The following is a 70567-nucleotide window of genomic DNA, read 5'->3' as shown; positions in this document are numbered from 1 at the left end:
TTGAGATAACGACAGATTAACCAGAGCGCATTAAGGAATTTATACCCGTTAGCAGTTGCGGGTCACAACATTGATTCATCTGTTCTCGATATTGGTTTGTGTGATCTGCGCCATGCCCTTTTCTTGGCTGTACACGTTAAAGATTAGTGTTGGGTTTTGCAGTTTGCTGTGGCCTGCGGTGATTAGTGATGTTTTGCCCGGGAGGTTTGTTATTAAAGCACCGGCCTTGAGCTTAACCTGGTATTTGAGCTTTGCACTGAAGCCATTCCTGTCCTTCGGGTACCACTGCGTGGGGACAATTAGCAATTACAGTTCTTCCTCTGAGAGGTTTTTTATGGAGGAGGTACAGCATGGCAGCGCCGCTACCTTCTTCTATGGTGTTTCCTCCTCCATCACAGTCACTTTTCAGTATCTTGAACATCCTTGGGTAGTTAAGATACTGCTCTTGGTACTTCTCGGGAATATTGTTTCAGTTTTGTCCGAGGTTAATAAGCAATTTAATTTTGGGAGACGGTCCTGAAGGGCAAAGGGGTCCAGGAAGGCTGGACGCTCTTCAGGAAGGAAGCCTTAAAGGCGCAGGAGCAGGCTGTCCCTGTACGCGGTAAGAAGAACGGGCGGGGAAGACGACCGGCCTGGCTGAACGGGGAGGTCTTGCTGGGACTCAGGAAAAAAAGGAGAGTTTACCGCTTGTGGAAGAAGGGGCAGGCGACTCAAGAAGAGTACAGGGATCTCGTTAGGTCGTGCAGAGAAGAAATGAGAAAGGCAAAAGCCCAGCTAGAACGCAATCTGGCCGCTGTCGTTAAAGACAACAAAAAAAGCTTTTACAAATATATTAATGACAAGAAGAGAGGCAAGGAGAATCTCCATCCCTTACTGGATGCGGGGGGGAACATTGTCACCGAGGATGAGGAAAAGGCTGAGGTCCTCAATGCCTTCTTTGCCTCAGTCTTTAACAGGCAGACCAGTTATCCTCAGGGTACTCGGCCCCCCGAGCTGGAAGACAGGGACGGCGAGCAGGATGAACCCCCCGTAATCCAAGAGGAAGCAGTCAATGACCTGCTACACCACCTGGACGCTCACAAGTCTATGGGGCCGGATGGGATCCACCCGAGAGTGCTGAGGGAGCTGGCGGAGGAGCTTGCCAAGCCGCTCTCCATCATTCATCAGCAGTCCTGGTTAACGGGGGAGGTCCCGGGCGACTGGAGGCTTGCCAATGTGACGCCCATCTACAGGAAGGGCCGGAAGGAGGATCCGGGGAACTACAGGCCTGTCAGCCTGACCTCGGTGCCGGGGAAGATGATGGAGCGGTTCATCTTGAGGGCGCTCACAAGGCATGAGCGGGACAACCAGGGGATCCGGCCTAGCCAGCACGGATTCATGAGAGGCAGGTCCTGCTTGACCTTGAGAGGAAACGGCCTCAAGTTGCGCCAGGGGAGGTTTGGAATGGACGTGAGGAAAAATGTCTTTACTGGAAGAGTGGTTAAACATTGGAAGAGGCTGCCCAGGGAAGTGGTTGAGTCCCCACCCCTGGAGGTATTTAAAAGACGTGTAGATGAGGCGCTTAGGGCCATGGTGTAGTGGGCATGGTGGTGTTGGGTCGACGGTGGGACTCGATGGTCTTAGAGGTCTTTTCCAACCGTAATGCTTCTACGATTCTCTGATTCTAGTGCCCGGGAGGCATGGAGATGGGCTGGGGACGTGGAGGTGGACTGGGACATGAAGATGGGCTGGGACATGGAGATGGGCTGGGGACGAGAAGATGGGTTGGGACATGGAGATGGGCTGGGACATGGAGATGGGTTGGGGACGTGGAGGCGGGTTGGGGACGTGGAGATGGGGGTCAGAGCCAGCACAGGAGCAGTCAGGCTGGGGCATCTCCATCCCCGGAGATGTGTGCTGGTCCTGGACACGCGCACCCATGGGACACACCCCCCCCCCCCCCCCAGCAGACACGGACGCCCACCCGTGGGACACGACACCAGGGGACACGCAGCCGGCGCACAGGGACACCAAGGACACGCACACCTCTCATTCAATCATTCCAGCTTTATTGATGGAGCCAGGGCCGCGGTGCTGCGGCGGCCGGGGGTCTCGGGGACACTGGCTCCGCAGACGCCCAGTGCTGGCGTCTACTCAGCGGCGAAGGCTGTGTCCCCCACGCCGCCGCCGGCTCCTTCCAGACCGGCGGCTGCGTGCCCCAGGCCGCCGGCGGCTGCTTCCATACCTGCGGCTGCGTGCCGCAGGCCGGCGGCGGCTCCTGCCATATCGGCGGCGAGGGCGTCTCTGGTGGCCCAGGCTGCGGCGGCGGCGCCGGCTTCTGCTACGGGACCTGCTGCGCCGGGACCGGGCCATGCTGGGGCTGGCCGAGTGGGGTGGCCAGCCGCCCTGCCCTGCCGCGGGTTGGCTCTGCGCCCCCACCCCGCTTTTATAGGGGTGCCGGGGCGAGGCCCTTTGTGACAGAGGCGCGTTACAGGGCCAGCATCACCAGCGGCATCACAATGTCCCCACGGTGCCGCCCGGCTGCACACAGGCGCCATGGCTACGGGCCGGCCCCAGCCCGCAGGAGGAGGGTGGCCGCCCAGCGTCACCACCGGCCCCGCGTCACCACCACCATGTGCCGGCGGGTCCGCTTGTCACCGCCCCGGCAGAGGAGACGCAAGAGGAGCCCCCGGGCCGGCTGGCAGTGCAGGCGGCTTGGCAGGAGGAGGTGGCACTGGGCAGTGCCCAGAGGTGCCGGTGCCTATGTTGGTGGCGGTAGCGGTGGTGCCGGCTGGCCCCATGGCCGAGGGGTCCCAGCTCTCGGTCCCCACAGCCGGGGCTGGGTGCGGCGACGGGCGCAGCCGCTCATCATCGCTTCTCCCCCAGGTGTCATAGCCAGGGCCATCTACTACTGCAGGAGGGTCCCGTGAGCCTGGCCACAGCTGCACCCCGGGGACACCCATGGGCGCCGTCGTCACCCACCCCCACCGTGGTCCGCCAGGCTCCCAGGGACACGCCTGTCATTAAAGCCCCCGCATGTCACCCCACACCATCGCCTCCAGCTTTCCAGGCGCTGCCAGCCCCTGCCCACTCGCCCCCCAGCCCTGCCCCGGCCCCCGGTGCCTGAGCCCGTCACAGGAGAGGGCTCCCCGCCAGCCCCGGGGATGCGGGACCAGTGGCCCCATGGGCTGCACAAGGGCCGTCAGCGCTGGGGCTGGGGGCTCGGGGACGGGGGGCTGAGCCGAGCCCTGCCCATGCCCCTGCCCACGTCCCGCGCACCTGGGGATGGGCTGTCCCCACAGGGGTCCCCGCGATGGACCCCCGCGATGGACCCCCAGGGTGGAGCCCGGAAAGGAGCCCCGGACACGCAGCCCAGGCACACACAGGGCTCTGTGCCGGGCAGGGGCCGCTCCCAGCCACGCTCCGAACCGGGGTCTGCTGCCCCCACCGGGCAGGGGGCAGGGAGGGCGTGGAGGGCAGCGGGGAGCCGGTGGTGGGGGACGATGTGCACCGCCGTGACCGGAGGATGATGCCGATGGCCCCGGTGCAGCCGGCGGTGACACTGGGGTGGGTTGAGCTTGGCTGGGCGCTGGTGCCCACCCAGCCGCTCCGTCACTGCCCTCCTCAAGGGGGAGAAAACACGACAAAAGGCTCGTGGGTGGAGGTCAGGGCAGGGAGATCACTCCGCAAGTACCACCACGGGCAAAACAGGCTCGAGTCGGGGAAATTAAATAAATTTATTGCCAATTAACAAGGAAGTAGGATAATGAGAGATAAGAACAAATCTATAAACCCCTTCCCCCCACCCCTCCCTTCTCCCCAGGCTCAACTTCCCTCCCAAATTCTCCACCTCCTCCGCCCGAGCGGCGCAGGGGGACGGGGAATGGGGCTTGCGGCCAGTTCATCGCACATTGTCTCTGCCGCTCCGTCCTCCTCACGCTCTTGCCTTGCTCCAGCGTGGGGTCCCTCCCACGGGCGTCTGCTCCAGCGTGGGTCCTCACCACGGGGCACAGTCCTTCCGGAACTGACTGCTCCAGCGTGGGTCCCCCACGGGGTCACAAGTCCTGCCAGCAAACCTGCTCCAGCGCGGGCTTCCCACGGGGTCACAGCCTCCTTCGGGCGCATCTGTCCCGGTTTTGGCTGGTATATTTTTAATTTTCTTCCCAGTAGCTGGTACAGAGCTGTGTTTTGGATTTAGGACCAGAACAATGTTGACAACACAGCGATGTTGTAGTTCTTGCGGAGCAGTGCTTACACTAGGCAAGGGCTTTTCAGCTTCCCGTGCTCTGCCGACTGAGCAGGCTGGAGGTGCGCAAGAAGCTGGGAGGGGGCACAGCCAGGACAGCTGACCTAAACCGGCCAAAGGGACATTCCATACCATGGGACATCATGCTCAGTACCTAAACTGGGGGAAGCTGGCCGGGGGGGCCGCTGCTCAGGGACTGGCTGGGCATCGGTCGGCGGGTGGTGAGCAACTGCATCGTGCATCGCTTGCTTTGTATATTCTTTTCTTATCATTGTTGCTGTTATTGTTACTCTTTTATTTTATTTCAACTCTTAAACTGTTCTTATCTCAACCCACGAGTTTTCTCTCTTTTACTCCTCCCATTCTCTCCCCCATCCCACCCAGCGAGCGGCTGCGTGGGGCTCAGTTGCCGGCTGAGGTTGAACCGCGACAGTCCTTTTTGGCGCCCAACGTGGGGCCCGAAGGGTTTGAGATAACGACAGATTAACCAGAGCGCATTAAGGAATTTATACCCGTTAGCAGTTGCGGGTCACAACATTGATTCATCTGTTCTCGATATTGGTTTGTGTGATCTGCGCCATGCCCTTTTCTTGGCTGTACACGTTAAAGATTAGTGTTGGGTTTTGCAGTTTGCTGTGGCCTGCGGTGATTAGTGATGTTTTGCCCGGGAGGTTTGTTATTAAAGCACCGGCCTTGAGCTTAACCTGGTATTTGAGCTTTGCACTGAAGCCATTCCTGTCCTTCGGGTACCACTGCGTGGGGACAATTAGCAATTACAGTTCTTCCTCTGAGAGGTTTTTTATGGAGGAGGTACAGCATGGCAGCGCCGCTACCTTCTTCTATGGTGTTTCCTCCTCCATCACAGTCACTTTTCAGTATCTTGAACATCCTTGGGTAGTTAAGATACTGCTCTTGGTACTTCTCGGGAATATTGTTTCGGTTTTGTCCGAGGTTAATAAGCAATTTAATTTTGGGAGACGGTCCTGAAGGGCAAAGGGGTCCAGGAAGGCTGGACGCTCTTCAGGAAGGAAGCCTTAAAGGCGCAGGAGCAGGCTGTCCCTGTACGCGGTAAGAAGAACGGGCGGGGAAGACGACCGGCCTGGCTGAACGGGGAGGTCTTGCTGGGACTCAGGAAAAAAAGGAGAGTTTACCGCTTGTGGAAGAAGGGGCAGGCGACTCAAGAAGAGTACAGGGATCTCGTTAGGTCGTGCAGAGAAGAAATGAGAAAGGCAAAAGCCCAGCTAGAACGCAATCTGGCCGCTGTCGTTAAAGACAACAAAAAAAGCTTTTACAAATATATTAATGACAAGAAGAGAGCCAAGGAGAATCTCCATCCCTTACTGGATGCGGGGGGGAACATTGTCACCGAGGATGAGGAGAAGGCTGAGGTCCTCAATGCCTTCTTTGCCTCAGTCTTTAACAGGCAGACCAGTTATCCTCAGGGTACTCGGCCCCCCGAGCTGGAAGACAGGGACGGCGAGCAGGATGAACCCCCCGTAATCCAAGAGGAAGCAGTCAATGACCTGCTACACCACCTGGACGCTCACAAGTCTATGGGGCCGGATGGGATCCACCCGAGAGTGCTGAGGGAGCTGGCGGAGGAGCTTGCCAAGCCGCTCTCCATCATTCATCAGCAGTCCTGGTTAACGGGGGAGGTCCCGGGCGACTGGAGGCTTGCCAATGTGACGCCCATCTACAGGAAGGGCCGGAAGGAGGATCCGGGGAACTACAGGCCTGTCAGCCTGACCTCGGTGCCGGGGAAGATGATGGAGCGGTTCATCTTGAGGGCGCTCACAAGGCATGAGCGGGACAACCAGGGGATCCGGCCTAGCCAGCACGGATTCATGAGAGGCAGGTCCTGCTTGACCTTGAGAGGAAACGGCCTCAAGTTGCGCCAGGGGAGGTTTGGAATGGACGTGAGGAAAAATGTCTTTACTGGAAGAGTGGTTAAACATTGGAAGAGGCTGCCCAGGGAAGTGGTTGAGTCCCCACCCCTGGAGGTATTTAAAAGACGTGTAGATGAGGCGCTTAGGGCCATGGTGTAGTGGGCATGGTGGTGTTGGGTCGACGGTGGGACTCGATGGTCTTAGAGGTCTTTTCCAACCGTAATGCTTCTACGATTCTCTGATTCTAGTGCCCGGGAGGCATGGAGATGGGCTGGGGACGTGGAGGTGGACTGGGACATGAAGATGGGCTGGGACATGGAGATGGGCTGGGGACGAGAAGATGGGTTGGGACATGGAGATGGGCTGGGACATGGAGATGGGTTGGGGACGTGGAGGCGGGTTGGGGACATGGAGATGGGGGTCAGAGCCAGCACAGGAGCAGTCAGGCTGGGGCACCTCCATCCCCGGAGATGTGTGCTGGTCCTGGACACGCGCACCCATGGGACACCCCCCCCCCCCCCCAGCAGACACGGACGCCCACCCGTGGGACACGACACCAGGGGACATGCAGCCGGCGCACAGGGACACCAAGGACACGCACACCTCTCATTCAATCATTCCAGCTTTATTGATGGAGCCAGGGCCGCGTTGCTGCGGCGGCCGGGGGTCTCGGGGACACTGGCTCCGCAGACGCCCAGTGCTGGCGTCTACTCAGCGGCGAAGGCTGTGTCCCCCACGCCGCCGCCGGCTCCTTCCGGACCGGCGGCTGCGTGCCCCAGGCCGCCGGCGGCTGCTTCCATACCTGCGGCTGCGTGCCGCAGGCCGGCGGCGGCTCCTGCCATATCGGCGGCGAGGGCGTCTCTGGTGGCCCAGGCTGCGGCGGCGGCGCCGGCTTCTGCTGCGGGACCTGCTGCGCCGGGACCGGGCCATGCTGGGGCTGGCCGAGTGGGGTGGCCAGCCGCCCTGCCCTGCCGCGGGTTGGCTCTGCGCCCCCACCCCGCTTTTATAGGGGTGCCGGGGCGAGGCCCTTTGTGACAGAGGCGCGTTACAGGGCCAGCATCACCAGCGGCATCACAATGTCCCCACGGTGCCGCCCGGCTGCACACAGGCGCCATGGCTACGGGCCGGCCCCAGCCCGCAGGAGGAGGGTGGCCGCCCAGCGTCACCACCGGCCCCGCGTCACCACCACCATGTGCCGGCGGGTCCGCTTGTCACCGCCCCGGCAGAGGAGACGCAAGAGGAGCCCCCGGGCCGGCTGGCAGTGCAGGCGGCTTGGCAGGAGGAGGTGGCACTGGGCAGTGCCCAGAGGTGCCGGTGCCTATGTTGGTGGCGGTAGCGGTGGTGCCGGCTGGCCCCATGGCCGAGGGGTCCCAGCTCTCGGTCCCCACAGCCGGGGCTGGGTGCGGCGACGGGCGCAGCCGCTCATCATCGCTTCTCCCCCAGGTGTCATAGCCAGGACCATCTACTACTGCAGGAGGGTCCCGTGAGCCTGGCCACAGCTGCACCCCGGGGACACCCATGGGCGCCGTCGTCACCCACCCCCACCGTGGTCCGCCAGGCTCCCAGGGACACGCCTGTCATTAAAGCCCCCGCATGTCACCCCACACCATCGCCTCCAGCTTTCCAGGCGCTGCCAGCCCCTGCCCACTCGCCCCCCAGCCCTGCCCCGGCCCCCGGTGCCTGAGCCCGTCACAGGAGAGGGCTCCCCGCCAGCCCCGGGGATGCGGGACCAGTGGCCCCATGGGCTGCACAAGGGCCGTCAGCGCTGGGGCTGGGGGCTCGGGGACGGGGGGCTGAGCCGAGCCCTGCCCATGCCCCTGCCCACGTCCCGCGCACCTGGGGATGGGCTGTCCCCACAGGGGTCCCCGCGATGGACCCCCGCGATGGACCCCCAGGGTGGAGCCCGGAAAGGAGCCCCGGACACGCAGCCCAGGCACACACAGGGCTCTGTGCCGGGCAGGGGCCGCTCCCAGCCACGCTCCGAACCGGGGTCTGCTGCCCCCACCGGGCAGGGGGCAGGGAGGGCGTGGAGGGCAGCGGGGAGCCGGTGGTGGGGGACGATGTGCACCGCCGTGACCGGAGGATGATGCCGATGGCCCCGGTGCAGCCGGCGGTGACACTGGGGTGGGTTGAGCTTGGCTGGGCGCTGGTGCCCACCCAGCCGCTCCGTCACTGCCCTCCTCAAGGGGGAGAAAACACGACAAAAGGCTCGTGGGTGGAGGTCAGGGCAGGGAGATCACTCCGCAAGTACCACCACGGGCAAAACAGGCTCGAGTCGGGGAAATTAAATAAATTTATTGCCAATTAACAAGGAAGTAGGATAATGAGAGATAAGAACAAATCTATAAACCCCTTCCCCCCACCCCTCCCTTCTCCCCAGGCTCAACTTCCCTCCCAAATTCTCCACCTCCTCCGCCCGAGCGGCGCAGGGGGACGGGGAATGGGGCTTGCGGCCAGTTCATCGCACATTGTCTCTGCCGCTCCGTCCTCCTCACGCTCTTGCCTTGCTCCAGCGTGGGGTCCCTCCCACGGGCGTCTGCTCCAGCGTGGGTCCTCACCACGGGGCACAGTCCTTCCGGAACTGACTGCTCCAGCGTGGGTCCCCCACGGGGTCACAAGTCCTGCCAGCAAACCTGCTCCAGCGCGGGCTTCCCACGGGGTCACAGCCTCCTTCGGGCGCATCTGTCCCGGTTTTGGCTGGTATATTTTTAATTTTCTTCCCAGTAGCTGGTACAGAGCTGTGTTTTGGATTTAGGACCAGAACAATGTTGACAACACAGCGATGTTGTAGTTCTTGCGGAGCAGTGCTTACACTAGGCAAGGGCTTTTCAGCTTCCCGTGCTCTGCCGACTGAGCAGGCTGGAGGTGCGCAAGAAGCTGGGAGGGGGCACAGCCAGGACAGCTGACCCAAACCGGCCAAAGGGACATTCCATACCATGGGACATCATGCTCAGTACCTAAACTGGGGGAAGCTGGCCGGGGGGGCCGCTGCTCAGGGACTGGCTGGGCATCGGTCGGCGGGTGGTGAGCAACTGCATCGTGCATCGCTTGCTTTGTATATTCTTTTCTTATCATTGTTGCTATTATTGTTACTCTTTTATTTTATTTCAACTCTTAAACTGTTCTTATCTCAACCCACGAGTTTTCTCTCTTTTACTCCTCCCATTCTCTCCCCCATCCCACCCAGCGAGCGGCTGCGTGGGGCTCAGTTGCCGGCTGAGGTTGAACCGCGACAGTCCTTTTTGGCGCCCAACGTGGGGCCCGAAGGGTTTGAGATAACGACAGATTAACCAGAGCGCATTAAGGAATTTATACCCGTTAGCAGTTGCGGGTCACAACATTGATTCATCTGTTCTCGATATTGGTTTGTGTGATCTGCGCCATGCCCTTTTCTTGGCTGTACACGTTAAAGATTAGTGTTGGGTTTTGCAGTTTGCTGTGGCCTGCGGTGATTAGTGATGTTTTGCCCGGGAGGTTTGTTATTAAAGCACCGGCCTTGAGCTTAACCTGGTATTTGAGCTTTGCACTGAAGCCATTCCTGTCCTTCGGGTACCACTGCGTGGGGACAATTAGCAATTACAGTTCTTCCTCTGAGAGGTTTTTTATGGAGGAGGTAGAGCATGGCAGCGCCGCTACCTTCTTCTATGGTGTTTCCTCCTCCATCACAGTCACTTTTCAGTATCTTGAACATCCTTGGGTAGTTAAGATACTGCTCTTGGTACTTCTCGGGAATATTGTTTCGGTTTTGTCCGAGGTTAATAAGCAATTTAATTTTGGGAGACGGTCCTGAAGGGCAAAGGGGTCCAGGAAGGCTGGACGCTCTTCAGGAAGGAAGCCTTAAAGGCGCAGGAGCAGGCTGTCCCTGTACGCGGTAAGAAGAACGGGCGGGGAAGACGACCGGCCTGGCTGAACGGGGAGGTCTTGCTGGGACTCAGGAAAAAAAGGAGAGTTTACCGCTTGTGGAAGAAGGGGCAGGCGACTCAAGAAGAGTACAGGGATCTCGTTAGGTCGTGCAGAGAAGAAATGAGAAAGGCAAAAGCCCAGCTAGAACGCAATCTGGCCGCTGTCGTTAAAGACAACAAAAAAAGCTTTTACAAATATATTAATGACAAGAAGAGAGCCAAGGAGAATCTCCATCCCTTACTGGATGCGGGGGGGAACATTGTCACCGAGGATGAGGAAAAGGCTGAGGTCCTCAATGCCTTCTTTGCCTCAGTCTTTAACAGGCAGACCAGTTATCCTCAGGGTACTCGGCCCCCCGAGCTGGAAGACAGGGACGGCGAGCAGGATGAACCCCCCGTAATCCAAGAGGAAGCAGTCAATGACCTGCTACACCACCTGGACGCTCACAAGTCTATGGGGCCGGATGGGATCCACCCGAGAGTGCTGAGGGAGCTGGCGGAGGAGCTTGCCAAGCCGCTCTCCATCATTCATCAGCAGTCCTGGTTAACGGGGGAGGTCCCGGGCGACTGGAGGCTTGCCAATGTGACGCCCATCTACAGGAAGGGCCGGAAGGAGGATCCGGGGAACTACAGGCCTGTCAGCCTGACCTCGGTGCCGGGGAAGATGATGGAGCCGTTCATCTTGAGGGCGCTCACAAGGCATGAGCGGGACAACCAGGGGATCCGGCCTAGCCAGCACGGATTCATGAGAGGCAGGTCCTGCTTGACCTTGAGAGGAAAGGGCCTCAAGTTGCGCCAGGGGAGGTTTGGAATGGACGTGAGGAAAAATGTCTTTACTGGAAGAGTGGTTAAACATTGGAAGAGGCTGCCCAGGGAAGTGGTTGAGTCCCCACCCCTGGAGGTATTTAAAAGACGTGTAGATGAGGCGCTTAGGGCCATGGTGTAGTGGGCATGGTGGTGTTGGGTCGACGGTGGGACTCGATGGTCTTAGAGGTCTTTTCCAACCGTAATGCTTCTACGATTCTCTGATTCTAGTGCCCGGGAGGCATGGAGATGGGCTGGGGACGTGGAGGTGGACTGGGACATGAAGATGGGCTGGGACATGGAGATGGGCTGGGGACGAGAAGATGGGTTGGGACATGGAGATGGGCTGGGACATGGAGATGGGTTGGGGACGTGGAGGCGGGTTGGGGACGTGGAGATGGGGGTCAGAGCCAGCACAGGAGCAGTCAGGCTGGGGCACCTCCATCCCCGGAGATGTGTGCTGGTCCTGGACACGCGCACCCATGGGACACCCCCCCCCCCCCAGCAGACACGGACGCCCACCCGTGGGACACGACACCAGGGGACACGCAGCCGGCGCACAGGGACACCAAGGACACGCACACCTCTCATTCAATCATTCCAGCTTTATTGATGGAGCCAGGGCCGCGGTGCTGCGGCGGCCGGGGGTCTCGGGGACACTGGCTCCGCAGACGCCCAGTGCTGGCGTCTACTCAGCGGCGAAGGCTGTGTCCCCCACGCCGCCGCCGGCTCCTTCCGGACCGGCGGCTGCGTGCCCCAGGCCGCCGGCGGCTGCTTCCATACCTGCGGCTGCGTGCCGCAGGCCGGCGGCGGCTCCTGCCATATCGGCGGCGAGGGCGCCTCTGGTGGCCCAGGCTGCGGCGGCGGCGCCGGCTTCTGCTACGGGACCTGCTGCGCCGGGACCGGGCCATGCTGGGGCTGGCCGAGTGGGGTGGCCAGCCGCCCTGCCCTGCCGCGGGTTGGCTCTGCGCCCCCACCCCGCTTTTATAGGGGTGCCGGGGCGAGGCCCTTTGTGACAGAGGCGCGTTACAGGGCCAGCATCACCAGCGGCATCACAATGTCCCCACGGTGCCGCCCGGCTGCACACAGGCGCCATGGCTACGGGCCGGCCCCAGCCCGCAGGAGGAGGGTGGCCGCCCAGCGTCACCACCGGCCCCGCGTCACCACCACCATGTGCCGGCGGGTCCGCTTGTCACCGCCCCGGCAGAGGAGACGCAAGAGGAGCCCCCGGGCCGGCTGGCAGTGCAGGCGGCTTGGCAGGAGGAGGTGGCACTGGGCAGTGCCCAGAGGTGCCGGTGCCTATGTTGGTGGCGGTAGCGGTGGTGCCGGCTGGCCCCATGGCCGAGGGGTCCCAGCTCTCGGTCCCCACAGCCGGGGCTGGGTGCGGCGACGGGCGCAGCCGCTCATCATCGCTTCTCCCCCAGGTGTCATAGCCAGGACCATCTACTACTGCAGGAGGGTCCCGTGAGCCTGGCCACAGCTGCACCCCGGGGACACCCATGGGCGCCGTCGTCACCCACCCCCACCGTGGTCCGCCAGGCTCCCAGGGACACGCCTGTCATTAAAGCCCCCGCATGTCACCCCACACCATCGCCTCCAGCTTTCCAGGCGCTGCCAGCCCCTGCCCACTCGCCCCCCAGCCCTGCCCCGGCCCCCGGTGCCTGAGCCCGTCACAGGAGAGGGCTCCCCGCCAGCCCCGGGGATGCGGGACCAGTGGCCCCATGGGCTGCACAAGGGCCGTCAGCGCTGGGGCTGGGGGCTCGGGGACGGGGGGCTGAGCCGAGCCCTGCCCATGCCCCTGCCCACGTCCCGCGCACCTGGGGATGGGCTGTCCCCACAGGGGTCCCCGCGATGGACCCCCGCGATGGACCCCCAGGGTGGAGCCCGGAAAGGAGCCCCGGACACGCAGCCCAGGCACACACAGGGCTCTGTGCCGGGCAGGGGCCGCTCCCAGCCACGCTCCGAACCGGGGTCTGCTGCCCCCACCGGGCAGGGGGCAGGGAGGGCGTGGAGGGCAGCGGGGAGCCGGTGGTGGGGGACGATGTGCACCGCCGTGACCGGAGGATGATGCCGATGGCCCCGGTGCAGCCGGCGGTGACACTGGGGTGGGTTGAGCTTGGCTGGGCGCTGGTGCCCACCCAGCCGCTCCGTCACTGCCCTCCTCAAGGGGGAGAAAACACGACAAAAGGCTCGTGGGTGGAGGTCAGGGCAGGGAGATCACTCCACAAGTACCACCACGGGCAAAACAGGCTCGAGTCGGGGAAATTAAATAAATTTATTGCCAATTAACAAGGAAGTAGGATAATGAGAGATAAGAACAAATCTATAAACCCCTTCCCCCCACCCCTCCCTTCTCCCCAGGCTCAACTTCCCTCCCAAATTCTCCACCTCCTCCGCCCGAGCGGCGCAGGGGGACGGGGAATGGGGCTTGCGGCCAGTTCATCGCACATTGTCTCTGCCGCTCCGTCCTCCTCACGCTCTTGCCCTGCTCCAGCGTGGGGTCCCTCCCACGGGCGTCTGCTCCAGCGTGGGTCCTCACCACGGGGCACAGTCCTTCCGGAACTGACTGCTCCAGCGTGGGTCCCCCACGGGGTCACAAGTCCTGCCAGCAAACCTGCTCCAGCGCGGGCTTCCCACGGGGTCACAGCCTCCTTCGGGCGCATCTGTCCCGGTTTTGGCCGGTATATTTTTAATTTTCTTCCCAGTAGCTGGTACAGAGCTGTGTTTTGGATTTAGGACCAGAACAATGTTGACAACACAGCGATGTTGTAGTTCTTGCGGAGCAGTGCTTACACTAGGCAAGGGCTTTTCAGCTTCCCGTGCTCTGCCGACTGAGCAGGCTGGAGGTGCACAAGAAGCTGGGAGGGGGCACGGCCAGGACAGCTGACCCAAACCGGCCAAAGGGACATTCCATACCATGGGACATCATGCTCAGTACCTAAACTGGGGGAAGCTGGCCGGGGGGGCCGCTGCTCAGGGACTGGCTGGGCATCGGTCGGCGGGTGGTGAGCAACTGCATCGTGCATCGCTTGCTTTGTATATTCTTTTCTTATCATTGTTGCTATTATTGTTACTCTTTTATTTTATTTCAACTCTTAAACTGTTCTTATCTCAACCCACGAGTTTTCTCTCTTTTACTCCTCCCATTCTCTCCCCCATCCCACCCAGCGAGCGGCTGCGTGGGGCTCAGTTGCCGGCTGAGGTTGAACCGCGACAGTCCTTTTTGGCGCCCAACGTGGGGCCCGAAGGGTTTGAGATAACGACAGATTAACCAGAGCGCATTAAGGAATTTATACCCGTTAGCAGTTGCGGGTCACAACATTGATTCATCTGTTCTCGATATTGGTTTGTGTGATCTGCGCCATGCCCTTTTCTTGGCTGTACACGTTAAAGATTAGTGTTGGGTTTTGCAGTTTGCTGTGGCCTGCGGTGATTAGTGATGTTTTGCCCGGGAGGTTTGTTATTAAAGCACCGGCCTTGAGCTTAACCTGGTATTTGAGCTTTGCACTGAAGCCATTCCTGTCCTTCGGGTACCACTGCGTGGGGACAATTAGCAATTACAGTTCTTCCTCTGAGAGGTTTTTTATGGAGGAGGTAGAGCATGGCAGCGCCGCTACCTTCTTCTATGGTGTTTCCTCCTCCATCACAGTCACTTTTCAGTATCTTGAACATCCTTGGGTAGTTAAGATACTGCTCTTGGTACTTCTCGGGAATATTGTTTCGGTTTTGTCCGAGGTTAATAAGCAATTTAATTTTGGGAGACGGTCCTGAAGGGCAAAGGGGTCCAGGAAGGCTGGACGCTCTTCAGGAAGGAAGCCTTAAAGGCGCAGGAGCAGGCTGTCCCTGTACGCGGTAAGAAGAACGGGCGGGGAAGACGACCGGCCTGGCTGAACGGGGAGGTCTTGCTGGGACTCAGGAAAAAAAGGAGAGTTTACCGCTTGTGGAAGAAGGGGCAGGCGACTCAAGAAGAGTACAGGGATCTCGTTAGGTCGTGCAGAGAAGAAATGAGAAAGGCAAAAGCCCAGCTAGAACGCAATCTGGCCGCTGTCGTTAAAGACAACAAAAAAAGCTTTTACAAATATATTAATGACAAGAAGAGAGGCAAGGAGAATCTCCATCCCTTACTGGATGCGGGGGGGAACATTGTCACCGAGGATGAGGAAAAGGCTGAGGTCCTCAATGCCTTCTTTGCCTCAGTCTTTAACAGGCAGACCAGTTATCCTCAGGGTACTCGGCCCCCCGAGCTGGAAGACAGGGACGGCGAGCAGGATGAACCCCCCGTAATCCAAGAGGAAGCAGTCAATGACCTGCTACACCACCTGGACGCTCACAAGTCTATGGGGCCGGATGGGATCCACCCGAGAGTGCTGAGGGAGCTGGCGGAGGAGCTTGCCAAGCCGCTCTCCATCATTCATCAGCAGTCCTGGTTAACGGGGGAGGTCCCGGGCGACTGGAGGCTTGCCAATGTGACACCCATCTACAGGAAGGGCCGGAAGGAGGATCCGGGGAACTACAGGCCTGTCAGCCTGACCTCGGTGCCGGGGAAGATGATGGAGCGGTTCATCTTGAGGGCGCTCACAAGGCATGAGCGGGACAACCAGGGGATCCGGCCTAGCCAGCACGGATTCATGAGAGGCAGGTCCTGCTTGACCTTGAGAGGAAAGGGCCTCAAGTTGCGCCAGGGGAGGTTTGGAATGGACGTGAGGAAAAATGTCTTTACTGGAAGAGTGGTTAAACATTGGAAGAGGCTGCCCAGGGAAGTGGTTGAGTCCCCACCCCTGGAGGTATTTAAAAGACGTGTAGATGAGGCGCTTAGGGCCATGGTGTAGTGGGCATGGTGGTGTTGGGTCGACGGTGGGACTCGATGGTCTTAGAGGTCTTTTCCAACCGTAATGCTTCTACGATTCTCTGATTCTAGTGCCCGGGAGGCATGGAGATGGGCTGGGGACGTGGAGGTGGACTGGGACATGAAGATGGGCTGGGACATGGAGATGGGCTGGGGACGAGAAGATGGGTTGGGACATGGAGATGGGCTGGGACATGGAGATGGGTTGGGGACGTGGAGGCGGGTTGGGGACGTGGAGATGGGGGTCAGAGCCAGCACAGGAGCAGTCAGGCTGGGGCATCTCCATCCCCGGAGATGTGTGCTGGTCCTGGACACGCGCACCCATGGGACACCCCCCCCCCCCCCCCCAGCAGACACGGACGCCCACCCGTGGGACACGACACCAGGGGACACGCAGCCGGCGCACAGGGACACCAAGGACACGCACACCTCTCATTCAATCATTCCAGCTTTATTGATGGAGCCAGGGCCGCGGTGCTGCGGCGGCCGGGGGTCTCGGGGACACTGGCTCCGCAGACGCCCAGTGCTGGCGTCTACTCAGCGGCGAAGGCTGTGTCCCCCACGCCGCCGCCGGCTCCTTCCGGACCGGCGGCTGCGTGCCCCAGGCCGCCGGCGGCTGCTTCCATACCTGCGGCTGCGTGCCGCAGGCCGGCGGCGGCTCCTGCCATATCGGCGGCGAGGGCGTCTCTGGTGGCCCAGGCTGCGGCGGCGGCGCCGGCTTCTGCTACGGGACCTGCTGCGCCGGGACCGGGCCATGCTGGGGCTGGCCGAGTGGGGTGGCCAGCCGCCCTGCCCTGCCGCGGGTTGGCTCTGCGCCCCCACCCCGCTTTTATAGGGGTGCCGGGGCGAGGCCCTTTGTGACAGAGGCGCGTTACAGGGCCAGCATCACCAGCGGCATCACAATGTCCCCACGGTGCCGCCCGGCTGCACACAGGCGCCATGGCTACGGGCCGGCCCCAGCCCGCAGGAGGAGGGTGGCCGCCCAGCGTCACCACCGGCCCCGCGTCACCACCACCATGTGCCGGCGGGTCCGCTTGTCACCGCCCCGGCAGAGGAGACGCAAGAGGAGCCCCCGGGCCGGCTGGCAGTGCAGGCGGCTTGGCAGGAGGAGGTGGCACTGGGCAGTGCCCAGAGGTGCCGGTGCCTATGTTGGTGGCGGTAGCGGTGGTGCCGGCTGGCCCCATGGCCGAGGGGTCCCAGCTCTCGGTCCCCACAGCCGGGGCTGGGTGCGGCGACGGGCGCAGCCGCTCATCATCGCTTCTCCCCCAGGTGTCATAGCCAGGACCATCTACTACTGCAGGAGGGTCCCGTGAGCCTGGCCACAGCTGCACCCCGGGGACACCCATGGGCGCCGTCGTCACCCACCCCCACCGTGGTCCGCCAGGCTCCCAGGGACACGCCTGTCATTAAAGCCCCCGCATGTCACCCCACACCATCGCCTCCAGCTTTCCAGGCGCTGCCAGCCCCTGCCCACTCGCCCCCCAGCCCTGCCCCGGCCCCCGGTGCCTGAGCCCGTCACAGGAGAGGGCTCCCCGCCAGCCCCGGGGATGCGGGACCAGTGGCCCCATGGGCTGCACAAGGGCCGTCAGCGCTGGGGCTGGGGGCTCGGGGACGGGGGGCTGAGCCGAGCCCTGCCCATGCCCCTGCCCACGTCCCGCGCACCTGGGGATGGGCTGTCCCCACAGGGGTCCCCGCGATGGACCCCCGCGATGGACCCCCAGGGTGGAGCCCGGAAAGGAGCCCCGGACACGCAGCCCAGGCACACACAGGGCTCTGTGCCGGGCAGGGGCCGCTCCCAGCCACGCTCCGAACCGGGGTCTGCTGCCCCCACCGGGCAGGGGGCAGGGAGGGCGTGGAGGGCAGCGGGGAGCCGGTGGTGGGGGACGATGTGCACCGCCGTGACCGGAGGATGATGCCGATGGCCCCGGTGCAGCCGGCGGTGACACTGGGGTGGGTTGAGCTTGGCTGGGCGCTGGTGCCCACCCAGCCGCTCCGTCACTGCCCTCCTCAAGGGGGAGAAAACACGACAAAAGGCTCGTGGGTGGAGGTCAGGGCAGGGAGATCACTCCGCAAGTACCACCACGGGCAAAACAGGCTCGAGTCGGGGAAATTAAATAAATTTATTGCCAATTAACAAGGAAGTAGGATAATGAGAGATAAGAACAAATCTATAAACCCCTTCCCCCCACCCCTCCCTTCTCCCCAGGCTCAACTTCCCTCCCAAATTCTCCACCTCCTCCGCCCGAGCGGCGCAGGGGGACGGGGAATGGGGCTTGCGGCCAGTTCATCGCACATTGTCTCTGCCGCTCCGTCCTCCTCACGCTCTTGCCTTGCTCCAGCGTGGGGTCCCTCCCACGGGCGTCTGCTCCAGCGTGGGTCCTCACCACGGGGCACAGTCCTTCCGGAACTGACTGCTCCAGCGTGGGTCCCCCACGGGGTCACAAGTCCTGCCAGCAAACCTGCTCCAGCGCGGGCTTCCCACGGGGTCACAGCCTCCTTCGGGCGCATCTGTCCCGGTTTTGGCTGGTATATTTTTAATTTTCTTCCCAGTAGCTGGTACAGAGCTGTGTTTTGGATTTAGGACCAGAACAATGTTGACAACACAGCGATGTTGTAGTTCTTGCGGAGCAGTGCTTACACTAGGCAAGGGCTTTTCAGCTTCCCGTGCTCTGCCGACTGAGCAGGCTGGAGGTGCGCAAGAAGCTGGGAGGGGGCACGGCCAGGACAGCTGACCCAAACCGGCCAAAGGGACATTCCATACCATGGGACATCATGCTCAGTACCTAAACTGGGGGAAGCTGGCCGGGGGGGCCGCTGCTCAGGGACTGGCTGGGCATCGGTCGGCGGGTGGTGAGCAACTGCATCGTGCATCGCTTGCTTTGTATATTCTTTTCTTATCATTGTTGCTATTATTGTTACTCTTTTATTTTATTTCAACTCTTAAACTGTTCTTATCTCAACCCACGAGTTTTCTCTCTTTTACTCCTCCCATTCTCTCCCCCATCCCACCCAGCGAGCGGCTGCGTGGGGCTCAGTTGCCGGCTGAGGTTGAACCGCGACAGTCCTTTTTGGCGCCCAACGTGGGGCCCGAAGGGTTTGAGATAACGACAGATTAACCAGAGCGCATTAAGGAATTTATACCCGTTAGCAGTTGCGGGTCACAACATTGATTCATCTGTTCTCGATATTGGTTTGTGTGATCTGCGCCATGCCCTTTTCTTGGCTGTACACGTTAAAGATTAGTGTTGGGTTTTGCAGTTTGCTGTGGCCTGCGGTGATTAGTGATGTTTTGCCCGGGAGGTTTGTTATTAAAGCACCGGCCTTGAGCTTAACCTGGTATTTGAGCTTTGCACTGAAGCCATTCCTGTCCTTCGGGTACCACTGCGTGGGGACAATTAGCAATTACAGTTCTTCCTCTGAGAGGTTTTTTATGGAGGAGGTACAGCATGGCAGCGCCGCTACCTTCTTCTATGGTGTTTCCTCCTCCATCACAGTCACTTTTCAGTATCTTGAACATCCTTGGGTAGTTAAGATACTGCTCTTGGTACTTCTCGGGAATATTGTTTCGGTTTTGTCCGAGGTTAATAAGCAATTTAATTTTGGGAGACGGTCCTGAAGGGCAAAGGGGTCCAGGAAGGCTGGACGCTCTTCAGGAAGGAAGCCTTAAAGGCGCAGGAGCAGGCTGTCCCTGTACGCGGTAAGAAGAACGGGCGGGGAAGACGACCGGCCTGGCTGAACGGGGAGGTCTTGCTGGGACTCAGGAAAAAAAGGAGAGTTTACCGCTTGTGGAAGAAGGGGCAGGCGACTCAAGAAGAGTACAGGGATCTCGTTAGGTCGTGCAGAGAAGAAATGAGAAAGGCAAAAGCCCAGCTAGAACGCAATCTGGCCGCTGTCGTTAAAGACAACAAAAAAAGCTTTTACAAATATATTAATGACAAGAAGAGAGCCAAGGAGAATCTCCATCCCTTACTGGATGCGGGGGGGAACATTGTCACCGAGGATGAGGAAAAGGCTGAGGTCCTCAATGCCTTCTTTGCCTCAGTCTTTAACAGGCAGACCAGTTATCCTCAGGGTACTCGGCCCCCCGAGCTGGAAGACAGGGACGGCGAGCAGGATGAACCCCCCGTAATCCAAGAGGAAGCAGTCAATGACCTGCTACACCACCTGGACGCTCACAAGTCTATGGGGCCGGATGGGATCCACCCGAGAGTGCTGAGGGAGCTGGCGGAGGAGCTTGCCAAGCCGCTCTCCATCATTCATCAGCAGTCCTGGTTAACGGGGGAGGTCCCGGGCGACTGGAGGCTTGCCAATGTGACGCCCATCTACAGGAAGGGCCGGAAGGAGGATCCGGGGAACTACAGGCCTGTCAGCCTGACCTCGGTGCCGGGGAAGATGATGGAGCGGTTCATCTTGAGGGCGCTCACAAGGCATGAGCGGGACAACCAGGGGATCCGGCCTAGCCAGCACGGATTCATGAGAGGCAGGTCCTGCTTGACCTTGAGAGGAAACGGCCTCAAGTTGCGCCAGGGGAGGTTTGGAATGGACGTGAGGAAAAATGTCTTTACTGGAAGAGTGGTTAAACATTGGAAGAGGCTGCCCAGGGAAGTGGTTGAGTCCCCACCCCTGGAGGTATTTAAAAGACGTGTAGATGAGGCGCTTAGGGCCATGGTGTAGTGGGCATGGTGGTGTTGGGTCGACGGTGGGACTCGATGGTCTTAGAGGTCTTTTCCAACCGTAATGCTTCTACGATTCTCTGATTCTAGTGCCCGGGAGGCATGGAGATGGGCTGGGGACGTGGAGGTGGACTGGGACATGAAGATGGGCTGGGACATGGAGATGGGCTGGGGACGAGAAGATGGGTTGGGACATGGAGATGGGCTGGGACATGGAGATGGGTTGGGGACGTGGAGGCGGGTTGGGGACGTGGAGATGGGGGTCAGAGCCAGCACAGGAGCAGTCAGGCTGGGGCACCTCCATCCCCGGAGATGTGTGCTGGTCCTGGACACGCGCACCCATGGGACACCCCCCCCCCCCCAGCAGACACGGACGCCCACCCGTGGGACACGACACCAGGGGACACGCAGCCGGCGCACAGGGACACCAAGGACACGCACACCTCTCATTCAATCATTCCAGCTTTATTGATGGAGCCAGGGCCGCGGTGCTGCGGCGGCCGGGGGTCTCGGGGACACTGGCTCCGCAGACGCCCAGTGCTGGCGTCTACTCAGCGGCGAAGGCTGTGTCCCCCACGCCGCCGCCGGCTCCTTCCGGACCGGCGGCTGCGTGCCCCAGGCCGCCGGCGGCTGCTTCCATACCTGCGGCTGCGTGCCGCAGGCCGGCGGCGGCTCCTGCCATATCGGCGGCGAGGGCGTCTCTGGTGGCCCAGGCTGCGGCGGCGGCGCCGGCTTCTGCTGCGGGACCTGCTGCGCCGGGACCGGGCCATGCTGGGGCTGGCCGAGTGGGGTGGCCAGCCGCCCTGCCCTGCCGCGGGTTGGCTCTGCGCCCCCACCCCGCTTTTATAGGGGTGCCGGGGCGAGGCCCTTTGTGACAGAGGCGCGTTACAGGGCCAGCATCACCAGCGGCATCACAATGTCCCCACGGTGCCGCCCGGCTGCACACAGGCGCCATGGCTACGGGCCGGCCCCAGCCCGCAGGAGGAGGGTGGCCGCCCAGCGTCACCACCGGCCCCGCGTCACCACCACCATGTGCCGGCGGGTCCGCTTGTCACCGCCCCGGCAGAGGAGACGCAAGAGGAGCCCCCGGGCCGGCTGGCAGTGCAGGCGGCTTGGCAGGAGGAGGTGGCACTGGGCAGTGCCCAGAGGTGCCGGTGCCTATGTTGGTGGCGGTAGCGGTGGTGCCGGCTGGCCCCATGGCCGAGGGGTCCCAGCTCTCGGTCCCCACAGCCGGGGCTGGGTGCGGCGACGGGCGCAGCCGCTCATCATCGCTTCTCCCCCAGGTGTCATAGCCAGGACCATCTACTACTGCAGGAGGGTCCCGTGAGCCTGGCCACAGCTGCACCCCGGGGACACCCATGGGCGCCGTCGTCACCCACCCCCACCGTGGTCCGCCAGGCTCCCAGGGACACGCCTGTCATTAAAGCCCCCGCATGTCACCCCACACCATCGCCTCCAGCTTTCCAGGCGCTGCCAGCCCCTGCCCACTCGCCCCCCAGCCCTGCCCCGGCCCCCGGTGCCTGAGCCCGTCACAGGAGAGGGCTCCCCGCCAGCCCCGGGGATGCGGGACCAGTGGCCCCATGGGCTGCACAAGGGCCGTCAGCGCTGGGGCTGGGGGCTCGGGGACGGGGGGCTGAGCCGAGCCCTGCCCATGCCCCTGCCCACGTCCCGCGCACCTGGGGATGGGCTGTCCCCACAGGGGTCCCCGCGATGGACCCCCGCGATGGACCCCCAGGGTGGAGCCCGGAAAGGAGCCCCGGACACGCAGCCCAGGCACACACAGGGCTCTGTGCCGGGCAGGGGCCGCTCCCAGCCACGCTCCGAACCGGGGTCTGCTGCCCCCACCGGGCAGGGGGCAGGGAGGGCGTGGAGGGCAGCGGGGAGCCGGTGGTGGGGGACGATGTGCACCGCCGTGACCGGAGGATGATGCCGATGGCCCCGGTGCAGCCGGCGGTGACACTGGGGTGGGTTGAGCTTGGCTGGGCGCTGGTGCCCACCCAGCCGCTCCGTCACTGCCCTCCTCAAGGGGGAGAAAACACGACAAAAGGCTCGTGGGTGGAGGTCAGGGCAGGGAGATCACTCCGCAAGTACCACCACGGGCAAAACAGGCTCGAGTCGGGGAAATTAAATAAATTTATTGCCAATTAACAAGGAAGTAGGATAATGAGAGATAAGAACAAATCTATAAACCCCTTCCCCCCACCCCTCCCTTCTCCCCAGGCTCAACTTCCCTCCCAAATTCTCCACCTCCTCCGCCCGAGCGGCGCAGGGGGACGGGGAATGGGGCTTGCGGCCAGTTCATCGCACATTGTCTCTGCCGCTCCGTCCTCCTCACGCTCTTGCCCTGCTCCAGCGTGGGGTCCCTCCCACGGGCGTCTGCTCCAGCGTGGGTCCTCACCACGGGGCACAGTCCTTCCGGAACTGACTGCTCCAGCGTGGGTCCCCCACGGGGTCACAAGTCCTGCCAGCAAACCTGCTCCAGCGCGGGCTTCCCACGGGGTCACAGCCTCCTTCGGGCGCATCTGTCCCGGTTTTGGCCGGTATATTTTTAATTTTCTTCCCAGTAGCTGGTACAGAGCTGTGTTTTGGATTTAGGACCAGAACAATGTTGACAACACAGCGATGTTGTAGTTCTTGCGGAGCAGTGCTTACACTAGGCAAGGGCTTTTCAGCTTCCCGTGCTCTGCCGACTGAGCAGGCTGGAGGTGCACAAGAAGCTGGGAGGGGGCACGGCCAGGACAGCTGACCCAAACCGGCCAAAGGGACATTCCATACCATGGGACATCATGCTCAGTACCTAAACTGGGGGAAGCTGGCCGGGGGGGCCGCTGCTCAGGGACTGGCTGGGCATCGGTCGGCGGGTGGTGAGCAACTGCATCGTGCATCGCTTGCTTTGTATATTCTTTTCTTATCATTGTTGCTATTATTGTTACTCTTTTATTTTATTTCAACTCTTAAACTGTTCTTATCTCAACCCACGAGTTTTCTCTCTTTTACTCCTCCCATTCTCTCCCCCATCCCACCCAGCGAGCGGCTGCGTGGGGCTCAGTTGCCGGCTGAGGTTGAACCGCGACAGTCCTTTTTGGCGCCCAACGTGGGGCCCGAAGGGTTTGAGATAACGACAGATTAACCAGAGCGCATTAAGGAATTTATACCCGTTAGCAGTTGCGGGTCACAACATTGATTCATCTGTTCTCGATATTGGTTTGTGTGATCTGCGCCATGCCCTTTTCTTGGCTGTACACGTTAAAGATTAGTGTTGGGTTTTGCAGTTTGCTGTGGCCTGCGGTGATTAGTGATGTTTTGCCCGGGAGGTTTGTTATTAAAGCACCGGCCTTGAGCTTAACCTGGTATTTGAGCTTTGCACTGAAGCCATTCCTGTCCTTCGGGTACCACTGCGTGGGGACAATTAGCAATTACAGTTCTTCCTCTGAGAGGTTTTTTATGGAGGAGGTACAGCATGGCAGCGCCGCTACCTTCTTCTATGGTGTTTCCTCCTCCATCACAGTCACTTTTCAGTATCTTGAACATCCTTGGGTAGTTAAGATACTGCTCTTGGTACTTCTCGGGAATATTGTTTCGGTTTTGTCCGAGGTTAATAAGCAATTTAATTTTGGGAGACGGTCCTGAAGGGCAAAGGGGTCCAGGAAGGCTGGACGCTCTTCAGGAAGGAAGCCTTAAAGGCGCAGGAGCAGGCTGTCCCTGTACGCGGTAAGAAGAACGGGCGGGGAAGACGACCGGCCTGGCTGAACGGGGAGGTCTTGCTGGGACTCAGGAAAAAAAGGAGAGTTTACCGCTTGTGGAAGAAGGGGCAGGCGACTCAAGAAGAGTACAGGGATCTCGTTAGGTCGTGCAGAGAAGAAATGAGAAAGGCAAAAGCCCAGCTAGAACGCAATCTGGCCGCTGTCGTTAAAGACAACAAAAAAAGCTTTTACAAATATATTAATGACAAGAAGAGAGCCAAGGAGAATCTCCATCCCTTACTGGATGCGGGGGGGAACATTGTCACCGAGGATGAGGAGAAGGCTGAGGTCCTCAATGCCTTCTTTGCCTCAGTCTTTAACAGGCAGACCAGTTATCCTCAGGGTACTCGGCCCCCCGAGCTGGAAGACAGGGACGGCGAGCAGGATGAACCCCCCGTAATCCAAGAGGAAGCAGTCAATGACCTGCTACACCACCTGGACGCTCACAAGTCTATGGGGCCGGATGGGATCCACCCGAGAGTGCTGAGGGAGCTGGCGGAGGAGCTTGCCAAGCCGCTCTCCATCATTCATCAGCAGTCCTGGTTAACGGGGGAGGTCCCGGGCGACTGGAGGCTTGCCAATGTGACGCCCATCTACAGGAAGGGCCGGAAGGAGGATCCGGGGAACTACAGGCCTGTCAGCCTGACCTCGGTGCCGGGGAAGATGATGGAGCGGTTCATCTTGAGGGCGCTCACAAGGCATGAGCGGGACAACCAGGGGATCCGGCCTAGCCAGCACGGATTCATGAGAGGCAGGTCCTGCTTGACCTTGAGAGGAAAGGGCCTCAAGTTGCGCCAGGGGAGGTTTGGAATGGACGTGAGGAAAAATGTCTTTACTGGAAGAGTGGTTAAACATTGGAAGAGGCTGCCCAGGGAAGTGGTTGAGTCCCCACCCCTGGAGGTATTTAAAAGACGTGTAGATGAGGCGCTTAGGGCCATGGTGTAGTGGGCATGGTGGTGTTGGGTCGACGGTGGGACTCGATGGTCTTAGAGGTCTTTTCCAACCGTAATGCTTCTACGATTCTCTGATTCTAGTGCCCGGGAGGCATGGAGATGGGCTGGGGACGTGGAGGTGGACTGGGACATGAAGATGGGCTGGGACATGGAGATGGGCTGGGGACGAGAAGATGGGTTGGGACATGGAGATGGGCTGGGACATGGAGATGGGTTGGGGACGTGGAGGCGGGTTGGGGACGTGGAGATGGGGGTCAGAGCCAGCACAGGAGCAGTCAGGCTGGGGCACCTCCATCCCCGGAGATGTGTGCTGGTCCTGGACACGCGCACCCATGGGACACCCCCCCCCCCCAGCAGACACGGACGCCCACCCGTGGGACACGACACCAGGGGACACGCAGCCGGCGCACAGGGACACCAAGGACACGCACACCTCTCATTCAATCATTCCAGCTTTATTGATGGAGCCAGGGCCGCGGTGCTGCGGCGGCCGGGGGTCTCGGGGACACTGGCTCCGCAGACGCCCAGTGCTGGCGTCTACTCAGCGGCGAAGGCTGTGTCCCCCACGCCGCCGCCGGCTCCTTCCGGACCGGCGGCTGCGTGCCCCAGGCCGCCGGCGGCTGCTTCCATACCTGCGGCTGCGTGCCGCAGGCCGGCGGCGTCTCCTGCCATATCGGCGGCGAGGGCGTCTCTGGTGGCCCAGGCTGCGGCGGCGGCGCCGGCTTCTGCTACGGGACCTGCTGCACCGGGACCGGGCCATGCTGGGGCTGGCCGAGTGGGGTGGCCAGCCGCCCTGCCCTGCCGCGGGTTGGCTCTGCGCCCCCACCCCGCTTTTATAGGGGTGCCGGGGCGAGGCCCTTTGTGACAGAGGCGCGTTACAGGGCCAGCATCACCAGCGGCATCACAATGTCCCCACGGTGCCGCCCGGCTGCACACAGGCGCCATGGCTACGGGCCGGCCCCAGCCCGCAGGAGGAGGGTGGCCGCCCAGCGTCACCACCGGCCCCGCGTCACCACCACCATGTGCCGGCGGGTCCGCTTGTCACTGCCCCGGCAGAGGAGACGCAAGAGGAGCCCCCGGGCCGGCTGGCAGTGCAGGCGGCTTGGCAGGAGGAGGTGGCACTGGGCAGTGCCCAGAGGTGCCGGTGCCTATGTTGGTGGCGGTAGCGGTGGTGCCGGCTGGCCCCATGGCCGAGGGGTCCCAGCTCTCGGTCCCCACAGCCGGGGCTGGGTGCGGCGACGGGCGCAGCCGCTCATCATCGCTTCTCCCCCAGGTGTCATAGCCAGGACCATCTACTACTGCAGGAGGGTCCCGTGAGCCTGGCCACAGCTGCACCCCGGGGACACCCATGGGCGCCGTCGTCACCCACCCCCACCGTGGTCCGCCAGGCTCCCAGGGACACGCCTGTCATTAAAGCCCCCGCATGTCACCCCACACCATCGCCTCCAGCTTTCCAGGCGCTGCCAGCCCCTGCCCACTCGCCCCCCAGCCCTGCCCCGGCCCCCGGTGCCTGAGCCCGTCACAGGAGAGGGCTCCCCGCCAGCCCCGGGGATGCGGGACCAGTGGCCCCATGGGCTGCACAAGGGCCGTCAGCGCTGGGGCTGGGGGCTCGGGGACGGGGGGCTGAGCCGAGCCCTGCCCATGCCCCTGCCCACGTCCCGCGCACCTGGGGATGGGCTGTCCCCACAGGGGTCCCCGCGATGGACCCCCGCGATGGACCCCCAGGGTGGAGCCCGGAAAGGAGCCCCGGACACGCAGCCCAGGCACACACAGGGCTCTGTGCCGGGCAGGGGCCGCTCCCAGCCACGCTCCGAACCGGGGTCTGCTGCCCCCACCGGGCAGGGGGCAGGGAGGGCGTGGAGGGCAGCGGGGAGCCGGTGGTGGGGGACGATGTGCACCGCCGTGACCGGAGGATGATGCCGATGGCCCCGGTGCAGCCGGCGGTGACACTGGGGTGGGTTGAGCTTGGCTGGGCGCTGGTGCCCACCCAGCCGCTCCGTCACTGCCCTCCTCAAGGGGGAGAAAACACGACAAAAGGCTCGTGGGTGGAGGTCAGGGCAGGGAGATCACTCCGCAAGTACCACCACGGGCAAAACAGGCTCGAGTCGGGGAAATTAAATAAATTTATTGCCAATTAACAAGGAAGTAGGATAATGAGAGATAAGAACAAATCTATAAACCCCTTCCCCCCACCCCTCCCTTCTCCCCAGGCTCAACTTCCCTCCCAAATTCTCCACCTCCTCCGCCCGAGCGGCGCAGGGGGACGGGGAATGGGGCTTGCGGCCAGTTCATCGCACATTGTCTCTGCCGCTCCGTCCTCCTCACGCTCTTGCCTTGCTCCAGCGTGGGGTCCCTCCCACGGGCGTCTGCTCCAGCGTGGGTCCTCACCACGGGGCACAGTCCTTCCGGAACTGACTGCTCCAGCGTGGGTCCCCCACGGGGTCACAAGTCCTGCCAGCAAACCTGCTCCAGCGCGGGCTTCCCACGGGGTCACAGCCTCCTTCGGGCGCATCTGTCCCGGTTTTGGCCGGTATATTTTTAATTTTCTTCCCAGTAGCTGGTACAGAGCTGTGTTTTGGATTTAGGAGCAGAACAATGTTGACAACACAGCGATGTTGTAGTTCTTGCGGAGCAGTGCTTACACTAGGCAAGGGCTTTTCAGCTTCCCGTGCTCTGCCGACTGAGCAGGCTGGAGGTGCGCAAGAAGCTGGGAGGGGGCACGGCCAGGACAGCTGACCCAAACCGGCCAAAGGGACATTCCATACCATGGGACATCATGCTCAGTACCTAAACTGGGGGAAGCTGGCCGGGGGGGCCGCTGCTCAGGGACTGGCTGGGCATCGGTCGGCGGGTGGTGAGCAACTGCATCGTGCATCGCTTGCTTTGTATATTCTTTTCTTATCATTGTTGCTATTATTGTTACTCTTTTATTTTATTTCAACTCTTAAACTGTTCTTATCTCAACCCACGAGTTTTCTCTCTTTTACTCCTCCCATTCTCTCCCCCATCCCACCCAGCGAGCGGCTGCGTGGGGCTCAGTTGCCGGCTGAGGTTGAACCGCGACAGTCCTTTTTGGCGCCCAACGTGGGGCCCGAAGGGTTTGAGATAACGACAGATTAACCAGAGCGCATTAAGGAATTTATACCCGTTAGCAGTTGCGGGTCACAACATTGATTCATCTGTTCTCGATATTGGTTTGTGTGATCTGCGCCATGCCCTTTTCTTGGCTGTACACGTTAAAGATTAGTGTTGGGTTTTGCAGTTTGCTGTGGCCTGCGGTGATTAGTGATGTTTTGCCCGGGAGGTTTGTTATTAAAGCACCGGCCTTGAGCTTAACCTGGTATTTGAGCTTTGCACTGAAGCCATTCCTGTCCTTCGGGTACCACTGCGTGGGGACAATTAGCAATTACAGTTCTTCCTCTGAGAGGTTTTTTATGGAGGAGGTACAGCATGGCAGCGCCGCTACCTTCTTCTATGGTGTTTCCTCCTCCATCACAGTCACTTTTCAGTATCTTGAACATCCTTGGGTAGTTAAGATACTGCTCTTGGTACTTCTCGGGAATATTGTTTCGGTTTTGTCCGAGGTTAATAAGCAATTTAATTTTGGGAGACGGTCCTGAAGGGCAAAGGGGTCCAGGAAGGCTGGACGCTCTTCAGGAAGGAAGCCTTAAAGGCGCAGGAGCAGGCTGTCCCTGTACGCGGTAAGAAGAACGGGCGGGGAAGACGACCGGCCTGGCTGAACGGGGAGGTCTTGCTGGGACTCAGGAAAAAAAGGAGAGTTTACCGCTTGTGGAAGAAGGGGCAGGCGACTCAAGAAGAGTACAGGGATCTCGTTAGGTCGTGCAGAGAAGAAATGAGAAAGGCAAAAGCCCAGCTAGAACGCAATCTGGCCGCTGTCGTTAAAGACAACAAAAAAAGCTTTTACAAATATATTAATGACAAGAAGAGAGCCAAGGAGAATCTCCATCCCTTACTGGATGCGGGGGGGAACATTGTCACCGAGGATGAGGAGAAGGCTGAGGTCCTCAATGCCTTCTTTGCCTCAGTCTTTAACAGGCAGACCAGTTATCCTCAGGGTACTCGGCCCCCCGAGCTGGAAGACAGGGACGGCGAGCAGGATGAACCCCCCGTAATCCAAGAGGAAGCAGTCAATGACCTGCTACACCACCTGGACGCTCACAAGTCTATGGGGCCGGATGGGATCCACCCGAGAGTGCTGAGGGAGCTGGCGGAGGAGCTTGCCAAGCCGCTCTCCATCATTCATCAGCAGTCCTGGTTAACGGGGGAGGTCCCGGGCGACTGGAGGCTTGCCAATGTGACGCCCATCTACAGGAAGGGCCGGAAGGAGGATCCGGGGAACTACAGGCCTGTCAGCCTGACCTCGGTGCCGGGGAAGATGATGGAGCGGTTCATCTTGAGGGCGCTCACAAGGCATGAGCGGGACAACCAGGGGATCCGGCCTAGCCAGCACGGATTCATGAGAGGCAGGTCCTGCTTGACCTTGAGAGGAAACGGCCTCAAGTTGCGCCAGGGGAGGTTTGGAATGGACGTGAGGAAAAATGTCTTTACTGGAAGAGTGGTTAAACATTGGAAGAGGCTGCCCAGGGAAGTGGTTGAGTCCCCACCCCTGGAGGTATTTAAAAGACGTGTAGATGAGGCGCTTAGGGCCATGGTGTAGTGGGCATGGTGGTGTTGGGTCGACGGTGGGACTCGATGGTCTTAGAGGTCTTTTCCAACCGTAATGCTTCTACGATTCTCTGATTCTAGTGCCCGGGAGGCATGGAGATGGGCTGGGGACGTGGAGGTGGACTGGGACATGAAGATGGGCTGGGACATGGAGATGGGCTGGGGACGAGAAGATGGGTTGGGACATGGAGATGGGCTGGGACATGGAGATGGGTTGGGGACGTGGAGGCGGGTTGGGGACATGGAGATGGGGGTCAGAGCCAGCACAGGAGCAGTCAGGCTGGGGCACCTCCATCCCCGGAGATGTGTGCTGGTCCTGGACACGCGCACCCATGGGACACACCCCCCCCCCCAGCAGACACGGACGCCCACCCGTGGGACACGACACCAGGGGACACGCAGCCGGCGCACAGGGACACCAAGGACACGCACACCTCTCATTCAATCATTCCAGCTTTATTGATGGAGCCAGGGCCGCGGTGCTGCGGCGGCCGGGGGTCTCGGGGACACTGGCTCCGCAGACGCCCAGTGCTGGCGTCTACTCAGCGGCGAAGGCTGTGTCCCCCACGCCGCCGCCGGCTCCTTCCGGACCGGCGGCTGCGTGCCCCAGGCCGCCGGCGGCTGCTTCCATACCTGCGGCTGCGTGCCGCAGGCCGGCGGCGGCTCCTGCCATATCGGCGGCGAGGGCGTCTCTGGTGGCCCAGGCTGCGGCGGCGGCGCCGGCTTCTGCTACGGGACCTGCTGCACCGGGACCGGGCCATGCTGGGGCTGGCCGAGTGGGGTGGCCAGCCGCCCTGCCCTGCCGCGGGTTGGCTCTGCGCCCCCACCCCGCTTTTATAGGGGTGCCGGGGCGAGGCCCTTTGTGACAGAGGCGCGTTACAGGGCCAGCATCACCAGCGGCATCACAATGTCCCCACGGTGCCGCCCGGCTGCACACAGGCGCCATGGCTACGGGCCGGCCCCAGCCCGCAGGAGGAGGGTGGCCGCCCAGCGTCACCACCGGCCCCGCGTCACCACCACCATGTGCCGGCGGGTCCGCTTGTCACTGCCCCGGCAGAGGAGACGCAAGAGGAGCCCCCGGGCCGGCTGGCAGTGCAGGCGGCTTGGCAGGAGGAGGTGGCACTGGGCAGTGCCCAGAGGTGCCGGTGCCTATGTTGGTGGCGGTAGCGGTGGTGCCGGCTGGCCCCATGGCCGAGGGGTCCCAGCTCTCGGTCCCCACAGCCGGGGCTGGGTGCGGCGACGGGCGCAGCCGCTCATCATCGCTTCTCCCCCAGGTGTCATAGCCAGGACCATCTACTACTGCAGGAGGGTCCCGTGAGCCTGGCCACAGCTGCACCCCGGGGACACCCATGGGCGCCGTCGTCACCCACCCCCACCGTGGTCCGCCAGGCTCCCAGGGACACGCCTGTCATTAAAGCCCCCGCATGTCACCCCACACCATCGCCTCCAGCTTTCCAGGCGCTGCCAGCCCCTGCCCACTCGCCCCCCAGCCCTGCCCCGGCCCCCGGTGCCTGAGCCCGTCACAGGAGAGGGCTCCCCGCCAGCCCCGGGGATGCGGGACCAGTGGCCCCATGGGCTGCACAAGGGCCGTCAGCGCTGGGGCTGGGGGCTCGGGGACGGGGGGCTGAGCCGAGCCCTGCCCATGCCCCTGCCCACGTCCCGCGCACCTGGGGATGGGCTGTCCCCACAGGGGTCCCCGCGATGGACCCCCGCGATGGACCCCCAGGGTGGAGCCCGGAAAGGAGCCCCGGACACGCAGCCCAGGCACACACAGGGCTCTGTGCCGGGCAGGGGCCGCTCCCAGCCACGCTCCGAACCGGGGTCTGCTGCCCCCACCGGGCAGGGGGCAGGGAGGGCGTGGAGGGCAGCGGGGAGCCGGTGGTGGGGGACGATGTGCACCGCCGTGACCGGAGGATGATGCCGATGGCCCCGGTGCAGCCGGCGGTGACACTGGGGTGGGTTGAGCTTGGCTGGGCGCTGGTGCCCACCCAGCCGCTCCGTCACTGCCCTCCTCAAGGGGGAGAAAACACGACAAAAGGCTCGTGGGTGGAGGTCAGGGCAGGGAGATCACTCCGCAAGTACCACCACGGGCAAAACAGGCTCGAGTCGGGGAAATTAAATAAATTTATTGCCAATTAACAAGGAAGTAGGATAATGAGAGATAAGAACAAATCTATAAACCCCTTCCCCCCACCCCTCCCTTCTCCCCAGGCTCAACTTCCCTCCCAAATTCTCCACCTCCTCCGCCCGAGCGGCGCAGGGGGACGGGGAATGGGGCTTGCGGCCAGTTCATCGCACATTGTCTCTGCCGCTCCGTCCTCCTCACGCTCTTGCCTTGCTCCAGCGTGGGGTCCCTCCCACGGGCGTCTGCTCCAGCGTGGGTCCTCACCACGGGGCACAGTCCTTCCGGAACTGACTGCTCCAGCGTGGGTCCCCCACGGGGTCACAAGTCCTGCCAGCAAACCTGCTCCAGCGCGGGCTTCCCACGGGGTCACAGCCTCCTTCGGGCGCATCTGTCCCGGTTTTGGCCGGTATATTTTTAATTTTCTTCCCAGTAGCTGGTACAGAGCTGTGTTTTGGATTTAGGAGCAGAACAATGTTGACAACACAGCGATGTTGTAGTTCTTGCGGAGCAGTGCTTACACTAGGCAAGGGCTTTTCAGCTTCCCGTGCTCTGCCGACTGAGCAGGCTGGAGGTGCGCAAGAAGCTGGGAGGGGGCACGGCCAGGACAGCTGACCCAAACCGGCCAAAGGGACATTCCATACCATGGGACATCATGCTCAGTACCTAAACTGGGGGAAGCTGGCCGGGGGGGCCGCTGCTCAGGGACTGGCTGGGCATCGGTCGGCGGGTGGTGAGCAACTGCATCGTGCATCGCTTGCTTTGTATATTCTTTTCTTATCATTGTTGCTATTATTGTTACTCTTTTATTTTATTTCAACTCTTAAACTGTTCTTATCTCAACCCACGAGTTTTCTCTCTTTTACTCCTCCCATTCTCTCCCCCATCCCACCCAGCGAGCGGCTGCGTGGGGCTCAGTTGCCGGCTGAGGTTGAACCGCGACAGTCCTTTTTGGCGCCCAACGTGGGGCCCGAAGGGTTTGAGATAACGACAGATTAACCAGAGCGCATTAAGGAATTTATACCCGTTAGCAGTTGCGGGTCACAACATTGATTCATCTGTTCTCGATATTGGTTTGTGTGATCTGCGCCATGCCCTTTTCTTGGCTGTACACGTTAAAGATTAGTGTTGGGTTTTGCAGTTTGCTGTGGCCTGCGGTGATTAGTGATGTTTTGCCCGGGAGGTTTGTTATTAAAGCACCGGCCTTGAGCTTAACCTGGTATTTGAGCTTTGCACTGAAGCCATTCCTGTCCTTCGGGTACCACTGCGTGGGGACAATTAGCAATTACAGTTCTTCCTCTGAGAGGTTTTTTATGGAGGAGGTACAGCATGGCAGCGCCGCTACCTTCTTCTATGGTGTTTCCTCCTCCATCACAGTCACTTTTCAGTATCTTGAACATCCTTGGGTAGTTAAGATACTGCTCTTGGTACTTCTCGGGAATATTGTTTCGGTTTTGTCCGAGGTTAATAAGCAATTTAATTTTGGGAGACGGTCCTGAAGGGCAAAGGGGTCCAGGAAGGCTGGACGCTCTTCAGGAAGGAAGCCTTAAAGGCGCAGGAGCAGGCTGTCCCTGTACGCGGTAAGAAGAACGGGCGGGGAAGACGACCGGCCTGGCTGAACGGGGAGGTCTTGCTGGGACTCAGGAAAAAAAGGAGAGTTTACCGCTTGTGGAAGAAGGGGCAGGCGACTCAAGAAGAGTACAGGGATCTCGTTAGGTCGTGCAGAGAAGAAATGAGAAAGGCAAAAGCCCAGCTAGAACGCAATCTGGCCGCTGTCGTTAAAGACAACAAAAAAAGCTTTTACAAATATATTAATGACAAGAAGAGAGCCAAGGAGAATCTCCATCCCTTACTGGATGCGGGGGGGAACATTGTCACCGAGGATGAGGAGAAGGCTGAGGTCCTCAATGCCTTCTTTGCCTCAGTCTTTAACAGGCAGACCAGTTATCCTCAGGGTACTCGGCCCCCCGAGCTGGAAGACAGGGACGGCGAGCAGGATGAACCCCCCGTAATCCAAGAGGAAGCAGTCAATGACCTGCTACACCACCTGGACGCTCACAAGTCTATGGGGCCGGATGGGATCCACCCGAGAGTGCTGAGGGAGCTGGCGGAGGAGCTTGCCAAGCCGCTCTCCATCATTCATCAGCAGTCCTGGTTAACGGGGGAGGTCCCGGGCGACTGGAGGCTTGCCAATGTGACGCCCATCTACAGGAAGGGCCGGAAGGAGGATCCGGGGAACTACAGGCCTGTCAGCCTGACCTCGGTGCCGGGGAAGATGATGGAGCGGTTCATCTTGAGGGCGCTCACAAGGCATGAGCGGGACAACCAGGGGATCCGGCCTAGCCAGCACGGATTCATGAGAGGCAGGTCCTGCTTGACCTTGAGAGGAAACGGCCTCAAGTTGCGCCAGGGGAGGTTTGGAATGGACGTGAGGAAAAATGTCTTTACTGGAAGAGTGGTTAAACATTGGAAGAGGCTGCCCAGGGAAGTGGTTGAGTCCCCACCCCTGGAGGTATTTAAAAGACGTGTAGATGAGGCGCTTAGGGCCATGGTGTAGTGGGCATGGTGGTGTTGGGTCGACGGTGGGACTCGATGGTCTTAGAGGTCTTTTCCAACCGTAATGCTTCTACGATTCTCTGATTCTAGTGCCCGGGAGGCATGGAGATGGGCTGGGGACGTGGAGGTGGACTGGGACATGAAGATGGGCTGGGACATGGAGATGGGCTGGGGACGAGAAGATGGGTTGGGACATGGAGATGGGCTGGGACATGGAGATGGGTTGGGGACGTGGAGGCGGGTTGGGGACATGGAGATGGGGGTCAGAGCCAGCACAGGAGCAGTCAGGCTGGGGCACCTCCATCCCCGGAGATGTGTGCTGGTCCTGGACACGCGCACCCATGGGACACACCCCCCCCCCCCAGCAGACACGGACGCCCACCCGTGGGACACGACACCAGGGGACACGCAGCCGGCGCACAGGGACACCAAGGACACGCACACCTCTCATTCAATCATTCCAGCTTTATTGATGGAGCCAGGGCCGCGGTGCTGCGGCGGCCGGGGGTCTCGGGGACACTGGCTCCGCAGACGCCCAGTGCTGGCGTCTACTCAGCGGCGAAGGCTGTGTCCCCCACGCCGCCGCCGGCTCCTTCCGGACCGGCGGCTGCGTGCCCCAGGCCGCCGGCGGCTGCTTCCATACCTGCGGCTGCGTGCCGCAGGCCGGCGGCGGCTCCTGCCATATCGGTGGCGAGGGCGTCTCTGGTGGCCCAGGCTGCGGCGGCGGCGCCGGCTTCTGCTACGGGACCTGCTGCGCTGGGACCGGGCCATGCTGGGGCTGGCCGAGTGGGGTGGCCAGCCGCCCTGCCCTGCCGCGGGTTGGCTCTGCGCCCCCACCCCGCTTTTATAGGGGTGCCGGGGCGAGGCCCTTTGTGACAGAGGCGCGTTACAGGGCCAGCATCACCAGCGGCATCACAATGTCCCCACGGTGCCGCCCGGCTGCACACAGGCGCCATGGCTACGGGCCGGCCCCAGCCCGCAGGAGGAGGGTGGCCGCCCAGCGTCACCACCGGCCCCGCGTCACCACCACCATGTGCCGGCGGGTCCGCTTATCACCGCCCCGGCAGAGGAGACGCAAGAGGAGCCCCCGGGCCGGCTGGCAGTGCAGGCGGCTTGGCAGGAGGAGGTGGCACTGGGCAGTGCCCAGAGGTGCCGGTGCCTATGTTGGTGGCGGTAGCGGTGGTGCCGGCTGGCCCCATGGCCGAGGGGTCCCAGCTCTCGGTCCCCACAGCCGGGGCTGGGTGCGGCGACGGGCGCAGCCGCTCATCATCGCTTCTCCCCCAGGTGTCATAGCCAGGACCATCTACTACTGCAGGAGGGTCCCGTGAGCCTGGCCACAGCTGCACCCCGGGGACACCCATGGGCGCCGTCGTCACCCACCCCCACCGTGGTCCGCCAGGCTCCCAGGGACACGCCTGTCATTAAAGCCCCCGCATATCACCCCACACCATCGCCTCCAGCTTTCCAGGCGCTGCCAGCCCCTGCCCACTCGCCCCCCAGCCCTGCCCCGGCCCCCGGTGCCTGAGCCCGTCACAGGAGAGGGCTCCCCGCCAGCCCCGGGGATGCGGGACCAGTGGCCCCATGGGCTGCACAAGGGCCGTCAGCGCTGGGGCTGGGGGCTCGGGGACGGGGGGCTGAGCCGAGCCCTGCCCATGCCCCTGCCCACGTCCCGCGCACCTGGGGATGGGCTGTCCCCACAGGGGTCCCCGCGATGGACCCCCGCGATGGACCCCCAGGGTGGAGCCCGGAAAGGAGCCCCGGACACGCAGCCCAGGCACACACAGGGCTCTGTGCCGGGCAGGGGCCGCTCCCAGCCACGCTCCGAACCGGGGTCTGCTGCCCCCACCGGGCAGGGGGCAGGGAGGGCGTGGAGGGCAGCGGGGAGCCGGTGGTGGGGGACGATGTGCACCGCCGTGACCGGAGGATGATGCCAATGGCCCCGGTGCAGCCGGCGGTGACACTGGGGTGGGTTGAGCTTGGCTGGGCGCTGGTGCCCACCCAGCCGCTCCGTCACTGCCCTCCTCAAGGGGGAGAAAACACGACAAAAGGCTCGTGGGTGGAGGTCAGGGCAGGGAGATCACTCCGCAAGTACCACCACGGGCAAAACAGGCTCGAGTCGGGGAAATTAAATAAATTTATTGCCAATTAACAAGGAAGTAGGATAATGAGAGATAAGAACAAATCTATAAACCCCTTCCCCCCACCCCTCCCTTCTCCCCAGGCTCAACTTCCCTCCCAAATTCTCCACCTCCTCCGCCCGAGCGGCGCAGGGGGACGGGGAATGGGGCTTGCGGCCAGTTCATCGCACATTGTCTCTGCCGCTCCGTCCTCCTCACGCTCTTGCCTTGCTCCAGCGTGGGGTCCCTCCCACGGGCGTCTGCTCCAGCGTGGGTCCTCACCACGGGGCACAGTCCTTCCGGAACTGACTGCTCCAGCGTGGGTCCCCCACGGGGTCACAAGTCCTGCCAGCAAACCTGCTCCAGCGCGGGCTTCCCACGGGGTCACAGCCTCCTTCGGGCGCATCTGTCCCGGTTTTGGCTGGTATATTTTTAATTTTCTTCCCAGTAGCTGGTACAGAGCTGTGTTTTGGATTTAGGACCAGAACAATGTTGACAACACAGCGATGTTGTAGTTCTTGCGGAGCAGTGCTTACACTAGGCAAGGGCTTTTCAGCTTCCCGTGCTCTGCCGACTGAGCAGGCTGGAGGTGCACAAGAAGCTGGGAGGGGGCACGGCCAGGACAGCTGACCCAAACCGGCCAAAGGGACATTCCATACCATGGGACATCATGCTCAGTACCTAAACTGGGGGAAGCTGGCCGGGGGGGCCGCTGCTCAGGGACTGGCTGGGCATCGGTCGGCGGGTGGTGAGCAACTGCATCGTGCATCGCTTGCTTTGTATATTCTTTTCTTATCATTGTTGCTATTATTGTTACTCTTTTATTTTATTTCAACTCTTAAACTGTTCTTATCTCAACCCACGAGTTTTCTCTCTTTTACTCCTCCCATTCTCTCCCCCATCCCACCCAGCGAGCGGCTGCGTGGGGCTCAGTTGCCGGCTGAGGTTGAACCGCGACAGTCCTTTTTGGCGCCCAACGTGGGGCCCGAAGGGTTTGAGATAACGACAGATTAACCAGAGCGCATTAAGGAATTTATACCCGTTAGCAGTTGCGGGTCACAACATTGATTCATCTGTTCTCGATATTGGTTTGTGTGATCTGCGCCATGCCCTTTTCTTGGCTGTACACGTTAAAGATTAGTGTTGGGTTTTGCAGTTTGCTGTGGCCTGCGGTGATTAGTGATGTTTTGCCCGGGAGGTTTGTTATTAAAGCACCGGCCTTGAGCTTAACCTGGTATTTGAGCTTTGCACTGAAGCCATTCCTGTCCTTCGGGTACCACTGCGTGGGGACAATTAGCAATTACAGTTCTTCCTCTGAGAGGTTTTTTATGGAGGAGGTACAGCATGGCAGCGCCGCTACCTTCTTCTATGGTGTTTCCTCCTCCATCACAGTCACTTTTCAGTATCTTGAACATCCTTGGGTAGTTAAGATACTGCTCTTGGTACTTCTCGGGAATATTGTTTCGGTTTTGTCCGAGGTTAATAAGCAATTTAATTTTGGGAGACGGTCCTGAAGGGCAAAGGGGTCCAGGAAGGCTGGACGCTCTTCAGGAAGGAAGCCTTAAAGGCGCAGGAGCAGGCTGTCCCTGTACGCGGTAAGAAGAACGGGCGGGGAAGACGACCGGCCTGGCTGAACGGGGAGGTCTTGCTGGGACTCAGGAAAAAAAGGAGAGTTTACCGCTTGTGGAAGAAGGGGCAGGCGACTCAAGAAGAGTACAGGGATCTCGTTAGGTCGTGCAGAGAAGAAATGAGAAAGGCAAAAGCCCAGCTAGAACGCAATCTGGCCGCTGTCGTTAAAGACAACAAAAAAAGCTTTTACAAATATATTAATGACAAGAAGAGAGCCAAGGAGAATCTCCATCCCTTACTGGATGCGGGGGGGAACATTGTCACCGAGGATGAGGAAAAGGCTGAGGTCCTCAATGCCTTCTTTGCCTCAGTCTTTAACAGGCAGACCAGTTATCCTCAGGGTACTCGGTCCCCCGAGCTGGAAGACAGGGACGGCGAGCAGGATGAACCCCCCGTAATCCAAGAGGAAGCAGTCAATGACCTGCTACACCACCTGGACGCTCACAAGTCTATGGGGCCGGATGGGATCCACCCGAGAGTGCTGAGGGAGCTGGCGGAGGAGCTTGCCAAGCCGCTCTCCATCATTCATCAGCAGTCCTGGTTAACGGGGGAGGTCCCGGGCGACTGGAGGCTTGCCAATGTGACGCCCATCTACAGGAAGGGCTGGAAGGAGGATCCGGGGAACTACAGGCCTGTCAGCCTGACCTCGGTGCCGGGGAAGATGATGGAGCGGTTCATCTTGAGGGCGCTCACAAGGCATGAGCGGGACAACCAGGGGATCCGGCCTAGCCAGCACGGATTCATGAGAGGCAGGTCCTGCTTGACCTTGAGAGGAAACGGCCTCAAGTTGCGCCAGGGGAGGTTTGGAATGGACGTGAGGAAAAATGTCTTTACTGGAAGAGTGGTTAAACATTGGAAGAGGCTGCCCAGGGAAGTGGTTGAGTCCCCACCCCTGGAGGTATTTAAAAGACGTGTAGATGAGGCGCTTAGGGCCATGGTGTAGTGGGCATGGTGGTGTTGGGTCGATGGTGGGACTCGATGGTCTTAGAGGTCTTTTCCAACCGTAATGCTTCTACGATTCTCTGATTCTAGTGCCCGGGAGGCATGGAGATGGGCTGGGGACGTGGAGGTGGACTGGGACATGAAGATGGGCTGGGACATGGAGATGGGCTGGGGACGAGAAGATGGGTTGGGACATGGAGATGGGCTGGGACATGGAGATGGGTTGGGGACGTGGAGGCGGGTTGGGGACGTGGAGATGGGGGTCAGAGCCAGCACAGGAGCAGTCAGGCTGGGGCATCTCCATCCCCGGAGATGTGTGCTGGTCCTGGACACGCGCACCCATGGGACACCCCCCCCCCCCCAGCAGACACGGACGCCCACCCGTGGGACACGACACCAGGGGACATGCAGCCGGCGCACAGGGACACCAAGGACACGCACACCTCTCATTCAATCATTCCAGCTTTATTGATGGAGCCAGGGCCGCGTTGCTGCGGCGGCCGGGGGTCTCGGGGACACTGGCTCCGCAGACGCCCAGTGCTGGCGTCTACTCAGCGGCGAAGGCTGTGTCCCCCACGCCGCCGCCGGCTCCTTCCGGACCGGCGGCTGCGTGCCCCAGGCCGCCGGCGGCTGCTTCCATACCTGCGGCTGCGTGCCGCAGGCCGGCGGCGGCTCCTGCCATATCGGCGGCGAGGGCGTCTCTGGTGGCCCAGGCTGCGGCGGCGGCGCCGGCTTCTGCTGCGGGACCTGCTGCGCCGGGACCGGGCCATGCTGGGGCTGGCCGAGTGGGGTGGCCAGCCGCCCTGCCCTGCCGCGGGTTGGCTCTGCGCCCCCACCCCGCTTTTATAGGGGTGCCGGGGCGAGGCCCTTTGTGACAGAGGCGCGTTACAGGGCCAGCATCACCAGCGGCATCACAATGTCCCCACGGTGCCGCCCGGCTGCACACAGGCGCCATGGCTACGGGCCGGCCCCAGCCCGCAGGAGGAGGGTGGCCGCCCAGCGTCACCACCGGCCCCGCGTCACCACCACCATGTGCCGGCGGGTCCGCTTGTCACCGCCCCGGCAGAGGAGACGCAAGAGGAGCCCCCGGGCCGGCTGGCAGTGCAGGCGGCTTGGCAGGAGGAGGTGGCACTGGGCAGTGCCCAGAGGTGCCGGTGCCTATGTTGGTGGCGGTAGCGGTGGTGCCGGCTGGCCCCATGGCCGAGGGGTCCCAGCTCTCGGTCCCCACAGCCGGGGCTGGGTGCGGCGACGGGCGCAGCCGCTCATCATCGCTTCTCCCCCAGGTGTCATAGCCAGGACCATCTACTACTGCAGGAGGGTCCCGTGAGCCTGGCCACAGCTGCACCCCGGGGACACCCATGGGCGCCGTCGTCACCCACCCCCACCGTGGTCCGCCAGGCTCCCAGGGACACGCCTGTCATTAAAGCCCCCGCATGTCACCCCACACCATCGCCTCCAGCTTTCCAGGCGCTGCCAGCCCCTGCCCACTCGCCCCCCAGCCCTGCCCCGGCCCCCGGTGCCTGAGCCCGTCACAGGAGAGGGATCCCCGCCAGCCCCGGGGATGCGGGACCAGTGGCCCCATGGGCTGCACAAGGGCCGTCAGCGCTGGGGCTGGGGGCTCGGGGACGGGGGGCTGAGCCGAGCCCTGCCCATGCCCCTGCCCACGTCCCGCGCACCTGGGGATGGGCTGTCCCCACAGGGGTCCCCGCGATGGACCCCCGCGATGGACCCCCAGGGTGGAGCCCGGAAAGGAGCCCCGGACACGCAGCCCAGGCACACACAGGGCTCTGTGCCGGGCAGGGGCCGCTCCCAGCCACGCTCCGAACCGGGGTCTGCTGCCCCCACCGGGCAGGGGGCAGGGAGGGCGTGGAGGGCAGCGGGGAGCCGGTGGTGGGGGACGATGTGCACCGCCGTGACCGGAGGATGATGCCAATGGCCCCGGTGCAGCCGGCGGTGACACTGGGGTGGGTTGAGCTTGGCTGGGCGCTGGTGCCCACCCAGCCGCTCCGTCACTGCCCTCCTCAAGGGGGAGAAAACACGACAAAAGGCTCGTGGGTGGAGGTCAGGGCAGGGAGATCACTCCGCAAGTACCACCACGGGCAAAACAGGCTCGAGTCGGGGAAATTAAATAAATTTATTGCCAATTAACAAGGAAGTAGGATAATGAGAGATAAGAACAAATCTATAAACCCCTTCCCCCCACCCCTCCCTTCTCCCCAGGCTCAACTTCCCTCCCAAATTCTCCACCTCCTCCGCCCGAGCGGCGCAGGGGGACGGGGAATGGGGCTTGCGGCCAGTTCATCGCACATTGTCTCTGCCGCTCCGTCCTCCTCACGCTCTTGCCTTGCTCCAGCGTGGGGTCCCTCCCACGGGCGTCTGCTCCAGCGTGGGTCCTCACCACGGGGCACAGTCCTTCCGGAACTGACTGCTCCAGCGTGGGTCCCCCACGGGGTCACAAGTCCTGCCAGCAAACCTGCTCCAGCGCGGGCTTCCCACGGGGTCACAGCCTCCTTCGGGCGCATCTGTCCCGGTTTTGGCCGGTATATTTTTAATTTTCTTCCCAGTAGCTGGTACAGAGCTGTGTTTTGGATTTAGGACCAGAACAATGTTGACAACACAGCGATGTTGTAGTTCTTGCGGAGCAGTGCTTACACTAGGCAAGGGCTTTTCAGCTTCCCGTGCTCTGCCGACTGAGCAGGCTGGAGGTGCACAAGAAGCTGGGAGGGGGCACGGCCAGGACAGCTGACCCAAACCGGCCAAAGGGACATTCCATACCATGGGACATCATGCTCAGTACCTAAACTGGGGGAAGCTGGCCGGGGGGGCCGCTGCTCAGGGACTGGCTGGGCATCGGTCGGCGGGTGGTGAGCAACTGCATCGTGCATCGCTTGCTTTGTATATTCTTTTCTTATCATTGTTGCTATTATTGTTACTCTTTTATTTTATTTCAACTCTTAAACTGTTCTTATCTCAACCCACGAGTTTTCTCTCTTTTACTCCTCCCATTCTCTCCCCCATCCCACCCAGCGAGCGGCTGCGTGGGGCTCAGTTGCCGGCTGAGGTTGAACCGCGACAGTCCTTTTTGGCGCCCAACGTGGGGCCCGAAGGGTTTGAGATAACGACAGATTAACCAGAGCGCATTAAGGAATTTATACCCGTTAGCAGTTGCGGGTCACAACATTGATTCATCTGTTCTCGATATTGGTTTGTGTGATCTGCGCCATGCCCTTTTCTTGGCTGTACACGTTAAAGATTAGTGTTGGGTTTTGCAGTTTGCTGTGGCCTGCGGTGATTAGTGATGTTTTGCCCGGGAGGTTTGTTATTAAAGCACCGGCCTTGAGCTTAACCTGGTATTTGAGCTTTGCACTGAAGCCATTCCTGTCCTTCGGGTACCACTGCGTGGGGACAATTAGCAATTACAGTTCTTCCTCTGAGAGGTTTTTTATGGAGGAGGTACAGCATGGCAGCGCCGCTACCTTCTTCTATGGTGTTTCCTCCTCCATCACAGTCACTTTTCAGTATCTTGAACATCCTTGGGTAGTTAAGATACTGCTCTTGGTACTTCTCGGGAATATTGTTTCGGTTTTGTCCGAGGTTAATAAGCAATTTAATTTTGGGAGACGGTCCTGAAGGGCAAAGGGGTCCAGGAAGGCTGGACGCTCTTCAGGAAGGAAGCCTTAAAGGCGCAGGAGCAGGCTGTCCCTGTACGCGGTAAGAAGAACGGGCGGGGAAGACGACCGGCCTGGCTGAACGGGGAGGTCTTGCTGGGACTCAGGAAAAAAAGGAGAGTTTACCGCTTGTGGAAGAAGGGGCAGGCGACTCAAGAAGAGTACAGGGATCTCGTTAGGTCGTGCAGAGAAGAAATGAGAAAGGCAAAAGCCCAGCTAGAACGCAATCTGGCCGCTGTCGTTAAAGACAACAAAAAAAGCTTTTACAAATATATTAATGACAAGAAGAGAGCCAAGGAGAATCTCCATCCCTTACTGGATGCGGGGGGGAACATTGTCACCGAGGATGAGGAAAAGGCTGAGGTCCTCAATGCCTTCTTTGCCTCAGTCTTTAACAGGCAGACCAGTTATCCTCAGGGTACTCGGCCCCCCGAGCTGGAAGACAGGGACGGCGAGCAGGATGAACCCCCCGTAATCCAAGAGGAAGCAGTCAATGACCTGCTACACCACCTGGACGCTCACAAGTCTATGGGGCCGGATGGGATCCACCCGAGAGTGCTGAGGGAGCTGGCGGAGGAGCTTGCCAAGCCGCTCTCCATCATTCATCAGCAGTCCTGGTTAACGGGGGAGGTCCCGGGCGACTGGAGGCTTGCCAATGTGACGCCCATCTACAGGAAGGGCCGGAAATGGAGAATCCGGGGAACTACAGGCCTGTCAGCCTGACCTCGGTGCCGGGGAAGATGATGGAGCGGTTCATCTTGAGGGCGCTCACAAGGCATGAGCGGGACAACCAGGGGATCCGGCCTAGCCAGCACGGATTCATGAGAGGCAGGTCCTGCTTGACCTTGAGAGGAAAGGGCCTCAAGTTGCGCCAGGGGAGGTTTGGAATGGACGTGAGGAAAAATGTCTTTACTGGAAGAGTGGTTAAACATTGGAAGAGGCTGCCCAGGGAAGTGGTTGAGTCCCCACCCCTGGAGGTATTTAAAAGACGTGTAGATGAGGCGCTTAGGGCCATGGTGTAGTGGGCATGGTGGTGTTGGGTCGACGGTGGGACTCGATGGTCTTAGAGGTCTTTTCCAACCGTAATGCTTCTACGATTCTCTGATTCTAGTGCCCGGGAGGCATGGAGATGGGCTGGGGACGTGGAGGTGGACTGGGACATGAAGATGGGCTGGGACATGGAGATGGGCTGGGGACGAGAAGATGGGTTGGGACATGGAGATGGGCTGGGACATGGAGATGGGTTGGGGACGTGGAGGCGGGTTGGGGACGGGGAGATGGGGGTCAGAGCCAGCACAGGAGCAGTCAGGCTGGGGCATCTCCATCCCCGGAGATGTGTGCTGGTCCTGGACACACGCACCCATGGGACACCCCCCCCCCCCCCAGCAGACACGGACGCCCACCCGTGGGACACGACACCAGGGGACACGCAGCCGGCGCACAGGGACACCAAGGACACGCACACCTCTCATTCAATCATTCCAGCTTTATTGATGGAGCCAGGGCCGCGGTGCTGCGGCGGCCGGGGGTCTCGGGGACACTGGCTCCGCAGACGCCCAGTGCTGGCGTCTACTCAGCGGCGAAGGCTGTGTCCCCCACGCCGCCGCCGGCTCCTTCCGGACCGGCGGCTGCGTGCCCCAGGCCGCCGGCGGCTGCTTCCATACCTGCGGCTGCGTGCCGCAGGCCGGCGGCGGCTCCTGCCATATCGGCGGCGAGGGCGTCTCTGGTGGCCCAGGCTGCGGCGGCGGCGCCGGCTTCTGCTGCGGGACCTGCTGCGCCGGGACCGGGCCATGCTGGGGCTGGCCGAGTGGGGTGGCCAGCCGCCCTGCCCTGCCGCGGGTTGGCTCTGCGCCCCCACCCCGCTTTTATAGGGGTGCCGGGGCAAGGCCCTTTGTGACAGAGGCGCGTTACAGGGCCAGCATCACCAGCGGCATCACAATGTCCCCACGGTGCCGCCCGGCTGCACACAGGCGCCATGGCTACGGGCCGGCCCCAGCCCGCAGGAGGAGGGTGGCCGCCCAGCGTCACCACCGGCCCCGCGTCACCACCACCATGTGCCGGCGGGTCCGCTTGTCACCGCCCCGGCAGAGGAGACGCAAGAGGAGCCCCCGGGCCGGCTGGCAGTGCAGGCGGCTTGGCAGGAGGAGGTGGCACTGGGCAGTGCCCAGAGGTGCCGGTGCCTATGTTGGTGGCGGTAGCGGTGGTGCCGGCTGGCCCCATGGCCGAGGGGTCCCAGCTCTCGGTCCCCACAGCCGGGGCTGGGTGCGGCGACGGGCGCAGCCGCTCATCATCGCTTCTCCCCCAGGTGTCATAGCCAGGACCATCTACTACTGCAGGAGGGTCCCGTGAGCCTGGCCACAGCTGCACCCCGGGGACACCCATGGGCGCCGTCGTCACCCACCCCCACCGTGGTCCGCCAGGCTCCCAGGGACACGCCTGTCATTAAAGCCCCCGCATGTCACCCCACACCATCGCCTCCAGCTTTCCAGGCGCTGCCAGCCCCTGCCCACTCGCCCCCCAGCCCTGCCCCGGCCCCCGGTGCCTGAGCCCGTCACAGGAGAGGGCTCCCCGCCAGCCCCGGGGATGCGGGACCAGTGGCCCCATGGGCTGCACAAGGGCCGTCAGCGCTGGGGCTGGGGGCTCGGGGACGGGGGGCTGAGCCGAGCCCTGCCCATGCCCCTGCCCACGTCCCGCGCACCTGGGGATGGGCTGTCCCCACAGGGGTCCCCGCGATGGACCCCCGCGATGGACCCCCAGGGTGGAGCCCGGAAAGGAGCCCCGGACACGCAGCCCAGGCACACACAGGGCTCTGTGCCGGGCAGGGGCCGCTCCCAGCCACGCTCCGAACCGGGGTCTGCTGCCCCCACCGGGCAGGGGGCAGGGAGGGCGTGGAGGGCAGCGGGGAGCCGGTGGTGGGGGACGATGTGCACCGCCGTGACCGGAGGATGATGCCGATGGCCCCGGTGCAGCCGGCGGTGACACTGGGGTGGGTTGAGCTTGGCTGGGCGCTGGTGCCCACCCAGCCGCTCCGTCACTGCCCTCCTCAAGGGGGAGAAAACACGACAAAAGGCTCGTGGGTGGAGGTCAGGGCAGGGAGATCACTCCGCAAGTACCACCACGGGCAAAACAGGCTCGAGTCGGGGAAATTAAATAAATTTATTGCCAATTAACAAGGAAGTAGGATAATGAGAGATAAGAACAAATCTATAAACCCCTTCCCCCCACCCCTCCCTTCTCCCCAGGCTCAACTTCCCTCCCAAATTCTCCACCTCCTCCGCCCGAGCGGCGCAGGGGGACGGGGAATGGGGCTTGCGGCCAGTTCATCGCACATTGTCTCTGCCGCTCCGTCCTCCTCACGCTCTTGCCTTGCTCCAGCGTGGGGTCCCTCCCACGGGCGTCTGCTCCAGCGTGGGTCCTCACCACGGGGCACAGTCCTTCCGGAACTGACTGCTCCAGCGTGGGTCCCCCACGGGGTCACAAGTCCTGCCAGCAAACCTGCTCCAGCGCGGGCTTCCCACGGGGTCACAGCCTCCTTCGGGCGCATCTGTCCCGGTTTTGGCTGGTATATTTTTAATTTTCTTCCCAGTAGCTGGTACAGAGCTGTGTTTTGGATTTAGGACCAGAACAATGTTGACAACACAGCGATGTTGTAGTTCTTGCGGAGCAGTGCTTACACTAGGCAAGGGCTTTTCAGCTTCCCGTGCTCTGCCGACTGAGCAGGCTGGAGGTGCACAAGAAGCTGGGAGGGGGCACGGCCAGGACAGCTGACCCAAACCGGCCAAAGGGACATTCCATACCATGGGACATCATGCTCAGTACCTAAACTGGGGGAAGCTGGCCGGGGGGGCCGCTGCTCAGGGACTGGCTGGGCATCGGTCGGCGGGTGGTGAGCAACTGCATCGTGCATCGCTTGCTTTGTATATTCTTTTCTTATCATTGTTGCTATTATTGTTACTCTTTTATTTTATTTCAACTCTTAAACTGTTCTTATCTCAACCCACGAGTTTTCTCTCTTTTACTCCTCCCATTCTCTCCCCCATCCCACCCAGCGAGCGGCTGCGTGGGGCTCAGTTGCCGGCTGAGGTTGAACCGCGACAGTCCTTTTTGGCGCCCAACGTGGGGCCCGAAGGGTTTGAGATAACGACAGATTAACCAGAGCGCATTAAGGAATTTATACCCGTTAGCAGTTGCGGGTCACAACATTGATTCATCTGTTCTCGATATTGGTTTGTGTGATCTGCGCCATGCCCTTTTCTTGGCTGTACACGTTAAAGATTAGTGTTGGGTTTTGCAGTTTGCTGTGGCCTGCGGTGATTAGTGATGTTTTGCCCGGGAGGTTTGTTATTAAAGCACCGGCCTTGAGCTTAACCTGGTATTTGAGCTTTGCACTGAAGCCATTCCTGTCCTTCGGGTACCACTGCGTGGGGACAATTAGCAATTACAGTTCTTCCTCTGAGAGGTTTTTTATGGAGGAGGTACAGCATGGCAGCGCCGCTACCTTCTTCTATGGTGTTTCCTCCTCCATCACAGTCACTTTTCAGTATCTTGAACATCCTTGGGTAGTTAAGATACTGCTCTTGGTACTTCTCGGGAATATTGTTTCGGTTTTGTCCGAGGTTAATAAGCAATTTAATTTTGGGAGACGGTCCTGAAGGGCAAAGGGGTCCAGGAAGGCTGGACGCTCTTCAAGAAGGAAGCCTTAAAGGCGCAGGAGCAGGCTGTCCCTGTACGCGGTAAGAAGAACGGGCGGGGAAGACGACCGGCCTGGCTGAACGGGGAGGTCTTGCTGGGACTCAGGAAAAAAAGGAGAGTTTACCGCTTGTGGAAGAAGGGGCAGGCGACTCAAGAAGAGTACAGGGATCTCGTTAGGTCGTGCAGAGAAGAAATGAGAAAGGCAAAAGCCCAGCTAGAACGCAATCTGGCCGCTGTCGTTAAAGACAACAAAAAAAGCTTTTACAAATATATTAATGACAAGAAGAGAGCCAAGGAGAATCTCCATCCCTTACTGGATGCGGGGGGGAACATTGTCACCGAGGATGAGGAGAAGGCTGAGGTCCTCAATGCCTTCTTTGCCTCAGTCTTTAACAGGCAGACCAGTTATCCTCAGGGTACTTGGCCCCCCGAGCTGGAAGACAGGGACGGCGAGCAGGATGAACCCCCCGTAATCCAAGAGGAAGCAGTCAATGACCTGCTACACCACCTGGATGCTCACAAGTCTATGGGGCCGGATGGGATCCACCCGAGAGTGCTGAGGGAGCTGGCGGAGGAGCTTGCCAAGCCGCTCTCCATCATTTATCAGCAGTCCTGGTTAACGGGGGAGGTCCCGGGCGACTGGAGGCTTGCCAATGTGACGCCCATCTACAGGAAGGGCCGGAAGGAGGATCCGGGGAACTACAGGCCTGTCAGCCTGACCTCGGTGCCGGGGAAGATGATGGAGCGGTTCATCTTGAGGGCGCTCACAAGGCATGAGCGGGACAACCAGGGGATCCGGCCTAGCCAGCACGGATTCATGAGAGGCAGGTCCTGCTTGACCTTGAGAGGAAACGGCCTCAAGTTGCGCCAGGGGAGGTTTGGAATGGACGTGAGGAAAAATGTCTTTACTGGAAGAGTGGTTAAACATTGGAAGAGGCTGCCCAGGGAAGTGGTTGAGTCCCCACCCCTGGAGGTATTTAAAAGACGTGTAGATGAGGCGCTTAGGGCCATGGTGTAGTGGGCATGGTGGTGTTGGGTCGACGGTGGGACTCGATGGTCTTAGAGGTCTTTTCCAACCGTAATGCTTCTACGATTCTCTGATTCTAGTGCCCGGGAGGCATGGAGATGGGCTGGGGACGTGGAGGTGGACTGGGACATGAAGATGGGCTGGGACATGGAGATGGGCTGGGGACGAGAAGATGGGTTGGGACATGGAGATGGGCTGGGACATGGAGATGGGTTGGGGACGTGGAGGTGGGTTGGGGACGTGGAGATGGGGGTCAGAGCCAGCACAGGAGCAGTCAGGCTGGGGCATCTCCATCCCCGGAGATGTGTGCTGGTCCTGGACACACGCACCCATGGGACACACCCCCCCCCCCCAGCAGACACGGACGCCCACCCGTGGGACACGACACCAGGGGACACGCAGCCGGCGCACAGGGACACCAAGGACACGCACACCTCTCATTCAATCATTCCAGCTTTATTGATGGAGCCAGGGCCGCGTTGCTGCGGCGGCCGGGGGTCTCGGGGACACTGGCTCCGCAGACGCCCAGTGCTGGCGTCTACTCAGCGGCGAAGGCTGTGTCCCCCACGCCGCCGCCGGCTCCTTCCGGACCGGCGGCTGCGTGCCCCAGGCCGCCGGCGGCTGCTTCCATACCTGCGGCTGCGTGCCGCAGGCCGGCGGCGGCTCCTGCCATATCGGCGGCGAGGGCGTCTCTGGTGGCCCAGGCTGCGGCGGCGGCGCCGGCTTCTGCTGCGGGACCTGCTGCGCCGGGACCGGGCCATGCTGGGGCTGGCCGAGTGGGGTGGCCAGCCGCCCTGCCCTGCCGCGGGTTGGCTCTGCGCCCCCACCCCGCTTTTATAGGGGTGCCGGGGCGAGGCCCTTTGTGACAGAGGCGCGTTACAGGGCCAGCATCACCAGCGGCATCACAATGTCCCCACGGTGCCGCCCGGCTGCACACAGGCGCCATGGCTACGGGCCGGCCCCAGCCCGCAGGAGGAGGGTGGCCGCCCAGCGTCACCACCGGCCCCGCGTCACCACCACCATGTGCCGGCGGGTCCGCTTGTCACCGCCCCGGCAGAGGAGACGCAAGAGGAGCCCCCGGGCCGGCTGGCAGTGCAGGCGGCTTGGCAGGAGGAGGTGGCACTGGGCAGTGCCCAGAGGTGCCGGTGCCTATGTTGGTGGCGGTAGCGGTGGTGCCGGCTGGCCCCATGGCCGAGGGGTCCCAGCTCTCGGTCCCCACAGCCGGGGCTGGGTGCGGCGACGGGCGCAGCCGCTCATCATCGCTTCTCCCCCAGGTGTCATAGCCAGGACCATCTACTACTGCAGGAGGGTCCCGTGAGCCTGGCCACAGCTGCACCCCGGGGACACCCATGGGCGCCGTCGTCACCCACCCCCACCGTGGTCCGCCAGGCTCCCAGGGACACGCCTGTCATTAAAGCCCCCGCATGTCACCCCACACCATCGCCTCCAGCTTTCCAGGCGCTGCCAGCCCCTGCCCACTCGCCCCCCAGCCCTGCCCCGGCCCCCGGTGCCTGAGCCCGTCACAGGAGAGGGCTCCCCGCCAGCCCCGGGGATGCGGGACCAGTGGCCCCATGGGCTGCACAAGGGCCGTCAGCGCTGGGGCTGGGGGCTCGGGGACGGGGGGCTGAGCCGAGCCCTGCCCATGCCCCTGCCCACGTCCCGCGCACCTGGGGATGGGCTGTCCCCACAGGGGTCCCCGCGATGGACCCCCGCGATGGACCCCCAGGGTGGAGCCCGGAAAGGAGCCCCGGACACGCAGCCCAGGCACACACAGGGCTCTGTGCCGGGCAGGGGCCGCTCCCAGCCACGCTCCGAACCGGGGTCTGCTGCCCCCACCGGGCAGGGGGCAGGGAGGGCGTGGAGGGCAGCGGGGAGCCGGTGGTGGGGGACGATGTGCACCGCCGTGACCGGAGGATGATGCCGATGGCCCCGGTGCAGCCGGCGGTGACACTGGGGTGGGTTGAGCTTGGCTGGGCGCTGGTGCCCACCCAGCCGCTCCGTCACTGCCCTCCTCAAGGGGGAGAAAACACGACAAAAGGCTCGTGGGTGGAGGTCAGGGCAGGGAGATCACTCCGCAAGTACCACCACGGGCAAAACAGGCTCGAGTCGGGGAAATTAAATAAATTTATTGCCAATTAACAAGGAAGTAGGATAATGAGAGATAAGAACAAATCTATAAACCCCTTCCCCCCACCCCTCCCTTCTCCCCAGGCTCAACTTCCCTCCCAAATTCTCCACCTCCTCCGCCCGAGCGGCGCAGGGGGACGGGGAATGGGGCTTGCGGCCAGTTCATCGCACATTGTCTCTGCCGCTCCGTCCTCCTCACGCTCTTGCCTTGCTCCAGCGTGGGGTCCCTCCCACGGGCGTCTGCTCCAGCGTGGGTCCTCACCACGGGGCACAGTCCTTCCGCAACTGACTGCTCCAGCGTGGGTCCCCCACGGGGTCACAAGTCCTGCCAGCAAACCTGCTCCAGCGCGGGCTTCCCACGGGGTCACAGCCTCCTTCGGGCGCATCTGTCCCGGTTTTGGCCGGTATATTTTTAATTTTCTTCCCAGTAGCTGGTACAGAGCTGTGTTTTGGATTTAGGACCAGAACAATGTTGACAACACAGCGATGTTGTAGTTCTTGCGGAGCAGTGCTTACACTAGGCAAGGGCTTTTCAGCTTCCCGTGCTCTGCCGACTGAGCAGGCTGGAGGTGCACAAGAAGCTGGGAGGGGGCACGGCCAGGACAGCTGACCCAAACCGGCCAAAGGGACATTCCATACCATGGGACATCATGCTCAGTACCTAAACTGGGGGAAGCTGGCCGGGGGGGCCGCTGCTCAGGGACTGGCTGGGCATCGGTCGGCGGGTGGTGAGCAACTGCATCGTGCATCGCTTGCTTTGTATATTCTTTTCTTATCATTGTTGCTATTATTGTTACTCTTTTATTTTATTTCAACTCTTAAACTGTTCTTATCTCAACCCACGAGTTTTCTCTCTTTTACTCCTCCCATTCTCTCCCCCATCCCACCCAGCGAGCGGCTGCGTGGGGCTCAGTTGCCGGCTGAGGTTGAACCGCGACAGTCCTTTTTGGCGCCCAACGTGGGGCCCGAAGGGTTTGAGATAACGACAGATTAACCAGAGCGCATTAAGGAATTTATACCCGTTAGCAGTTGCGGGTCACAACATTGATTCATCTGTTCTCGATATTGGTTTGTGTGATCTGCGCCATGCCCTTTTCTTGGCTGTACACGTTAAAGATTAGTGTTGGGTTTTGCAGTTTGCTGTGGCCTGCGGTGATTAGTGATGTTTTGCCCGGGAGGTTTGTTATTAAAGCACCGGCCTTGAGCTTAACCTGGTATTTGAGCTTTGCACTGAAGCCATTCCTGTCCTTCGGGTACCACTGCGTGGGGACAATTAGCAATTACAGTTCTTCCTCTGAGAGGTTTTTTATGGAGGAGGTACAGCATGGCAGCGCCGCTACCTTCTTCTATGGTGTTTCCTCCTCCATCACAGTCACTTTTCAGTATCTTGAACATCCTTGGGTAGTTAAGATACTGCTCTTGGTACTTCTCGGGAATATTGTTTCGGTTTTGTCCGAGGTTAATAAGCAATTTAATTTTGGGAGACGGTCCTGAAGGGCAAAGGGGTCCAGGAAGGCTGGACGCTCTTCAAGAAGGAAGCCTTAAAGGCGCAGGAGCAGGCTGTCCCTGTACGCGGTAAGAAGAACGGGCGGGGAAGACGACCGGCCTGGCTGAACGGGGAGGTCTTGCTGGGACTCAGGAAAAAAAGGAGAGTTTACCGCTTGTGGAAGAAGGGGCAGGCGACTCAAGAAGAGTACAGGGATCTCGTTAGGTCGTGCAGAGAAGAAATGAGAAAGGCAAAAGCCCAGCTAGAACGCAATCTGGCCGCTGTCGTTAAAGACAACAAAAAAAGCTTTTACAAATATATTAATGACAAGAAGAGAGCCAAGGAGAATCTCCATCCCTTACTGGATGCGGGGGGGAACATTGTCACCGAGGATGAGGAAAAGGCTGAGGTCCTCAATGCCTTCTTTGCCTCAGTCTTTAACAGGCAGACCAGTTATCCTCAGGGTACTCGGCCCCCCGAGCTGGAAGACAGGGACGGCGAGCAGGATGAACCCCCCGTAATCCAAGAGGAAGCAGTCAATGACCTGCTACACCACCTGGACGCTCACAAGTCTATGGGGCCGGATGGGATCCACCCGAGAGTGCTGAGGGAGCTGGCGGAGGAGCTTGCCAAGCCGCTCTCCATCATTTATCAGCAGTCCTGGTTAACGGGGGAGGTCCCGGGCGACTGGAGGCTTGCCAATGTGACGCCCATCTACAGGAAGGGCCGGAAGGAGGATCCGGGGAACTACAGGCCTGTCAGCCTGACCTCGGTGCCGGGGAAGATGATGGAGCGGTTCATCTTGAGGGCGCTCACAAGGCATGAGCGGGACAACCAGGGGATCCGGCCTAGCCAGCACGGATTCATGAGAGGCAGGTCCTGCTTGACCTTGAGAGGAAACGGCCTCAAGTTGCGCCAGGGGAGGTTTGGAATGGACGTGAGGAAAAATGTCTTTACTGGAAGAGTGGTTAAACATTGGAAGAGGCTGCCCAGGGAAGTGGTTGAGTCCCCACCCCTGGAGGTATTTAAAAGACGTGTAGATGAGGCGCTTAGGGCCATGGTGTAGTGGGCATGGTGGTGTTGGGTCGACGGTGGGACTCGATGGTCTTAGAGGTCTTTTCCAACCGTAATGCTTCTACGATTCTCTGATTCTAGTGCCCGGGAGGCATGGAGATGGGCTGGGGACGTGGAGGTGGACTGGGACATGAAGATGGGCTGGGACATGGAGATGGGCTGGGGACGAGAAGATGGGTTGGGACATGGAGATGGGCTGGGACATGGAGATGGGTTGGGGACGTGGAGGTGGGTTGGGGACGTGGAGATGGGGGTCAGAGCCAGCACAGGAGCAGTCAGGCTGGGGCATCTCCATCCCCGGAGATGTGTGCTGGTCCTGGACACACGCACCCATGGGACACACCCCCCCCCCCCAGCAGACACGGACGCCCACCCGTGGGACACGACACCAGGGGACACGCAGCCGGCGCACAGGGACACCAAGGACACGCACACCTCTCATTCAATCATTCCAGCTTTATTGATGGAGCCAGGGCCGCGTTGCTGCGGCGGCCGGGGGTCTCGGGGACACTGGCTCCGCAGACGCCCAGTGCTGGCGTCTACTCAGCGGCGAAGGCTGTGTCCCCCACGCCGCCGCCGGCTCCTTCCGGACCGGCGGCTGCGTGCCCCAGGCCGCCGGCGGCTGCTTCCATACCTGCGGCTGCGTGCCGCAGGCCGGCGGCGGCTCCTGCCATATCGGCGGCGAGGGCGTCTCTGGTGGCCCAGGCTGCGGCGGCGGCGCCGGCTTCTGCTGCGGGACCTGCTGCGCCGGGACCGGGCCATGCTGGGGCTGGCCGAGTGGGGTGGCCAGCCGCCCTGCCCTGCCGCGGGTTGGCTCTGCGCCCCCACCCCGCTTTTATAGGGGTGCCGGGGCGAGGCCCTTTGTGACAGAGGCGCGTTACAGGGCCAGCATCACCAGCGGCATCACAATGTCCCCACGGTGCCGCCCGGCTGCACACAGGCGCCATGGCTACGGGCCGGCCCCAGCCCGCAGGAGGAGGGTGGCCGCCCAGCGTCACCACCGGCCCCGCGTCACCACCACCATGTGCCGGCGGGTCCGCTTGTCACCGCCCCGGCAGAGGAGACGCAAGAGGAGCCCCCGGGCCGGCTGGCAGTGCAGGCGGCTTGGCAGGAGGAGGTGGCACTGGGCAGTGCCCAGAGGTGCCGGTGCCTATGTTGGTGGCGGTAGCGGTGGTGCCGGCTGGCCCCATGGCCGAGGGGTCCCAGCTCTCGGTCCCCACAGCCGGGGCTGGGTGCGGCGACGGGCGCAGCCGCTCATCATCGCTTCTCCCCCAGGTGTCATAGCCAGGACCATCTACTACTGCAGGAGGGTCCCGTGAGCCTGGCCACAGCTGCACCCCGGGGACACCCATGGGCGCCGTCGTCACCCACCCCCACCGTGGTCCGCCAGGCTCCCAGGGACACGCCTGTCATTAAAGCCCCCGCATGTCACCCCACACCATCGCCTCCAGCTTTCCAGGCGCTGCCAGCCCCTGCCCACTCGCCCCCCAGCCCTGCCCCGGCCCCCGGTGCCTGAGCCCGTCACAGGAGAGGGCTCCCCGCCAGCCCCGGGGATGCGGGACCAGTGGCCCCATGGGCTGCACAAGGGCCGTCAGCGCTGGGGCTGGGGGCTCGGGGACGGGGGGCTGAGCCGAGCCCTGCCCATGCCCCTGCCCACGTCCCGCGCACCTGGGGATGGGCTGTCCCCACAGGGGTCCCCGCGATGGACCCCCGCGATGGACCCCCAGGGTGGAGCCCGGAAAGGAGCCCCGGACACGCAGCCCAGGCACACACAGGGCTCTGTGCCGGGCAGGGGCCGCTCCCAGCCACGCTCCGAACCGGGGTCTGCTGCCCCCACCGGGCAGGGGGCAGGGAGGGCGTGGAGGGCAGCGGGGAGCCGGTGGTGGGGGACGATGTGCACCGCCGTGACCGGAGGATGATGCCGATGGCCCCGGTGCAGCCGGCGGTGACACTGGGGTGGGTTGAGCTTGGCTGGGCGCTGGTGCCCACCCAGCCGCTCCGTCACTGCCCTCCTCAAGGGGGAGAAAACACGACAAAAGGCTCGTGGGTGGAGGTCAGGGCAGGGAGATCACTCCGCAAGTACCACCACGGGCAAAACAGGCTCGAGTCGGGGAAATTAAATAAATTTATTGCCAATTAACAAGGAAGTAGGATAATGAGAGATAAGAACAAATCTATAAACCCCTTCCCCCCACCCCTCCCTTCTCCCCAGGCTCAACTTCCCTCCCAAATTCTCCACCTCCTCCGCCCGAGCGGCGCAGGGGGACGGGGAATGGGGCTTGCGGCCAGTTCATCGCACATTGTCTCTGCCGCTCCGTCCTCCTCACGCTCTTGCCTTGCTCCAGCGTGGGGTCCCTCCCACGGGCGTCTGCTCCAGCGTGGGTCCTCACCACGGGGCACAGTCCTTCCGGAACTGACTGCTCCAGCGTGGGTCCCCCACGGGGTCACAAGTCCTGCCAGCAAACCTGCTCCAGCGCGGGCTTCCCACGGGGTCACAGCCTCCTTCGGGCGCATCTGTCCCGGTTTTGGCTGGTATATTTTTAATTTTCTTCCCAGTAGCTGGTACAGAGCTGTGTTTTGGATTTAGGACCAGAACAATGTTGACAACACAGCGATGTTGTAGTTCTTGCGGAGCAGTGCTTACACTAGGCAAGGGCTTTTCAGCTTCCCGTGCTCTGCCGACTGAGCAGGCTGGAGGTGCACAAGAAGCTGGGAGGGGGCACGGCCAGGACAGCTGACCCAAACCGGCCAAAGGGACATTCCATACCATGGGACATCATGCTCAGTACCTAAACTGGGGGAAGCTGGCCGGGGGGGCCGCTGCTCAGGGACTGGCTGGGCATCGGTCGGCGGGTGGTGAGCAACTGCATCGTGCATCGCTTGCTTTGTATATTCTTTTCTTATCATTGTTGCTATTATTGTTACTCTTTTATTTTATTTCAACTCTTAAACTGTTCTTATCTCAACCCACGAGTTTTCTCTCTTTTACTCCTCCCATTCTCTCCCCCATCCCACCCAGCGAGCGGCTGCGTGGGGCTCAGTTGCCGGCTGAGGTTGAACCGCGACAGTCCTTTTTGGCGCCCAACGTGGGGCCCGAAGGGTTTGAGATAACGACAGATTAACCAGAGCGCATTAAGGAATTTATACCCGTTAGCAGTTGCGGGTCACAACATTGATTCATCTGTTCTCGATATTGGTTTGTGTGATCTGCGCCATGCCCTTTTCTTGGCTGTACACGTTAAAGATTAGTGTTGGGTTTTGCAGTTTGCTGTGGCCTGCGGTGATTAGTGATGTTTTGCCCGGGAGGTTTGTTATTAAAGCACCGGCCTTGAGCTTAACCTGGTATTTGAGCTTTGCACTGAAGCCATTCCTGTCCTTCGGGTACCACTGCGTGGGGACAATTAGCAATTACAGTTCTTCCTCTGAGAGGTTTTTTATGGAGGAGGTACAGCATGGCAGCGCCGCTACCTTCTTCTATGGTGTTTCCTCCTCCATCACAGTCACTTTTCAGTATCTTGAACATCCTTGGGTAGTTAAGATACTGCTCTTGGTACTTCTCGGGAATATTGTTTCGGTTTTGTCCGAGGTTAATAAGCAATTTAATTTTGGGAGACGGTCCTGAAGGGCAAAGGGGTCCAGGAAGGCTGGACGCTCTTCAAGAAGGAAGCCTTAAAGGCGCAGGAGCAGGCTGTCCCTGTACGCGGTAAGAAGAACGGGCGGGGAAGACGACCGGCCTGGCTGAACGGGGAGGTCTTGCTGGGACTCAGGAAAAAAAGGAGAGTTTACCGCTTGTGGAAGAAGGGGCAGGCGACTCAAGAAGAGTACAGGGATCTCGTTAGGTCGTGCAGAGAAGAAATGAGAAAGGCAAAAGCCCAGCTAGAACGCAATCTGGCCGCTGTCGTTAAAGACAACAAAAAAAGCTTTTACAAATATATTAATGACAAGAAGAGAGCCAAGGAGAATCTCCATCCCTTACTGGATGCGGGGGGGAACATTGTCACCGAGGATGAGGAAAAGGCTGAGGTCCTCAATGCCTTCTTTGCCTCAGTCTTTAACAGGCAGACCAGTTATCCTCAGGGTACTCGGCCCCCCGAGCTGGAAGACAGGGACGGCGAGCAGGATGAACCCCCCGTAATCCAAGAGGAAGCAGTCAATGACCTGCTACACCACCTGGACGCTCACAAGTCTATGGGGCCGGATGGGATCCACCCGAGAGTGCTGAGGGAGCTGGCGGAGGAGCTTGCCAAGCCGCTCTCCATCATTTATCAGCAGTCCTGGTTAACGGGGGAGGTCCCGGGCGACTGGAGGCTTGCCAATGTGACGCCCATCTACAGGAAGGGCCGGAAGGAGGATCCGGGGAACTACAGGCCTGTCAGCCTGACCTCGGTGCCGGGGAAGATGATGGAGCGGTTCATCTTGAGGGCGCTCACAAGGCATGAGCGGGACAACCAGGGGATCCGGCCTAGCCAGCACGGATTCATGAGAGGCAGGTCCTGCTTGACCTTGAGAGGAAACGGCCTCAAGTTGCGCCAGGGGAGGTTTGGAATGGACGTGAGGAAAAATGTCTTTACTGGAAGAGTGGTTAAACATTGGAAGAGGCTGCCCAGGGAAGTGGTTGAGTCCCCACCCCTGGAGGTATTTAAAAGACGTGTAGATGAGGCGCTTAGGGCCATGGTGTAGTGGGCATGGTGGTGTTGGGTCGACGGTGGGACTCGATGGTCTTAGAGGTCTTTTCCAACCGTAATGCTTCTACGATTCTCTGATTCTAGTGCCCGGGAGGCATGGAGATGGGCTGGGGACGTGGAGGTGGACTGGGACATGAAGATGGGCTGGGACATGGAGATGGGCTGGGGACGAGAAGATGGGTTGGGACATGGAGATGGGCTGGGACATGGAGATGGGTTGGGGACGTGGAGGCGGGTTGGGGACGTGGAGATGGGGGTCAGAGCCAGCACAGGAGCAGTCAGGCTGGGGCATCTCCATCCCCGGAGATGTGTGCTGGTCCTGGACACACGCACCCATGGGACACACCCCCCCCCCCCAGCAGACACGGACGCCCACCCGTGGGACACGACACCAGGGGACACGCAGCCGGCGCACAGGGACACCAAGGACACGCACACCTCTCATTCAATCATTCCAGCTTTATTGATGGAGCCAGGGCCGCGGTGCTGCGGCGGCTGGGGGTCTCGGGGACACTGGCTCCGCAGACGCCCAGTGCTGGCGTCTACTCAGCGGCGAAGGCTGTGTCCCCCACGCCGCCGCCGGCTCCTTCCGGACCGGCGGCTGCGTGCCCCAGGCCGCCGGCGGCTGCTTCCATACCTGCGGCTGCGTGCCGCAGGCCGGCGGCGTCTCCTGCCATATCGGCGGCGAGGGCGTCTCTGGTGGCCCAGGCTGCGGCGGCGGCGCCGGCTTCTGCTGCGGGACCTGCTGCGCCGGGACCGGGCCATGCTGGGGCTGGCCGAGTGGGGTGGCCAGCCGCCCTGCCCTGCCGCGGGTTGGCTCTGCGCCCCCACCCCGCTTTTATAGGGGTGCCGGGGCGAGGCCCTTTGTGACAGAGGCGCGTTACAGGGCCAGCATCACCAGCGGCATCACAATGTCCCCACGGTGCCGCCCGGCTGCACACAGGCGCCATGGCTACGGGCTGGCCCCAGCCCGCAGGAGGAGGGTGGCCGCCCAGCGTCACCACCGGCCCCGCGTCACCACCACCATGTGCCGGCGGGTCCGCTTGTCACCGCCCCGGCAGAGGAGACGCAAGAGGAGCCCCCGGGCCGGCTGGCAGTGCAGGCGGCTTGGCAGGAGGAGGTGGCACTGGGCAGTGCCCAGAGGTGCCGGTGCCTATGTTGGTGGCGGTAGCGGTGGTGCCGGCTGGCCCCATGGCCGAGGGGTCCCAGCTCTCGGTCCCCACAGCCGGGGCTGGGTGCGGCGACGGGCGCAGCCGCTCATCATCGCTTCTCCCCCAGGTGTCATAGCCAGGACCATCTACTACTGCAGGAGGGTCCCGTGAGCCTGGCCACAGCTGCACCCCGGGGACACCCATGGGCGCCGTCGTCACCCACCCCCACCGTGGTCCGCCAGGCTCCCAGGGACACGCCTGTCATTAAAGCCCCCGCATGTCACCCCACACCATCGCCTCCAGCTTTCCAGGCGCTGCCAGCCCCTGCCCACTCGCCCCCCAGCCCTGCCCCGGCCCCCGGTGCCTGAGCCCGTCACAGGAGAGGGCTCCCCGCCAGCCCCGGGGATGCGGGACCAGTGGCCCCATGGGCTGCACAAGGGCCGTCAGCGCTGGGGCTGGGGGCTCGGGGACGGGGGGCTGAGCCGAGCCCTGCCCATGCCCCTGCCCACGTCCCGCGCACCTGGGGATGGGCTGTCCCCACAGGGGTCCCCGCGATGGACCCCCGCGATGGACCCCCAGGGTGGAGCCCGGAAAGGAGCCCCGGACACGCAGCCCAGGCACACACAGGGCTCTGTGCCGGGCAGGGGCCGCTCCCAGCCACGCTCCGAACCGGGGTCTGCTGCCCCCACCGGGCAGGGGGCAGGGAGGGCGTGGAGGGCAGCGGGGAGCCGGTGGTGGGGGACGATGTGCACCGCCGTGACCGGAGGATGATGCCGATGGCCCCGGTGCAGCCGGCGGTGACACTGGGGTGGGTTGAGCTTGGCTGGGCGCTGGTGCCCACCCAGCCGCTCCGTCACTGCCCTCCTCAAGGGGGAGAAAACACGACAAAAGGCTCGTGGGTGGAGGTCAGGGCAGGGAGATCACTCCGCAAGTACCACCACGGGCAAAACAGGCTCGAGTCGGGGAAATTAAATAAATTTATTGCCAATTAACAAGGAAGTAGGATAATGAGAGATAAGAACAAATCTATAAACCCCTTCCCCCCACCCCTCCCTTCTCCCCAGGCTCAACTTCCCTCCCAAATTCTCCACCTCCTCCGCCCGAGCGGCGCAGGGGGACGGGGAATGGGGCTTGCGGCCAGTTCATCGCACATTGTCTCTGCCGCTCCGTCCTCCTCACGCTCTTGCCTTGCTCCAGCGTGGGGTCCCTCCCACGGGCGTCTGCTCCAGCGTGGGTCCTCACCACGGGGCACAGTCCTTCCGGAACTGACTGCTCCAGCGTGGGTCCCCCACGGGGTCACAAGTCCTGCCAGCAAACCTGCTCCAGCGCGGGCTTCCCACGGGGTCACAGCCTCCTTCGGGCGCATCTGTCCCGGTTTTGGCTGGTATATTTTTAATTTTCTTCCCAGTAGCTGGTACAGAGCTGTGTTTTGGATTTAGGACCAGAACAATGTTGACAACACAGCGATGTTGTAGTTCTTGCGGAGCAGTGCTTACACTAGGCAAGGGCTTTTCAGCTTCCCGTGCTCTGCCGACTGAGCAGGCTGGAGGTGCACAAGAAGCTGGGAGGGGGCACGGCCAGGACAGCTGACCCAAACCGGCCAAAGGGACATTCCATACCATGGGACATCATGCTCAGTACCTAAACTGGGGGAAGCTGGCCGGGGGGGCCGCTGCTCAGGGACTGGCTGGGCATCGGTCGGCGGGTGGTGAGCAACTGCATCGTGCATCGCTTGCTTTGTATATTCTTTTCTTATCATTGTTGCTATTATTGTTACTCTTTTATTTTATTTCAACTCTTAAACTGTTCTTATCTCAACCCACGAGTTTTCTCTCTTTTACTCCTCCCATTCTCTCCCCCATCCCACCCAGCGAGCGGCTGCGTGGGGCTCAGTTGCCGGCTGAGGTTGAACCGCGACAGTCCTTTTTGGCGCCCAACGTGGGGCCCGAAGGGTTTGAGATAACGACAGATTAACCAGAGCGCATTAAGGAATTTATACCCGTTAGCAGTTGCGGGTCACAACATTGATTCATCTGTTCTCGATATTGGTTTGTGTGATCTGCGCCATGCCCTTTTCTTGGCTGTACACGTTAAAGATTAGTGTTGGGTTTTGCAGTTTGCTGTGGCCTGCGGTGATTAGTGATGTTTTGCCCGGGAGGTTTGTTATTAAAGCACCGGCCTTGAGCTTAACCTGGTATTTGAGCTTTGCACTGAAGCCATTCCTGTCCTTCGGGTACCACTGCGTGGGGACAATTAGCAATTACAGTTCTTTCTCTGAGAGGTTTTTTATGGAGGAGGTACAGCATGGCAGCGCCGCTACCTTCTTCTATGGTGTTTCCTCCTCCATCACAGTCACTTTTCAGTATCTTGAACATCCTTGGGTAGTTAAGATACTGCTCTTGGTACTTCTCGGGAATATTGTTTCGGTTTTGTCCGAGGTTAATAAGCAATTTAATTTTGGGAGACGGTCCTGAAGGGCAAAGGGGTCCAGGAAGGCTGGACGCTCTTCAGGAAGGAAGCCTTAAAGGCGCAGGAGCAGGCTGTCCCTGTACGCGGTAAGAAGAACGGGCGGGGAAGACGACCGGCCTGGCTGAACGGGGAGGTCTTGCTGGGACTCAGGAAAAAAAGGAGAGTTTACCGCTTGTGGAAGAAGGGGCAGGCGACTCAAGAAGAGTACAGGGATCTCGTTAGGTCGTGCAGAGAAGAAATGAGAAAGGCAAAAGCCCAGCTAGAACGCAATCTGGCCGCTGTCGTTAAAGACAACAAAAAAAGCTTTTACAAATATATTAATGACAAGAAGAGAGCCAAGGAGAATCTCCATCCCTTACTGGATGCGGGGGGGAACATTGTCACCGAGGATGAGGAAAAGGCTGAGGTCCTCAATGCCTTCTTTGCCTCAGTCTTTAACAGGCAGACCAGTTATCCTCAGGGTACTCGGCCCCCCGAGCTGGAAGACAGGGACGGCGAGCAGGATGAACCCCCCGTAATCCAAGAGGAAGCAGTCAATGACCTGCTACACCACCTGGACGCTCACAAGTCTATGGGGCCGGATGGGATCCACCCGAGAGTGCTGAGGGAGCTGGCGGAGGAGCTTGCCAAGCCGCTCTCCATCATTCATCAGCAGTCCTGGTTAACGGGGGAGGTCCCGGGCGACTGGAGGCTTGCCAATGTGACGCCCATCTACAGGAAGGGCCGGAAGGAGGATCCGGGGAACTACAGGCCTGTCAGCCTGACCTCGGTGCTGGGGAAGATGATGGAGCGGTTCATCTTGAGGGCGCTCACAAGGCATGAGCGGGACAACCAGGGGATCCGGCCTAGCCAGCACGGATTCATGAGAGGCAGGTCCTGCTTGACCTTGAGAGGAAACGGCCTCAAGTTGCGCCAGGGGAGGTTTGGAATGGACGTGAGGAAAAATGTCTTTACTGGAAGAGTGGTTAAACATTGGAAGAGGCTGCCCAGGGAAGTGGTTGAGTCCCCACCCCTGGAGGTATTTAAAAGACGTGTAGATGAGGCACTTAGGGCCATGGTGTAGTGGGCATGGTGGTGTTGGGTCGACGGTGGGACTCGATGGTCTTAGAGGTCTTTTCCAACCGTAATGCTTCTACGATTCTCTGATTCTAGTGCCCGGGAGGCATGGAGATGGGCTGGGGACGTGGAGGTGGACTGGGACATGAAGATGGGCTGGGACATGGAGATGGGCTGGGGACGAGAAGATGGGTTGGGACATGGAGATGGGCTGGGACATGGAGATGGGTTGGGGACGTGGAGGCGGGTTGGGGACGTGGAGATGGGGGTCAGAGCCAGCACAGGAGCAGTCAGGCTGGGGCATCTCCATCCCCGGAGATGTGTGCTGGTCCTGGACACGCGCACCCATGGGACACCCCCCCCCCCCCAGCAGACACGGACGCCCACCCGTGGGACACGACACCAGGGGACATGCAGCCGGCGCACAGGGACACCAAGGACACGCACACCTCTCATTCAATCATTCCAGCTTTATTGATGGAGCCAGGGCCGCGGTGCTGCGGCGGCCGGGGGTCTCGGGGACACTGGCTCCGCAGACGCCCAGTGCTGGCGTCTACTCAGCGGCGAAGGCTGTGTCCCCCACGCCGCCGCCGGCTCCTTCCGGACCGGCGGCTGCGTGCCCCAGGCCGCCGGCGGCTGCTTCCATACCTGCGGCTGCGTGCCGCAGGCCGGCGGCGGCTCCTGCCATATCGGCGGCGAGGGCGTCTCTGGTGGCCCAGGCTGCGGCGGCGGCGCCGGCTTCTGCTGCGGGACCTGCTGCGCCGGGACCGGGCCATGCTGGGGCTGGCCGAGTGGGGTGGCCAGCCGCCCTGCCCTGCCGCGGGTTGGCTCTGCGCCCCCACCCCGCTTTTATAGGGGTGCCGGGGCGAGGCCCTTTGTGACAGAGGCGCGTTACAGGGCCAGCATCACCAGCGGCATCACAATGTCCCCACGGTGCCGCCCGGCTGCACACAGGCGCCATGGCTACGGGCCGGCCCCAGCCCGCAGGAGGAGGGTGGCCGCCCAGCGTCACCACCGGCCCCGCGTCACCACCACCATGTGCCGGCGGGTCCGCTTGTCACCGCCCCGGCAGAGGAGACGCAAGAGGAGCCCCCGGGCCGGCTGGCAGTGCAGGCGGCTTGGCAGGAGGAGGTGGCACTGGGCAGTGCCCAGAGGTGCCGGTGCCTATGTTGGTGGCGGTAGCGGTGGTGCCGGCTGGCCCCATGGCCGAGGGGTCCCAGCTCTCGGTCCCCACAGCCGGGGCTGGGTGCGGCGACGGGCGCAGCCGCTCATCATCGCTTCTCCCCCAGGTGTCATAGCCAGGACCATCTACTACTGCAGGAGGGTCCCGTGAGCCTGGCCACAGCTGCACCCCGGGGACACCCATGGGCGCCGTCGTCACCCACCCCCACCGTGGTCCGCCAGGCTCCCAGGGACACGCCTGTCATTAAAGCCCCCGCATGTCACCCCACACCATCGCCTCCAGCTTTCCAGGCGCTGCCAGCCCCTGCCCACTCGCCCCCCAGCCCTGCCCCGGCCCCCGGTGCCTGAGCCCGTCACAGGAGAGGGCTCCCCGCCAGCCCCGGGGATGCGGGACCAGTGGCCCCATGGGCTGCACAAGGGCCGTCAGCGCTGGGGCTGGGGGCTCGGGGACGGGGGGCTGAGCCGAGCCCTGCCCATGCCCCTGCCCACGTCCCGCGCACCTGGGGATGGGCTGTCCCCACAGGGGTCCCCGCGATGGACCCCCGCGATGGACCCCCAGGGTGGAGCCCGGAAAGGAGCCCCGGACACGCAGCCCAGGCACACACAGGGCTCTGTGCCGGGCAGGGGCCGCTCCCAGCCACGCTCCGAACCGGGGTCTGCTGCCCCCACCGGGCAGGGGGCAGGGAGGGCGTGGAGGGCAGCGGGGAGCCGGTGGTGGGGGACGATGTGCACCGCCGTGACCGGAGGATGATGCCGATGGCCCCGGTGCAGCCGGCGGTGACACTGGGGTGGGTTGAGCTTGGCTGGGCGCTGGTGCCCACCCAGCCGCTCCGTCACTGCCCTCCTCAAGGGGGAGAAAACACGACAAAAGGCTCGTGGGTGGAGGTCAGGGCAGGGAGATCACTCCGCAAGTACCACCACGGGCAAAACAGGCTCGAGTCGGGGAAATTAAATAAATTTATTGCCAATTAACAAGGAAGTAGGATAATGAGAGATAAGAACAAATCTATAAACCCCTTCCCCCCACCCCTCCCTTCTCCCCAGGCTCAACTTCCCTCCCAAATTCTCCACCTCCTCCGCCCGAGCGGCGCAGGGGGACGGGGAATGGGGCTTGCGGCCAGTTCATCGCACATTGTCTCTGCCGCTCCGTCCTCCTCACGCTCTTGCCTTGCTCCAGCGTGGGGTCCCTCCCACGGGCGTCTGCTCCAGCGTGGGTCCTCACCACGGGGCACAGTCCTTCCGCAACTGACTGCTCCAGCGTGGGTCCCCCACGGGGTCACAAGTCCTGCCAGCAAACCTGCTCCAGCGCGGGCTTCCCACGGGGTCACAGCCTCCTTCGGGCGCATCTGTCCCGGTTTTGGCTGGTATATTTTTAATTTTCTTCCCAGTAGCTGGTACAGAGCTGTGTTTTGGATTTAGGACCAGAACAATGTTGACAACACAGCGATGTTGTAGTTCTTGCGGAGCAGTGCTTACACTAGGCAAGGGCTTTTCAGCTTCCCGTGCTCTGCCGACTGAGCAGGCTGGAGGTGCGCAAGAAGCTGGGAGGGGGCACGGCCAGGACAGCTGACCCAAACCGGCCAAAGGGACATTCCATACCATGGGACATCATGCTCAGTACCTAAACTGGGGGAAGCTGGCCGGGGGGGCCGCTGCTCAGGGACTGGCTGGGCATCGGTCGGCGGGTGGTGAGCAACTGCATCGTGCATCGCTTGCTTTGTATATTCTTTTCTTATCATTGTTGCTATTATTGTTACTCTTTTATTTTATTTCAACTCTTAAACTGTTCTTATCTCAACCCACGAGTTTTCTCTCTTTTACTCCTCCCATTCTCTCCCCCATCCCACCCAGCGAGCGGCTGCGTGGGGCTCAGTTGCCGGCTGAGGTTGAACCGCGACAGTCCTTTTTGGCGCCCAACGTGGGGCCCGAAGGGTTTGAGATAACGACAGATTAACCAGAGCGCATTAAGGAATTTATACCCGTTAGCAGTTGCGGGTCACAACATTGATTCATCTGTTCTCGATATTGGTTTGTGTGATCTGCGCCATGCCCTTTTCTTGGCTGTACACGTTAAAGATTAGTGTTGGGTTTTGCAGTTTGCTGTGGCCTGCGGTGATTAGTGATGTTTTGCCCGGGAGGTTTGTTATTAAAGCACCGGCCTTGAGCTTAACCTGGTATTTGAGCTTTGCACTGAAGCCATTCCTGTCCTTCGGGTACCACTGCGTGGGGACAATTAGCAATTACAGTTCTTCCTCTGAGAGGTTTTTTATGGAGGAGGTACAGCATGGCAGCGCCGCTACCTTCTTCTATGGTGTTTCCTCCTCCATCACAGTCACTTTTCAGTATCTTGAACATCCTTGGGTAGTTAAGATACTGCTCTTGGTACTTCTCGGGAATATTGTTTCGGTTTTGTCCGAGGTTAATAAGCAATTTAATTTTGGGAGACGGTCCTGAAGGGCAAAGGGGTCCAGGAAGGCTGGACGCTCTTCAAGAAGGAAGCCTTAAAGGCGCAGGAGCAGGCTGTCCCTGTACGCGGTAAGAAGAACGGGCGGGGAAGACGACCGGCCTGGCTGAACGGGGAGGTCTTGCTGGGACTCAGGAAAAAAAGGAGAGTTTACCGCTTGTGGAAGAAGGGGCAGGCGACTCAAGAAGAGTACAGGGATCTCGTTAGGTCGTGCAGAGAAGAAATGAGAAAGGCAAAAGCCCAGCTAGAACGCAATCTGGCCGCTGTCGTTAAAGACAACAAAAAAAGCTTTTACAAATATATTAATGACAAGAAGAGAGCCAAGGAGAATCTCCATCCCTTACTGGATGCGGGGGGGAACATTGTCACCGAGGATGAGGAAAAGGCTGAGGTCCTCAATGCCTTCTTTGCCTCAGTCTTTAACAGGCAGACCAGTTATCCTCAGGGTACTCGGCCCCCCGAGCTGGAAGACAGGGACGGCGAGCAGGATGAACCCCCCGTAATCCAAGAGGAAGCAGTCAATGACCTGCTACACCACCTGGACGCTCACAAGTCTATGGGGCCGGATGGGATCCACCCGAGAGTGCTGAGGGAGCTGGCGGAGGAGCTTGCCAAGCCGCTCTCCATCATTTATCAGCAGTCCTGGTTAACGGGGGAGGTCCCGGGCGACTGGAGGCTTGCCAATGTGACGCCCATCTACAGGAAGGGCCGGAAGGAGGATCCGGGGAACTACAGGCCTGTCAGCCTGACCTCGGTGCCGGGGAAGATGATGGAGCGGTTCATCTTGAGGGCGCTCACAAGGCATGAGCGGGACAACCAGGGGATCCGGCCTAGCCAGCACGGATTCATGAGAGGCAGGTCCTGCTTGACCTTGAGAGGAAACGGCCTCAAGTTGCGCCAGGGGAGGTTTGGAATGGACGTGAGGAAAAATGTCTTTACTGGAAGAGTGGTTAAACATTGGAAGAGGCTGCCCAGGGAAGTGGTTGAGTCCCCACCCCTGGAGGTATTTAAAAGACGTGTAGATGAGGCGCTTAGGGCCATGGTGTAGTGGGCATGGTGGTGTTGGGTCGACGGTGGGACTCGATGGTCTTAGAGGTCTTTTCCAACCGTAATGCTTCTACGATTCTCTGATTCTAGTGCCCGGGAGGCATGGAGATGGGCTGGGGACGTGGAGGTGGACTGGGACATGAAGATGGGCTGGGACATGGAGATGGGCTGGGGACGAGAAGATGGGTTGGGACATGGAGATGGGCTGGGACATGGAGATGGGTTGGGGACGTGGAGGCGGGTTGGGGACATGGAGATGGGGGTCAGAGCCAGCACAGGAGCAGTCAGGCTGGGGCACCTCCATCCCCGGAGATGTGTGCTGGTCCTGGACACGCGCACCCATGGGACACCCCCCCCCCCCCCCAGCAGACACGGACGCCCACCCGTGGGACACGACACCAGGGGACACGCAGCCGGCGCACAGGGACACCAAGGACACGCACACCTCTCATTCAATCATTCCAGCTTTATTGATGGAGCCAGGGCCGCGGTGCTGCGGCGGCCGGGGGTCTCGGGGACACTGGCTCCGCAGACGCCCAGTGCTGGCGTCTACTCAGCGGCGAAGGCTGTGTCCCCCACGCCGCCGCCGGCTCCTTCCGGACCGGCGGCTGCGTGCCCCAGGCCGCCGGCGGCTGCTTCCATACCTGCGGCTGCGTGCCGCAGGCCGGCGGCGGCTCCTGCCATATCGGCGGCGAGGGCGTCTCTGGTGGCCCAGGCTGCGGCGGCGGCGCCGGCTTCTGCTGCGGGACCTGCTGCGCCGGGACCGGGCCATGCTGGGGCTGGCCGAGTGGGGTGGCCAGCCGCCCTGCCCTGCCGCGGGTTGGCTCTGCGCCCCCACCCCGCTTTTATAGGGGTGCCGGGGCGAGGCCCTTTGTGACAGAGGCGCGTTACAGGGCCAGCATCACCAGCGGCATCACAATGTCCCCACGGTGCCGCCCGGCTGCACACAGGCGCCATGGCTACGGGCCGGCCCCAGCCCGCAGGAGGAGGGTGGCCGCCCAGCGTCACCACCGGCCCCGCGTCACCACCACCATGTGCCGGCGGGTCCGCTTGTCACCGCCCCGGCAGAGGAGACGCAAGAGGAGCCCCCGGGCCGGCTGGCAGTGCAGGCGGCTTGGCAGGAGGAGGTGGCACTGGGCAGTGCCCAGAGGTGCCGGTGCCTATGTTGGTGGCGGTAGCGGTGGTGCCGGCTGGCCCCATGGCCGAGGGGTCCCAGCTCTCGGTCCCCACAGCCGGGGCTGGGTGCGGCGACGGGCGCAGCCGCTCATCATCGCTTCTCCCCCAGGTGTCATAGCCAGGACCATCTACTACTGCAGGAGGGTCCCGTGAGCCTGGCCACAGCTGCACCCCGGGGACACCCATGGGCGCCGTCGTCACCCACCCCCACCGTGGTCCGCCAGGCTCCCAGGGACACGCCTGTCATTAAAGCCCCCGCATGTCACCCCACACCATCGCCTCCAGCTTTCCAGGCGCTGCCAGCCCCTGCCCACTCGCCCCCCAGCCCTGCCCCGGCCCCCGGTGCCTGAGCCCGTCACAGGAGAGGGCTCCCCGCCAGCCCCGGGGATGCGGGACCAGTGGCCCCATGGGCTGCACAAGGGCCGTCAGCGCTGGGGCTGGGGGCTCGGGGACGGGGGGCTGAGCCGAGCCCTGCCCATGCCCCTGCCCACGTCCCGCGCACCTGGGGATGGGCTGTCCCCACAGGGGTCCCCGCGATGGACCCCCGCGATGGACCCCCAGGGTGGAGCCCGGAAAGGAGCCCCGGACACGCAGCCCAGGCACACACAGGGCTCTGTGCCGGGCAGGGGCCGCTCCCAGCCACGCTCCCAACCGGGGTCTGCTGCCCCCACCGGGCAGGGGGCAGGGAGGGCGTGGAGGGCAGCGGGGAGCCGGTGGTGGGGGACGATGTGCACCGCCGTGACCGGAGGATGATGCCGATGGCCCCGGTGCAGCCGGCGGTGACACTGGGGTGGGTTGAGCTTGGCTGGGCGCTGGTGCCCACCCAGCCGCTCCGTCACTGCCCTCCTCAAGGGGGAGAAAACACGACAAAAGGCTCGTGGGTGGAGGTCAGGGCAGGGAGATCACTCCGCAAGTACCACCACGGGCAAAACAGGCTCGAGTCGGGGAAATTAAATAAATTTATTGCCAATTAACAAGGAAGTAGGATAATGAGAGATAAGAACAAATCTATAAACCCCTTCCCCCCACCCCTCCCTTCTCCCCAGGCTCAACTTCCCTCCCAAATTCTCCACCTCCTCCGCCCGAGCGGCGCAGGGGGACGGGGAATGGGGCTTGCGGCCAGTTCATCGCACATTGTCTCTGCCGCTCCGTCCTCCTCACGCTCTTGCCTTGCTCCAGCGTGGGGTCCCTCCCACGGGCGTCTGCTCCAGCGTGGGTCCTCACCACGGGGCACAGTCCTTCCGGAACTGACTGCTCCAGCGTGGGTCCCCCACGGGGTCACAAGTCCTGCCAGCAAACCTGCTCCAGCGCGGGCTTCCCACGGGGTCACAGCCTCCTTCGGGCGCATCTGTCCCGGTTTTGGCTGGTATATTTTTAATTTTCTTCCCAGTAGCTGGTACAGAGCTGTGTTTTGGATTTAGGACCAGAACAATGTTGACAACACAGCGATGTTGTAGTTCTTGCGGAGCAGTGCTTACACTAGGCAAGGGCTTTTCAGCTTCCCGTGCTCTGCCGACTGAGCAGGCTGGAGGTGCGCAAGAAGCTGGGAGGGGGCACGGCCAGGACAGCTGACCCAAACCGGCCAAAGGGACATTCCATACCATGGGACATCATGCTCAGTACCTAAACTGGGGGAAGCTGGCCGGGGGGGCCGCTGCTCAGGGACTGGCTGGGCATCGGTCGGCGGGTGGTGAGCAACTGCATCGTGCATCGCTTGCTTTGTATATTCTTTTCTTATCATTGTTGCTATTATTGTTACTCTTTTATTTTATTTCAACTCTTAAACTGTTCTTATCTCAACCCACGAGTTTTCTCTCTTTTACTCCTCCCATTCTCTCCCCCATCCCACCCAGCGAGCGGCTGCGTGGGGCTCAGTTGCCGGCTGAGGTTGAACCGCGACAGTCCTTTTTGGCGCCCAACGTGGGGCCCGAAGGGTTTGCGATAACGACAGATTAACCAGAGCGCATTAAGGAATTTATACCCGTTAGCAGTTGCGGGTCACAACATTGATTCATCTGTTCTCGATATTGGTTTGTGTGATCTGCGCCATGCCCTTTTCTTGGCTGTACACGTTAAAGATTAGTGTTGGGTTTTGCAGTTTGCTGTGGCCTGCGGTGATTAGTGATGTTTTGCCCGGGAGGTTTGTTATTAAAGCACCGGCCTTGAGCTTAACCTGGTA

The sequence above is a fragment of the Aptenodytes patagonicus genome, unplaced genomic scaffold (assembly GCF_965638725.1).
Source record: "Aptenodytes patagonicus unplaced genomic scaffold, bAptPat1.pri.cur scaffold_60, whole genome shotgun sequence".
Classification (NCBI taxonomy): Eukaryota; Metazoa; Chordata; class Aves; order Sphenisciformes; family Spheniscidae; genus Aptenodytes; species Aptenodytes patagonicus.
This window is presented reverse-complemented; position numbering follows the sequence as displayed.